Here is a 72,089-nt window from a genome sequence, read left to right on the forward strand (position 1 = left end):
TGTGTAGCAGGAGCTGTTCCGCCCTAGACCCTGCAAGAGTAGGAAGCTCGATTCCATCATAATACTTGCTGATTTGACTTGCTCCAACTTCATATCTAGTTGTATATAACTGGGAGTAATGATCTAAAAAAACTTGAGCTATCTCCTCTTTGCCCGTTACAGACAATCTAGTTTTAGGGTCTGTAATTTGTGTCATGGTGGATGCCTCCTGTTTGGTTTTCACGCTTCCAGCGAGCAGCTTGCCAACCATCTGACTCTCCTCATATACGCGCTGTAGATAGGGTCTAGAGCTAGCAATCTCTTCCAGAGTAAAGAACTCTTTTAACTCATATTTGGCCCTATCTAGCTTTGCTTTAGCGTCCCCTATACCTGCAGATGGTGATTATCTGATTTTTGTTGCTTCTACTACGGCCTGCTGGAGTTTAAACATTTTCTCTTTCCTTGATTTAACTAAAGAGGCGGATAGTGCAATCATTTGCCCACGAAGGGCAACCTTAAACGCCCCCCAAACTGAGAAAATTTCTGCTGTATCCACATTAATCTTCAAAAATTCAACAATCCAATCTTTTGCATCAGTCACCCATTGATGGTCCTGCAAAAGGAGCCGATCCATCTGCCACCTGGATCTTGGCCTCTTATTTACCCCAATTTCTATACTAAGTTTAATGAGAGAATGGTCGGAAAATGGATTAATATCTATATCAGAGGTTGTACAGCCCAGAGATTGTGATATTAAGAAAAAATCAATTTGAGAGGCCGTATGGAATTGATTTGAATAGTATGAGAATTCCAATTTGGATGGATTGGCAACACGCCAAGGATCCATCAAAATATGCTCCTGTTATAAAGCGTCATCCACCTTTTTAGTTTTTGGTTTGAGCTCTTTTTTATTTTTATTCGAGGTATCTTCCTTTAAATCCTGAATAAAATTTAAATCCCCTCCCATGATTATTTCCCGGGTACCCCCCTCAATAATTCACAAATTCTACACAGGGCTGCAGTGTCATCCACAATGGGGCCATAGTAGTTGATAAAATGCAAAATCGTACCATTTAATTTGGCCTCCACCCATATCCATCTCCCCTGAGGATCTCTTTTCACTTGGTCAAACTCCCATGGGAGACCCCTACAGAAATAAATTGCTACTCCTCGCTTAGCCAAACCTGCAAAAGCAAAAAAGGCATGTGAGTACATTCTTGGGAGAAATATTCTAGGAGAGTTTGTTTTTAAATGTGTCTCCTGTAATAATAGTACTTGGGGTACAAAGGAAGCTAACCATCTAATTAGAGCTCCATATTTTTCTTTGTTCAAAATTCCATTTACGTTAAGCGAAACAATACTACATTTACTCATCATTAATAAACCTATTTCTTTAGGCCATACCAATTACTTTAAAATGTTGCATACTCCTGCCCCTTATTCCAATCGAAGCCCTGCTACTGCTCATTTTACAACTGCTTTCACCCCCCTTGAACTCTTCCCTCCTCCCTAATGTAGTCTCTTCTGGTCCCGCAAACCACATGTCGCCCCTTTTAACTTGTGGGGTGCCCTGGTCCTGCACCCTAGGTGAGAGCCCCCAGACCCCAAACCAAGACAAATTCCCGTGGATAAGAGCTATACCATTATACATATTCGTAAATCCAGTCAAAGCAGTTTCATCTCGCAGTAGAAATGTCTCTCAGCAATTCCTGAGCATCTACCCGTGAGAGCATATGAAGTTTGCCTTTAGCCAACACCCTTAACTTGGATTGTTGGGCAATGGATGCCTGAGCCCCTTGTGCTTTAAATAAAAACAAGAGCTTGACAAATTCCTTGCGTCTACGGGCTGCTGTTGCTGACATGTCTAAGAAAATCCAACATTTGGAGCCCTCGTCAATAACAAATTGTTTCTGCTGAATTGCTTTAGTTAACACATCTTCTTTGATTCCATAATCTTCAAAATTATTACAAATTGTACAAGAGTATTTGGATTCGGAATAGGATGTGCCGGGACCCGATGTGCCCTGGCTATTGTAAGATCTCCCGAAAAGTCAGGGAGTACTTTTCGCTTGACAAATGTTTCAACCCAGCAAAGGGTGTTGGTACTATCTTTCCCTTCAGGCACTCCCACGATGCGAAGATTTGAGCGACATGAGTGATTTTCCAACTCCGCTACTTTAGACTCTAAGGCGATCTTTTCCGCTGTCACCTCATTGATCTTTTGTATTGTAGAGCTCAAATGATCTTCCAATTGAGCTATTCTTGATTCCGCCTCCTCAAGCCTTGCAGGAGTGCCAGAGATTGATTCCTCGATTTTTTTCGAGTCTAAGATGGAGAACAGCTATCTCATGTGCCTGGGACTTTTTCATTTCCCGGATCTCCTCCAATATCAGATTAAGCTAATCTTTCACTTCCATCTGCTGTGAGTTGACCATAGGGGATGGCACATCTGGATTTTCTTGCAGTTTTTCTTGCAAGTTTATGTTCCCATTCTTGCTTAACTGGTTTGGAGATACCCGGCCCTTCTCCTGAAATAGACCCGACTGATCCTGTATTCGCTGTCGGCTTTCTAGCTGTTGTTTTGGGCTATTTATTGCCACAGAAGATTGAAGTGACAAATCTGCCCCGGCAAGCTTTTTTGCTGAGAGGGATGGTGTATTCTCTTTTCTTTGATCAGCTGTAGCAGACGGTATCGGGGCTAAAGGCGAAACCTCTGCAGGTGGAGAAATATGCAGCCTTGCAAGGGAATCAATTGTTACAGCCTCATCTGGTGTAGCAGTAGAGTTGTAGGGGTCATGCCTGGTGTGTCCAAGGATCTAATGACAGATGTTTAGGCTTTCGCAGCGTTGCCAGCTTAAGGAGGATGGCATTGTCATCTTTCACAATCGCATTACTGACTGCCAAGCACACACTGCAAAGTTGGGGGAAGACTGCCACCCCCGGTGCTTTAATCAAATATGCAGGGGGTCACCACTTTCCTGGGGCTTTGAAAATAGAGGGAAGGGGGCCGTGCTGCCTCCCTCCTGGAGCCCTTGAGGGCCCTGGGGACCGCCAATCCCCAGGGCCGGCTCATGCAATGTCCGGGGGTACCCACTCTTGCCCTGTCATAGCAAACTCTGCTTTGCTTCATTGAAGTGAGAGCAGGAAAACATGCTCTTGCTTCAATGAAGCAAAGCATGATTGATTTTGGGCAAGGAAAGCTGCATGTTAGCGGATAGAGTGATTGCCTCGCTGCATCAAGCGGTAACATTTTGGAATGTCTTGCCGCTCTCACTCATGGGGCGGCTGGCCATTGCCAAAATGGTGATGGTGCCGAGAATGCTATATATTCTTCAGAACTCGCTGTGCCCCCTCCTGCCGAGGGTGTTTAGAACCCTCAATTCACTGCTCACGTCCCTCCTGGGGGTGGGACGGCGTAGCAGGGTGGCCCTGAACACCGTGGTGCGCTCCTTCGAGGAGGGAGGTTTGGAAGCCCCATGCTTTGACCACTATTGTTATGCGGCACAGCTCCTTGGGCGGGCAGATGGTTTGCGGACACTGATACGTGTGAGACGAGACTACTGACTGGGCGGGCCACAGCACAGGAGCTTTAGCAGGCACTGATGCGGGGTTCGGGGGCTCCGCCCGGGCTACCTATGTAGTGCGGCACACGGCTAGTGTATGGCAACGTTTCGTGGAGAGGGTCCTGCGCTCAGCGCCCTTTCATAGGGAGTTGTCGATTTGGATCTTGGCCCCTATAGTGGAGGTGGAGAGCCAGATATCCTTCCGTGCATGGAGGGAAGGGGGCTGTGAGTTGCTTGCGGATCTGTACCCATCGGACAGCTTCCTGACTTATGAACAGGCCGAGGAAACTTTTGGCCTCAGCTAAGGACAATTTCTTCAATACCAGGGCCTGCGCTCTATCGTGCGAACAACCTGGCCGCTGTGTCCGGAGACCCTCCAGATAACCCATACACTTCATCATATATTGTCCTGTGGCAGGGGACGTAAATTGATCCCTTTGTTGTACGCGGCGATGAAACGCGATTCAGCCCACCAGTCCCGCCGTCGTGGGCGGCCTGGGAAAAGGACCTGGTGCGCCCTTGAACCAGGGTCAGCGGAAACGTATAGGGACCTTGACAAGGCGAGTGTCTTGTAATGCTAGCTTCAAGCTTGTTCACTTCAATTTTCTTTATCGCACCTATCTTACCCCCAAAGTGGTGAGCTGATATTCGACGGACAGACGGGACAATTGCCCCAGGTGTGGCACGGGAGGAGCGGGATTCCTACATATGGCCTGGGAATGTTCCCTGGTGGGGAGTTTCTGGGCGGGGGTAGTGGGTCGGATAGCGGCTGCTACCGGCCTCAGATTTGACTTGTCCCCCTTGCACTGCCTATTGGGATTGGTACCTAAGCCCAGGAAATGGAAACTTCAGTATAAGTTGCTGCAGTTGATGCTAGTTTTAGCTAGGCGTAGGGTCGCTACTACGTGGATGGGACAGAGGGCCCCTACGGCATATGGCTGAAGGATATGAGGGAGTGGGTACTAGCTGAGGAAACACATATGCAGTGCTCCAGAAAAGATTACAAATTGCAGGAAGACCTGTTGGTTTGGCGAACCATGTGTATGGTAGGGTTTGGCACGGAACCGCAATCTGATTCGGAGGGGACCAGTGGCGAGCTGTTCTCTGCACCTGACTCAGGCCCGGAGGGGGAGGGGGAAGCAAGTATATGAGTGCCTGTCTGTAGGGTGCGAGTCATGAGACCTGGCCTACATTCCTCACGTTTTTTGTAACATACTGTTGGTGACGCTTCTCTGCCGCATGGACTTCCTTGTTTGCAGATGTGGTCTCTCTCCGTAGTGTGTCATAATGAGTCCATCGACCTGTGTACTGCTGTTTTCCTTTTAAAGATGCCTATGTTGGGGGGGGGGGGTTGTTTGCCATTTGCATTTTCTAAAATCTGAAAATAAAGGTTTTAAAAAAAAAAAGTTTGGAGTGGCGATCCTAACGTGGTGCTCAGCACAGCCCCCTAGTATGAACGCGCTGGTTGCGCGGCTCTCAGCACGGCCCCCTAGTGTGAACGTGCTAAGTGCGCGGCTGTCAGGGCGGCACCTGAGTACTTCATAGGTGTTTAAAAGACCATTTACCTGTAAATGAGGCTTTGTTGTGTTTTCACCCTTTCTTAGAGCCCTTGCATCAAAAGTGGCGAAAGAATTATCCCCCCATTCTCAAGTTGGTACACACTGCCACATTGCCCACAGGCTGACGCTGCCAACACAGCTGACAATCAACAAACTTCTGCAGATAAAGCTGCTGGCTGTGCTGCACCTGTTGGCCTCTGGTACCTTCCAACTAACAATTGCGAGAGTCGTAGGAGTCTCACAGTCAGCCTTATTAAACTTCGTCACAACGTAGCCCCTGTATCCGCACCACCCGCTCGTCCCACTTCGTAGTATTCCTGCACAACCAACCCCAGCCGTTGCTTGATGCCTCTGTGCTCTAGATCCAAGATTGTAGTCACTGAAATCGGGGTGCGCCAGGTCATGAAGTCTAGTAGTCAACAGTAGTGGAAAAACAGTACTTTATTAGAAAAACATAAATTAACAACACAAAAACTTCAAACGAGTGACATTCCCAACGGGGAACATCAACTTGTGGATCAAAATAACTGTAGATCGTCCTGGAAATCCTAAAACTCCGTATTCAGAAACCTGTTTGATAAATGAAGAGAATGGTCATGTGTAAGTATGGTCACAAAAGTAATATGGTACAATGTATTGCACTTGGACAAACCGGAAAGCTTACAGGTGTGATCAATCCTGCACAAAATGACCGTAACAGAAGTTCGTGTGGTCGTAACGTTCGTAGGAAAGAAAAGGAACGTTACAATCACAAGAACTTCTGTTATGGTCTCATTATGCACGATTTATCATACCTGTAAGCATCACGGTTCGTTTCAGCTAGATACACCTTCATGTTCACTTCACCCACACTTTGCAGTAACAGCTGGTGACCAAGGAAGGGAACCACGCCATAGCAGGCATCCTGCACATGTTGGGGGCAATTGACAGCACACATGTAATACTTGTGCCCCCTGTCGACACTGCACACAATCAACGCAACAGAAACCACACGCATTCCAACAATGTGCAGGAAAAACTGGACCACCGGGGCATGTACACTAATGTTGTCACAAACTTCTCAGGCAGTGTGCATGATTCCTACATCTTTCGCAAGCATCCCAGCCCTGGTCCTCAGACCAGTCCGCCGCCCACGGATGACTGCCCGACCTCGCGCACCCAGACGTCAATGCTCAGCTGCCGCCACCGACGTGTCTCCAAGAGGTCCCACCATGTGCAGGAGCAACCTCCTCAGCCGTCGCTGTATTCTGCGGCACAGGCCCCCAGCGCATCCTGCTGTGCTAAGGAGTCATGTCTGTACAGCCAGCTGCCTTTTGCGTACATGCGGTCCAGCCGAGCTCACAATTCAAATCGGGTCTTGATTGCCAGGATGGTGCATCATCGCAGACAGCTCTGGTGGCACTAACTTAGTGCAGCTCAAGTCATCGCCATGTGACGGGAGGGCAGTGCCAGGCAAAGTGCTTGGGCTGCCACCAACTTTGTGCACCACAATTCATCACCACGTTGCGGGAGGCCTGTGTCGGACAAAGTGCCTCAGCTGCCACCAACTTGTTAACCACAGGGATACACCCAGATAGAGAGTGGAAATGGCGTCAAGTACGTGCGCCCTGCCGTTTTTATTGGCAGGGTCACATGTCCTGTGACGCCTGTGCTGCATGGGTGTGGTGTGGGTGTAAACCAGCCATGAGGGAGTGCCTGTGGCATGCTGACAACTAGACCTGTGATCAGCAGATCACTAGAGGGAAGACCTGGGACATGTAGCGTTGTAGTTCCCTCCCTGTAAGCGTAAGCGGAGTGGGCTGGCTGAAACGAGCATCCTTCACGACTTTACCAATATGGCGGTTTGAATCCACACACCCACCGAGATAGGTACACGATGGGTGAGCGACTCCACTTTTTTCTCCCCCCAAAAAAATATATATTAATATTTAAGAAAACAGAAGACATTATATTATTTTAATAACAAACAAAAAAAATTACAAAAACTATTTTTAGGATATTAAAGTTACGAAATATCACCCCAAAAAATTCAAAATTACTGAAAAAAAGAATAGGTTTAATGAACATTATAATTCGAAATTAGCTTTAAAAAAAACTTTGAAATTCACTGATAAAAACATAGGTTTCAGGCACGTTATAGTTAGAAATTAGCATTTCAAAAACCTTCGAAATTCACTGAAAAAACATAGGTTTCAGGGACGTTATTGTTAGTTGCACATTTCTCTCATATAAAACCATAGAAATTCCCCTGTTATAGTTAGTTTAGCTAACTATAACTCGCGAACCTGCAATGCACTGCTGATGATGTCACATATTACATGATTCATGACATGGTCAGTGACATCACTGATGACATCACTGATGACACCTCAAATGACATCACTGATGACATCATCCACGTGAAAATCTGATCCCCCTCCTCACACTCTAATATAACCTTTGATACACCCACTGTAAAATACAGACTACCATTTACGAAACCATCGACACACCAATACCAGTTACTACAAACGCACTCACTAATACATAGGTCTACACACACATCCACTCATTCACTCCAACAATCACTCATACATGTAGCCACTCATCAATACAACACTATCCTAAGCACTCACATCCCACCACTCATCCAGAGTTACTCACACACCTAGTCAGTCCTGCAAAGACTCAATCACACTTCCATTCACTGACCTATACAGTTATACACACACCACATCACTTATTCAAGCAGAAACAAATTCATACTCACTCAATTATACAATCACTGATACAAGTACACACTCATCCATACAGCCACTCTTACAATCACTGACTCTCAAGTATTGGCATTTAAATACTTCAACTTTCACATACACTGCCTTTTACATATGTAGTTACTTGGACATGTGACATTGAGATATCCATTCACTCACCAACACACCGAAACACACACTCACCCACCCATACAGTTGTTTCCACATGCACTCTTGAACCCATTCACACAGTGAATCGACCACTGAAGCATCTATGCACAGAGTCACACACCTCCCACCCACCCACCCACATACTCAGGCACCCATGCAAATACTCAGGCAACCAATCGATATCCCATATAGACACTCATGTAGCTACTGACCAACCCATGCAGCAGCTTATACAGCAACAGACAGACTAATACAGACACACAGTTTAGTCACTAACCCATGCATTCAGTAAGACACATGTAATCACTCACTTAAACAGTCAGTCACGCATCTAGAAATCCTCCATTCAGACACTTATACACCCACTCATTCTTCAATACACATTGGCATATATATAATATATATTTAAACTTTAAAGAAAAACACAGTCACTGGATGTTGTTATCTGTAATGGCATCAGTGATGTCATTTGAGATGTCATCAATGATGTCACTAACCATGTCATGAATGATGTAATATGTGACGTCATCAGCAGTGCATTGCGGGCGCGAGTTATAGTTAGCTGAACTTGTAGTATAGTTCCTATGTTCCCAATAGGCTCTGCGCATTGGAATAACATAAACAGCAGTGTAGACATAGGACTGAGGTCATCTAGGTCTCTACTGACTATGTTAGACTTAATTAGTTTTGCCAGCTAGCTCAGAGGTCACTAGAAACTTTCTTGAATGTTCAGGAAAGGGTTACCCGTCCTGATTTAGACAAGAAGGGATTAGCTTCTGACAACCGCATAAACATGACAACTTTGCTCCCCCAGAATAAAGAGTGTATCTTCAGAGTCGTGTGAAACAATAGACAACTATTTCACTCAGTCAGTCGTGCATGCTTAGTTCCACCAGATTGCAGAGAAATAGAGAGACGGGCGTTTTCAATAAAAGGTGTTATTTTATTGAGCAGTTTTCTTTCTCATGCAAGAGAAATGAATTGCCACAATTGCAATACTTATTGTAAAGTAAAGTGCGTACAGTAAAAGTAGTATTATGAAATAATACTGTAAAAGCATTGATATGGTTTCTTAGCCATATGATACTTTAAAATGGATAAAATATATACATACATAAAAACATTGACTAACGAACTCAACTGGTGCTTCTAAGATACTCCTACCCCAGTGTACCAGACCTAAGCCTAATATGTGGGAAGGAGTAAGTAAGTTGCAGTTTTAAGTTAAGTTAAGTTTTGCCAAGTATCGGAATCAAGAATTCTCTCTAAGGTTGTAATCAGTTCAGTACCTTGGTCATAGAATGAAGAAGGTCTTGTATCTCGCTTCTCAGGACTCGATCTCCCAGCAACCCGCGAGGGTGACTTGGGAACACCAGAGCTGGATTTTCTCGGCTGGAGAAAAAAACAGCATCTCTCTCAGTGCGTCAAGGGGAGGGGCGGTCTCCGTCGGCACTCATAACAGCTGGGCTCCTGGGCAAGTAGAACGTTGCTCTGCTCCCAACCACCGTGTGTTTTCTTAAGGCAACGATGGTATATTTATACCTGAAAGGTGCCGGGTTTGACGTAAGGTTGGACATAAGACGTCACAAAGAACTAACAGTTATTTCTGGACTCCAGGAGTTCTTGTGCAAATCAAAACAAAAGCAGGGGTTTTCCCGGGCTGCTGCATGCTTGGTTTGTTTAAAGAACGCGTTGTGCTTTCTAGGAGTCTATGGGAGTAGCCGTGCTGTGTTTTGGACTGCATGGGCTATTACCGAATATGGATATGATTCTTATGCCTTTATAAGGATATTATTAATTATAACCACATAAGGGCATGAATCGGGAATATCGAATTAGGGTCCTAGATAGAAATACAACACCCACTCCACGTATTAATGTCCATCCTTACTAAATAATAAGCAATATAAACATATAACGATGCATGTGTGTTTTCCAACCCACCCCTCAATAATCGCATTTGAAATGGTGTATGGTTTATACACAAAAATGAGTATTGGTACTGTGCGCTTTTCAAGCAGGTTTATCATTCAGTTAAATGCATATATACATCAGCTGAATGATTTGCGAAAATTACACATGAAATGGCTCTGTTTACAGAAAAGAGGGTCGAGACCACTTCATCACATATTTATACGATATTGTACATGTGCTAGAGGCTGAGGTAAACATTGTCTCTAACGTCTCTAAAGTAGAAGCTCTGTTCTCTAAGAATAGTTTTACTTTAAGCAGAGCACCATGTACCAGAAAAATGGTAAATATTTTTGAAGTGAAAGAAAAATAATTTCGCTTTCAGGGGAAGTGAGGGAAAAAAAAATAGTCCCAACTGTTTTTAGTAGCATTGTTTAACAAAACTGAAGGCCGAATTCAGAGTTCAGGGAACGCTGTGTGATCATTGTTTTTAAACGTTATTCTCGTTGTTAGGAGAGAACATCATATCAGACAGACTCACAAAAAACTTGGTCTACAACATCAGGTGAAAGTTCGACCAAGTTCGAAAATGCTGTAACTGTGCAGTTTGGAGCGTGATTGCTATCATCGATGTTTGGATCAGCAATGCTCACAGAAGGTTGTACCTGTTTGGTGCTGCTTTCCTCTCGAACTTCACCGCCACCTACTCGTAATGGGGAAGTCTCAACGAATGCCGTCATCAGAATAGGTAGCCGCTGGGGACAACACGTTGCATGAGTCGTTACAGGACAAAGCAAAGAGTTGATATCCATTGGTACTGCTGATGGTAGTGTAAGACAAACGTCCAACACGCATTCTTCTCCACATAGCAGACCTCAAAGCACAGGTAAAATGCAATCTTGCCAGATAGGTCTGAATGAAAGAAAGCAGGTTGTATTCAGATCTCTTAGCCGGGCCAATCCGAGGACCTTAGTGATACGGTCTCGGTATCGTATTGCTAGGATCGTTTCTTCCATCATTGCTGGAGTCTTGTCTGTGGATTGGCTTGCCATATCGGAGCAGAAGGAACAAAAATAAAATTCCTGCCACAAGTCCCATGATTAAGGGTAGGCCGCCAAAGACAGAATGGACAAAATTCAGGAAGATGCCCAGAACTGTTTCAAAGTGTGCTAACAGTCCCGAAACAATTGTCTTAAATACATGTGCGATGCCACTGGTATCTGACACGTTTAAGATTTGACTTAACATTTTTACGAAATGCACGGGGCAATTTGTTGATAAAAGGGTATGTATCTCTGATGCTGTACTTGCAACTAGCAGATCATACGTTTCTTTGGATGACGTCAGAGGCACAGTAGTCAAAGTAAAAGAATAGACTTCATTCTGCTTAAAGTATCAATTCGAATAGAAGAGATATTCACATGAGGCCATATTGCCGCCTCCATGTCTGGATTGCTGTTTGGATACAATACTTGCATACAGCAAACCACCCTGGAAGTAACAGTAACGAGATAACATTCTCCTGGCACCATTCCACAACAGCTGTGGTCATTTATTAAAACTTAACTTTGGTTCGAAAGTTGTCTGAAGAATGGCTCTATCTGTTTTGCAGGAGTTCCTTTCAGGTGACAAGAAAGGTTATTTGAAGACCCTTCGCAAGCTCCATGCAAGTTAATACCTTGACACAGAAGTGTACCACCTAGTGATTTTTTGGAATTATTGCCACTAAGGAATACCTCCTTTTTGCCTTCACTATAACATTTGTGTGTGTAAGGTAAATCCCAGGTTGATTTGATGTATCCTTTACCCAACCTTTCATACTGGCCTATTGGTATATATTCTTGGCAATTTTTAAACTGGAAAGTTGTTATCGGAATTGTAATTGTTCTGTGTATTATCCATTCAATGACAGATCTCTCTGACATTGTCAATGGTAATCTCTCAAGTTTTTCAATGCTCAGAATCGTATAATCTGCTCCTTTTTGTGCCAAACTGATTTGTTTATCATTAAGGTTAAAGATAGAAAATAATGAGGTTACGTTGATTAGACGCCATGGTACGTAGCCTGAACGTAGGTTTTGCAACGTCCAGCCAAGCTGTACAATAGAACGCAATTGGCACTGACCATGTTGTAATATTAGTAAGTCTTGCTCTATTATATCAAAGGCAGATGACACAATACTGTCCAGTGAATATATTCTGGAAGACAGAGTCGTTAACCCATTTTCCACAACCGAAAGTGATTTTTCCAAATTTATACGATCAATTTCTCGTATTTGTTCTGCTGTCTCAATTTGCATTAATTTCCAAGCTTCGTTGTATGCAGCATATATACCGGCCGCTATGAAACGTTTTTGACGCTGTTTGCGAGGTCCCATTATGAAATCTCGCAAGTCAGCACCTTCTTTAAGTAAAGTCAAGTGTTGCTTAATTTCAGCCAGTGTGGATTTCTGTAGCCACTCAAGGCATAATTGCCCTACACTGTATGTTGTAACTATCCCTGGATGTTGTCTCTGGGAGTATCTTGAGTCTGGTCTGGTCATTTTTAACCCCTGTTTTTTGTTCAGGAATCTATCTTGACAGTTGTTTGTGTCTGTGGGCCTGATGAACCATTTTTTCCAATGAGGATTTGTTCTGTTTTGGTGAAAAATATGGGATACATCTATTTCCACATCTGTAGTGCTATTGCTATCAGCTATGAACTTCGGAATAGACGGTTTGTTTAAGTCTTTTATCTTAGCTAGGCCAAGACAAGTAGTTTGTTGAATGGTATCATTCAGGAATATTATTTGTTCTGGGATCATGCAGGCTCTAAATAATGATTCTAGACCTTTTACCTGCCAATCTTTTGTACCCCAGATGGTTTTTGTTTCGATGTTATTTTTCCAGAACTCAAAACCAAATGCAGACATTTTGTCATAATATTTTTCAGAATAAATCAATTTAGTATTTGTCAACATTGTTTTCATTCCTGTTCTGTTTAACACTTTAAAATAAAACGTTTCTGGATCACTATAATTGAACCCTGAGAAGTATGGGAATTTCTCATAGAATGTCTTTGAGCTGCCTTTTGGTGGAGTTGGACAATGTTCCCATTGATTATAATTAAAAACATTTGTAGGTTGTGCAGATTTATGCAAATAGTGATGACCATAGTGATTGTAACAGTATAACTCTTCATAATTTGATGAACCCTGTAAATAATTATGTTGTGTGAATTTAGCTGACATTACTAAATCTGACATCATATTATTGATATTTTCAAAGTCCCAATCATCAGAAAAAGAATTTGGTATCACAAAGTCACTTAAGGAAACCTTGAACTGGTGTGGATACTTCAAGAGCTCAATCGGGCCATAAATATCATAGTCAGTTCTGTCCCATGCTATACCACCAGGTATTGGATTGGCTGCGATGTTCACAGATGATAGTTCTCTTTTCTCGATGTGAGAGGATCTGTGAGACTTTAAGACCAAGTTGATGTTCTGACTTGCTATGTCCATTGTACTATATTTCCCATCAATGAATCTACCTGAGCACAAAACCATGATGAGCCAAAGCAGGAGAAAAAGTACACCTAACACAGTCCAAAATTCAATCCATGGTGAAATCATATATGTTTCTTTTAGTTGATGTAAAAGCTTGTTTATTTTCTCTTTGAAAGTTTTTGTTGCTGGCTTGTCTCCATGTTCACTTGGATCATCAGAAAAGTCATCAAAGTTGATAAAATAGCCAGATGCTGTTCTGTCAATTGGTGGGATTGCTTCCGGATTTCCATTGATCTTTGCAATTTCTTTTGTTACATTTGTACAGACTGATGCTACATCGTTGTAGATTGGTGTATCATCACAAATTGTTGCAATTTGGGTTTCAAGAGGCACAAGTTCCATGGCTTTGTTGCATAGTTCCTTGTTATTTACTGCAGGTTTATCGAATGTGATTAGTCTCTCAGTTTGAACCTCTTGGATAGTTGCAAAGTTTGGTCTTCTGTTATTTCTTGGCAGTCCACTGGGCCTGCTATTTATTATCGGCCACATGTTTGTGGTTTCACCAGATCGATGGAAACAATTCTGTTTTCCTTTTTACCAGCAAGTGGCGGTAGTACTACTGATCTTGTGCCCCTGACAGCTAAGACAGGTACTGCTTTTCTGTAAGAAGGCCCAAATTCCTTCTTTACCACTATCTTTTCTCTGACCAGCTCCCCAATCTTCGGAATCCAGACAGGTCTTGCTGGGACAGGTGGTTCTTCAGTGGTTGTTGGCTTAAACTTTTTGTTACTTAGACTCTTTCTTGTTTCATTCAAGTCCTGTAAAACAGCCAAACGATCTTTGATATCAAAGGTTTTTTCTTCTACCACTGAAGTCTGACGATCCAGATCCTGGATTATCATTCTACTACCGAACAATAGTTCGTATGGACTGATACCTCCTAGAGAATTTCTTGCCATGTTATTAAGACTACGTTGGACACTTATTAAATGTTTGACCCACCCATCACCCGAACCACCCACCCTCGCCGTTATAGATTGCTTTATGTCACAGTTTTTTCTTTCCACTACCGCTTTTCCCTCAGGATGGAAGGGAGAAGAGTACAGCAATGCGATGCCCATGCTGTTCATGGCCTCTTTGTAAGCTCGAGAGCTAAACGCAGGACCCTAATCAGAATGTAGCATGCCAATTGCGTATGTGCCGATAAAGACTCGCAAATCTTTTTATAACATTTCTGGCGTCAGCCGAGTGCTGGTGGTCTACATTTTTAAGTTAATTTTGTCTTAATAATTATGGGGACGCATTTCTCCGGTTGGATTTCTGCGTTATAGATTGCCTGAGGCTTTCTAATAAAGGTGTCCTGGCAATAGTCTGGTCCGGTTCACAACTGCGATCTCTGTTGCAGTTTGGACAATTCATTGCAAATTTGTAGATTTGCAAGCTCATCCCCGGACACCAGTATTGTGATTGTAATTCTATTAGAGATTTCAAGATCTGTTGGTGCCTCGGACCCAGTCCCCTGTGTGCGTCTTCAATCAAGAAAACTCTCTTATAGACCTAAGCCATATCGCATATTCCTATTGCCTGCATCACGGTACAGCATACTTTTATTCGCCGCCGGACCCCGGTTGTCGGCTGAACGGCTGTGTAATCCTGATTATTTTGCTGATGACTTAATTGCTATCGCGGCCGGCCCAGGGGGTTGTAGGCCCTACACCGTACTATTTTTTCAAGTGTACAATAAAGGTCTTTAAAAAAAAAAACATCAAGAAAACTCTCCGGTTCGTGTTTGGAATTACTCTATCCCCCACTCCAGGGATTTGAGCAAAAGGAACGGAGTTTGCATCAATTATGTATGTATTACTGAGTGGATAGTTGAGAGGTAATGCTGCATAATCGCCTTTTACTGAGGCTTTTACTTCAAGCATGGTTTCTCCAGAATAAATACTGGGATGCATTATCCTTCTACCATAAAGCAATTCGCTGCACGAAAAGCCCATACCGAATCACAAATACAAGAGGCAGGGAACTCCCCCAGGGTTCTTTTTCAAATCCTACAAACATTCGCTAAACCCACTGCTTGCGAAGCCCCTGAGATGGCCTCCCAACAGTTGTGTGATGAAATTTCTTGTTTTTTCACCAATAAAATTAATAAAATCTATGATAAAATAGTGTGCACAAACCAGGCTACACCTTCAGACCTAGTACCCCCTCAGAACCACACAGAAGCTATATCGGATGTACACTCCTTAGACATCCTTCCCCCTATCTCACTACAGGAAACATCTACACTAATAAAGCAGATTAAGAGTGGGAGTCCAGAGGACACCATCCCCGTCAGGTTAATGCCTGCATTGGCTGAACAACTATGCCCAACGATCACTGAACTGGTGAACCTCTCACTTACTTCAGGCATTGTCCCTAAGGAGTGGAAGCGAGCCCTTGTTAGACCTATAAGGAAAAACACCGCCACTCCATGGTCTGACCTAACCAACTTAAGACCTATTTCCCTATTACCATTCTTGGGGAAACTTATAGAAAAACATGTGAATCGCCACCTATCCGGACATATTGAACTCGCTAATGCTCTGGATGACTCCCAGTCAGGATTCCGCCCCAAATACAGTACAGAATCCACCCTCCTGTCTGTTACTGGTGACCTCCACATGTACCAGGACAAGGGCCTTTCAGTCATCTTGGTTCTATTAGATCTGTCGGCAGCGTTCGACACCGTGTCTCATACCATCCGGACTGAACGGTTATCGAACGCTGGCATCAAGAATAAAGCCCTTGACTGGTTGAAGAGTTTCCTCTCTGATCGCACCCAGAGAGTCACCATGGGTGCGTATCGCTCAGCGGAAATAGAGATTTCTAAGTGGGTGCCACAGGGCTCTTGTTTGAGCCCCACCCTTTTTAATATCTATGTGGCACCCCTGGCAGGAGTATTGCGTAGGTACGGCTTCATCCCCGTATCATACGCAGATGATACGCAGCTCCTCTTCCCTTTTAAAACTCTTTCCGCTGAGGTTAGGAACTCATTTTCTTCAGGCATGAAGGCAGTGGCAAAATGGATGTGCACCAACTATCTCCAATGTAATGTCAGCAAAACGGAGGTCATGTTGTTTAGGGAGGCTAAAATACTACGGACTCTGGAATGGTGGCCATCAGACTTAGGAGCAGTCCCTGAACCTAAACAGGTCGTGAAGAATCTGGGAATTCGGTTTGATCATGATCTGTCACTAAAACAACATACAAGTTACATCTCAGGGATATGCTTCTATACCATCAGTCTGCTCCGCAAAGTCTTCCCACTACTACCCGATTCTGCTAGGAAAACCCTTGTCCAAGCACTGATCCTTAGTCGGATGGATTACTGTAATGGCTTGCTGCTCTCTGCAAACGAAGGAGGGCTGGCTAAGCTACAAGTCATTCAGAACACGGCAGTTCGCCTTGTTCTGAATGCTCCCCCGAGAACTGCCTCCAAGCCCCTCCTTGAACAGCTGCATTGGCTCCCAATTCGACAAAGAGCCAAATTCAAAATATGCTGCCTGATCCATAAGTGTTTGAATGGACAGGGGCCCGTTTATCTTGAGCGGAAATTTGTTCCCTACGATCCAGCACGATCCCTCAGATCAAGTAACGATCTCCTCCTCGTAGTCCCTCGCGCTAAAAAGTCCAGACACGGAGGTAGAGCCCTGTCCATCACTGGTCCCAAGCTGTGGAACAAACTCCCTCTGTCTCTGAGACAATGTAAAGAACATCTTACATTTCGAAAACTTCTAAAAACCACCTTGTTCAAAAATGAAATCTAATTCCATCTCCATACCACGCACGCTGTTTTACCAGTTCCAAAAGCGCAGAGATACTCCAGAAGGAGTGGATTCAAGCGCTATATAAATCAGCAAAATAGAAAAAAAATAGAAATAGAAAATCTATGTGTTTATCTGAACGCTTTTTTGTGGCTACGGAAGCCGGTTGAACCGCTTCCGCTGTGGCTGTGCTAGCCAATGAATTCCCTGCAACGTGAACGCCATCACGTTGATGACTCAGTGTGTGTATCACGTGAGTCTTTTGTAGTTCTTTCTTTAAAAGAACTACTTGTTCCCAAAGCGTTTTATGCTTTATTGTGGCACTGGTGTCATCTTTGTAACCGTTTTTACTCCATGTCTGCATGTCACTGTTGTATGACTTGACTCAGAAATGCGAATCGCACGCTATCAGTGTGGGGAATTCGCGATCGGCATTTTCAAGCGCCATCTTTAAAGATCTTATTTCAGCTCGCTGAGCTGAACAGTTTCTGAGTGATTCAGTTTTGGTAATCATCAGTTTGAATTTACCAGAGCGCCAGCGACCTTTAACAATCGCGCACGCTGCATTGAAGGAATTTTTTATCTACATCGTAGTGTTGTGCGAATCTGTCCATATAGATTACGCAGGTATATTGTTCCAGAGTCAGAATGTCGAATGGCAGAGGATATTCTTGTTCATATTCTAGATCATCTAGTTTTTTCAGTTTCGGGTCAAAATAGTATTTCACGTCTTCTGTAGCAAGAGAATTTTCCCATTGTATCCATTTCGGATCTAATGCCACTTTATTCAGATTGCGTAGACCTGTTAATGCCTCAAGCGCTGATTCTGCTGTATAAACAGTTATTCCTTTGCCTTGGGCTATGGCTCTTTCTTTTGCTACAGCAGTTTGAACCGCTGTCAGAATTTTTTTCTGTAGAGCTGAATTTCATTTCAGCTTGAGTGTACAAATGCGATTTGTAAGCTATAGGTACCGTTTCTCCCTCATTAGAGGTCAGGTATGTGAATCCGCATCTTCCTGGGATGACTCTGATTACAAGGTTGCGTTCGTTGTCGCGAGTTTGCAATTTTGTTTTAGCTAACATGTCTGTTTGTAGTGATCTTAAAATTTCTGTGTGTTTCTGAGTCCAATTTATTTGTTTGAAATCAGGTCTTATTAATTCATAGAGAGGTTAAACCCTCTCTGCGTAATTTAGAATGTATGTTCTACCGAAATTCAGGAAACCTAGTATTGATTGTAAGTTTTTCAGCGTTTTTGGTGCTTGGAGTACTGCACACTTCTCTAGGAAGTTGTCTGCCAGGCTTTTGCCTTCACTTGATAATTCATATCCTAAAAATAGGACTGTTAGATGGGCAATTCTTGACTTTTTAAAGTTGAATTTGTAACCCTCTGATGCAAACCCAAGTATTATGGTGTTTACTTTCTTTAAGTGAGTCTCCAGGTCATCATCTGTAAGATAGATGTCATCGACATATGATAATGCCTCATCATCATATATTTGTAGTAACTATGTTACCTTTGCTGAGAATAATCCTGGGCTATTCTTGAATCCCTGTTGGAGTCGGCAAAATTGTTTTTGCGACCCCATTATTGAGAAAGCCGTCAAATACCTGCTTTCTGTTGCAATGTTTTGACAGAAGGATCCATTAGCGATATCTAATGTCGTTTTATATTTTTTGCGCACGATGTTATTCATTAGTGCTGCACTGTGTGAGTTTTGTACTGCAAAAGTTTTGCAGCAGGAGTTTAAATGTCTGTAGTCCAAAACTAGGCGATATGAATCGTCTGGCTTGGAGACAGGAAACAAAGGATTGTTCATTTGTGAGGTGCATGTTTCAATCACCCCTTGATATTCAAGTTGATCTAAGATCTCCCTGACTTGCTTTTTAGCTTCTTGTTTAACTGGGTACCTCCTTTGTGCAGTGGGTTGATTTTTTTAACTGGATTTTGTGGGGAGGAGACTCCTCATCCCATCCTACATGATTTTTGTATAGTGCAGGGGCTTGGGCCACTGCCCATTTTCTTGCCAATGTGTATTTTTTATGAATCAGAATGTGATTCGAGAACGCAGGCATATTCATTTCTTCGCCATGAGGGCACTCTCTGACAAACTCTGGTGGCCAGTCTTTTTCAGCTAACAGGATGTCATAGCCTTTTGAAAGTTTCTCCCAAAAGAGACATTTTATTTTTCTGGTTTTATCTCCCTCTATGCGTAATGTTATTTCATATAGTTTATGGGGCACACTGACTCGTGTGTCTGCAGTTTCCACCTGAATGTATTCATTCATGTCCACTGTCTCCAGAAGATTCATCAGGATCTTGCGAGCTATTGTCACTTCTGCTGCGCTGTCTAGCATTTTCTGAGCCCACTCTCCGTTTTTCAGTTGTGTCCTCAGAATCCTCGGCATGTTTAATTTTAATACTCGCTACCTTCTTTCTGGGAAATTGTGATTTATTACATTGATGAGCAGGTTCTTTGTCTTTGGACTTGACGTACTCTTCCTTGTGTTCTGAACGTCGTCTTCTTTCCGATTTCTGTGAGGAAGTCTGAAAAGATCGAGAGGGACGTGTTCAATATCTTGATATCTATCCGGTTTTCTCAATTTATCCCTATCTCTAAGGTTATACCTTTTCTCAGAGGGTTCCCTTTGGGGAGACTTGCCTCCTCGGCCTGGAGATCTTTCTCTCCGTTGAAGTGACCATCCTCTGGACTGGAAACGTTTTTCCTTGGGAGTGGATTGTTTATTACCCTCCCAACCCTTTTTTGGAGTATTTAAATTATTTTAAATAAATGTTTTTTCAGGATTTTCAGTTAGTTGGGTTTTACCAGTTTCCCACCCAAAATATCTCTTCCTAGCTCTTCATAGGATTTTTCTATGATTCTGGCAAGTTCAAATGGTTGGTATATTATATCTGTTTCCTTCAATTTTTGGAGGTACTCTATATTGTCCCTTGCCATTTGAACTAATTCTCTTCATACCTTTGTTAATTCTTTTACTTTAACTAGGAGTTCTTCGTTTGACATTGTTTCAATGTCTGGGTGTGTTTCGTAGCTGTCTAGAACAGGCCCCGTGGCTCCTGGTCTACCTAGTGGACTGTGCCTGGTGATGTGATTTTGATGTTTTAGGGCGCCTTTAAACCAGAGCAGGTGCTTTTGGTAAGTTGGTGGGATTTCAACGTCCTCGAAAGGAGTATATATATCCGGAGGTTCCTCTATTTTGTAATAGTGGAAATCTTTTGTCACAGCGTGTGCTGCTGGAAAATGTATCCATGTGTAGAATACCTCTGTCTGCCGAAACTCATGTGCCTCTATCACGAATATGACCGTACCACCTCTGGATGATAGTCCATTTTCTATAAGTTTAAGAGTTATAGTTCTTCTTATGTTGACCGGAATAATTATAGAATTCGGGTCACTTTGCTAGAGACTTGTGTCTTCCTGTAAGAGTTGAGCTGCTAATGTTTCTTCACTTTCCGTCATTTTATTGACTAAAAATGTTTTGTTGCAGAGCGAGTATCAATGAAACAAAGATTAGGTGCACAATATGTTGGAACACTGTATCCTTCAACGTTGACTAAACCAAGAACTAATACATAGGATTCTCATCCTACTAAGTTCCGGCGGATATTTAACCTTTCACCCACTCCAGACGTCTATTGGAGTTTTTACGGGAGAAAGGGGTCTGTGTGAAAAGCACGACTGAGTTACTCTAGTGTCTTGCGTTAGTTTTATCGCCTTACCAAACGTTGGGCGCCATGTAGTGTAGTTCCTATATTCCCAATAGGCTCTGCGCATTGGAATAACATAAACAGCAGTGTAGACGTAGGACTGAGGTCATCTAGGTCTCTACTGACTATGTTAGAGTTATTTAGTTTTGCCAGATAGCTCAGAGGTCACTAGAAACTTTCTTGAATGTTCAGGAAAGGGTTACCCGTCCTGATTTAGACAAGAAGGGATTAGCTTCTGACAACCGCGTAAACATGACAACTTTGCTCCCCCAGAATAAAGAGTGTATCTTCAGAGTCGTGTGAAACAATAGACAACTATTTCACTCAGTCAGTCGTGCATGCTTAGTTCCACCAGATTGCAGAGAAATAGAGAGACAGGCGTTTTCATTAAAAGGTGTTATTTTATTGAGCAGTCTTCTTTCTCATGCAAGAGAAATGAATTGCCACAATTGCAATACTTATTGTAAAGTAAAGTGCGTACAGTAAAAGTAGTATTATGAAATAATACTGTAAAAGCATTGATATGGTTTCTTAGCCATATGATACTTTAAAATGGATAAAATATATACATACATAAAAACATTGACTCAACTGGTGCTTCTAAGATACGCCTACCCCAGTGTACCTGACCTAAGCCTAATACGTGGGAAGGAGTAAGTAAGTTGCAGTTTTAAGTTAAGTTAAGTTTTGCCAAGTATCGGAATCAAGAATTCTCTCTAAGGTAGTAATCAGTTCCGTACCTTGGTCATAGAATGAAGAAGGTCTTGTATCTCGCTTCTCAGGACTCGATCTCCCAGCAACCCGCGAGGGTGACTTGGGAACACGGGAGCTGGATTTTCTTGGCTGGAGAAAAAGACAGCGTCTCTCTCAGTGCGTCAAGGGGAGGGGCGGTCTCCGTCGGTTCTCATAACAGCTGGGCTCCTGGGCAAGTAGAACGTCGCTCTGCTCCCAACCACCGTGTGTTTGCTTAAGGCAACGTTGGTATATTTATACTGAAAGGTGCCGGGTTTGACGTAAGGTTGGACATAAGACGTCACTAAGAACTAACAGTTCTTTCTGGACTCCAGGAGTTCTTGTGCAAATCAAAACAAAAGCAGGGGTTTTCCCTGGCTGCTGGAGGCTTGGTTTGTTTAAAGAACGCGTTGTGCTTTCTAGGAGTCTATGGGAGTAGCCGTGCTGTGTTTTGGACTGCATGGGCTATTACTGAATATGGATATGATTATTATGCCTTTATAAGGATATTATTAATTATAACCACATAAGGGCATGAATCGGGAATATCGAATTAGGGTCCTAGATAGAAATACAACTATCTAACTATAACGGGGGAATTTCTATGGTTTTGTACGAGAGAAATGTCCAACTAAGTATAACGTCCCTGAAACCTATGTTTTTTTCAGTGAATTTCTAAGGTTTTTTAATTGCTCATTTCCAACTATAACGTGCCTGAAACCCATGTTTATTTAGTGAATATATATGTGTATATACATATATATTTCCTACTGGCGGTCGCCAGTAGGTGTATATAGTTAGGACCTAGTTACCATAGGAAATTCCGAACATTCTATTGGGAATAACGTTGGCGCCGATTGAGGGATCTGCCTGTAATTTTTCTTCAACTTGCCTCGCTGCGCTCCGCTCCATCCCCGAAAGTTTCGGGGGGATTCGTCAAGCGGGGGCCGAGAAAAAAGGGGGGTCCCAAAATGTGTTTTCCCCATGTTCATTTCAATAGGGACATTCTGACAAGGCTACAGCTCGAAAAGCTGAACGGAATTACACCACATTTGGCAAAATGGTAGGGATTGGTATGCAGCAGTGCCTTTTGTATGTTTGGTGCAAATCCCTCCAGTAGGTTTTGAAAAAATTGAATGTGAAATGTAGCCCAATGCAATTTTCCATAGCACCTTTAGACACGGCTACAGCCCGAACGGCTGAATGGAATTACACCAAACTTGGCAAAATGGTAGGGACTGGTATGCAGTAGTGCCTTTTTTATATTTGGTGAAAATCGCTCCAGTAGTTGTTGAGAAAATTCAATTTTCCCAAATTATATATCTATGAGTGGGACACCGTGAGCGCACGTAAGCTTACCGTACTCTGTACCTTCCCGAGTATGAGCTGCATGCTGATTGGCTGCCACTGTTTGTCAACACTCCAAACAGAAATTGTTGGCAGCCATATTGTGCCTCGGTAGACTGAGGCACAGGAAAGCAGAAAAACAAACGTGTAGAACTCAAAAAGGGGGCAGGGTAGAAGCACCCTGACCCCCAAGGCCTGCTCAGGGGGTCCCACAAGGCCCCCCCAGGCCCCACCCCAAAATAAATTCAGAAAATCGTGGGGGCACGCACACCGTACAGAGTACAGTAAGCTTACAGTAAGCTTACTGTAAGCTTACTGTACTCTGTATGGTGCGCGTACCCCCGTGATTTTCCGGAATTTTATTGGGGGGGGCTTTCGGGGGGCCTTGTGGGACCCCCTGAGCAGGCCTAGGGGGTCAGGGTGCTTCTACCCTGCCCCCTTTGCGTGTTGTGCACCTTTGTTTCACTGCTTTCTTGTGCCTTGTTTCTACCGAGGCACAAGTTGGCTGCCAACACTTCCTGGTTTGGAGTGTTGACAGACAGTGGCAGCCAATCAGCATGCCTTTCACAGGAAAGCAGCATGCTCATTGGCTGTCAACACTTCTAACCAGGAAGTGTTGGCATTCATCTTGTACTAGGTAGACCTAGGCACAAAAGAAGCAGAAAAACAAACGTGTAGAATGCAAAAACCGGGCAGGGTAGAAACACCCTGACCCCCTAGGGCTGCTCAGGTGGTCCCACAAGGATATTAACATATTTAAACGTTATCCGCTAATAGAATTAGCATTTAAAAAACCTTGCAAATTCACTGAAAAAACCATAGGTTTCAGGCCTTATATAGTTAGGAATTAGCATATAAAAAACCTTTGAAATTCACTGAAAAAAACATAGGTTTCAGGCCTTATATAGTTAGGAATTAGTATTTAAAAAACCATTGAAATTGCTCCTATATAGTTAGTTGTACTAACTATATTTCACGCACCCGCAATCCACTGTTGATGATGTCACACATATATATATATATATATATATATATATATATATATATATATATATATATATATATATATATATATATATATATATATATCAAACAAACGCTTCCAACAGGATACCAAACAGCACCCTCAAGGGAGAAACGGACACTCCAGTCAGGACTTCGCTAACGCAGAATTCTTTTTATTTCATTTACAAGTGAATCGTATGTGCCTTAATCTGACGCGTTTCGGCGATCCCAGTCGCCTTGCTCACCAGATAAAAGTGAAAAGTTCCAAGCAGTTATTTAAAACAGATCACCACCAATGAAATTCACAGCTGTCATGTGCCCTTTGATAAACATAGATAGCAGACCTACGTCCCTGGGTTGCAATTATGCAGCCATACTGCAATGTACGAGTCCATTAATTTTGGAAAAGGTGATGGACAGAGTTTCTGAATGATGCAGAATACTCCTACCCAGTCAAGAGATCAGGGCTTGATCCATCACCGTTTTTTAGCTCACTGCACCATCCCAGCTCAGAACCTGGCTATGTGCAAATTAGTCTGTTCCTGTCCCAGTGCATGATGGGCTCAAACAATAATGGAGCTTAGAGGGAATACGGAAAGGGTCGCCCTCCACTCACAGTCAATAATATACAATGAGACCCAGTCCAGCTGGCGAGCAAATCTATCAGTGACATATGGGGGGTCACATACATCCCACTCCCCACTATTCTCTTATCCACATTATAATGAGATAATGCACTGTGCTCTGCCTTGTTTAAAATATCTGTTCTCCAAGACAACCCAACAGAGCGAAGATCTCAGAGTGACCTCACTCTTAGTTGTTCACACCAGTCCACACCACACATTGGACTTTACTCTAAATAGAGGAAAAATGTGCGAGAAGCAAGTGACCCCTCACGGAAACACCACCAAGCGGGGTAACTGGTATACAATTTCCAGACAGGCCCCTGTCTCATCATCGGTGGTCACCTGCTCCTCGAGAAAATAAAGGTGATAGAAAAGAAGACGTGTCCAAAACAAACAACATATAAAGTGCTGCAGTGAAGTGCAGAAAACTCTGCTAGTGACAAACACACACAAACATAATGATAGAGTGCCTAAAACCACACACAACACACCAATCCCTTATCCACTTTTATTCGTAGGGTGGTGATTGCGTGCTATTGAGTATTAAAAAGGCTGGTAGCTAGTCATGCATACCATTACCTACAGTGCCGACATGTTTCACTGCTGTATAACGTAGAGCAGTTTCATCAGGGCTGCACTCAAGTGCTGCCACTTCACTCTTTTTGGACACTCAGCTCTGAAACGTGCTGTCAATGGAGAACAGGTACGAGGTTAAAAACATGTAGACTTAGGCTGGCCAGAGGTATGCTATGAAGGTATATGCCAAGTGGTAGTGTGAGGAATATTTACCCAGGAGCAGCAAAGCTATGCATACCAGCCACTCCGTTATCAAACTGGGACCCTAGATACTCCAAACGTGAGTGTGCCCCTTGATTTGTAATAAAAATATTATATCTGCAAAATGGGAGAAACAAATACACAGTTGTAGTATTCCTTATGCTGTTATGCCATATAGCATCTCATGTATACTGCACCTATACTCAAGACTGAGCAACAAGTGTCATACACGCTTAACGCTACTATTACATACTGCTGAAAAGGGTTATTCAACCTAGTGGAGATACACCACTAGGGTGCTGGTTGTAAATACCATGATGTAGCGCCCCTCCCTCCGCGACCCACATGTCAACAATAATGCAGCCCGAGTGACCCACATAACAGCAATAATGCAGCCAGAGCGAGCTTAGAGTTACCAGTCACGATCGTGACCCGCTTCAAACTGAACATGTGAGGCTGCGCGGAGCCGGCGGGTTCAAGCATATAACATTTAGCCCATAGAGCGAAAAACGAAAGAGTACTTCCCTGGCGCTTTGTTCACAATCCGTCTCACCGTGACTAACTGGGAAGACGCCTTTCCTCAGCCGTGTCGGACGCCCACACCAGGAACACTCAAGAACGCAGCGCCGGTGCAGCCACGCCCATCGCGTCACATCACGTGATCGCGACTCCCTGCGTGGCGGCCATCTTAGCCTAGTCAATAGGCTTCAGTCACTACAGCAGTGTACACTGGCCCAGCCCTATCTAGGGGGTAAGGTGCTATACCACTGCGACGCTGCCCTGGCAAATATACCTGGTATTAAGACTAGGAGGGCAGGGACATAATGCCATAGAATGTCAGAACTTCACCCCCATATGTAAAAAGTGAAACAGGACACACTGATAAGTTCAAATAGTTAATAAGCAAATGAATGATATGCTAGGTATAGAACTGTCCCCATAGACCATATCATGTGCAATTCACCCCCCTGAGCATATTGAAAGTAGTGTAATAAGATCCCCCGTAGCTCCAGAGTAACACATAATCAGGGAGTGCTGTGTTGGAAAGGAAATAACCATCAAGGGGCATCCAATATGGAGAGACTGGGTTCTGGGCACAGGAAGGGCAAGTTTACACGGAACCACTCCTTGATCAAACTGGGAGATCGTGAACCCAAATTTGGCCCGGAGGCATGACCCAAAAACATAGAGGGGGACCCAGTGTGGTGCAACATAAGAACCAGGTTCACAGTTTAATCCTGTTCCATTCAATGATTTCGTTGAGCCCAACTCTATCAGTTTTCTCATTATAGATCCAGCGCGATTCTTTAGCCAGCAAGATCTCATCATTGTTCTGGGGGGAGCCTGTGATTTTCTCAAGCACTGTCCACTGAAAGGTGTGTTTTTCAGTAGAACAGTGCTGAACAAGCTTTGTTGTTAATTTACCTGCTCTTATTGTGCTGAGATGTTCCTGTATGCGCACTTTGATCTTGCGCGAAGTCAGACCTATATACTGCAATCCACACTGGCACGTTAACCTGTATACCACTTGTGTGGAGTTACAGTTACTAAACTGATTTTGAAACCACTCCTTCCCTGATGTGAGACTCACACTTTTGCTTTTCTTGGTGAGTGGACATACAGAGCACGTCCCGCACGGAAAGTGACCTTTGGGTACAGTGGAATTGTGATCAGTTGGTGCCTGGGGGGCCTTTGAGTGTACCAGTTTATCCTTCAAATTGGTCGCCCTTTTAAATGCAAATCTCGGGGGTGGCATGCGGAACTCACTATTAGATAGGATGGACCAATGTTTACGGATGGACTGGCGGATTCTGGTGGCCATAGGGTCAAACGTCATGACCACAGGTATACAGTCGTCCCTCTTCTTGGTAGCCTTTTCTAAAAGAGCACTCCTAGGGGTGTTGAGAGCTCTCTTTTTGGCTTGTTTTACTACCTTCATAGGATAGTTCCTATTGGTCAACTTAGAAGTCAATACTTCAGATTGTTCCAAGAAGGTGCTGGTGTTAGAACAGTTACGTCTATACCTCAGGAACTGCCCTACGGGCAAGTTGTCCCTCAAAGCTCTTGGGTGAAAGGAATCATACGAGAGCAAGGAATTCCTGTCTGTGGGTTTTTGATGTACACAGGTGTTAATGGTGCCCATACTGTATTCAATATCGAGGTCAAGGTACACTGCTTTGTGTCTGTCATATGTCCAAGTGAACTTAAGGTTCTCATCTTGTGCATTCAGCCAGTTAAGGAATTCCAACAAGAGTTCCTCCGTTCCTGACCAAATGCAGAACACGTCATCTATATATCTCTTCCAGAGCCGGATCTGGCTCTGGAAGGGGTTGTTGTTATGATAGATGACGTGCTTCTCGAATTGTCCAACATAGATACAAGCTATGCTGGGTGCCATAGTAGCCCCCATAGAGGTGCCAGACACCTGTAGATAAAGCTGATCTTTGTAGCAGAAGTAGTTCTTGGTAAGGGCTAGCTCTATACACTGCAGCACGAATGTCTGTGTAGTGTCAAAGAACCATTCCTGGTCACCCAGGGCGCGGGCTGCTGCCACCAGCGCCGCGTCCTGGGGAATGCAAGTGTACAAGGATTCGATGTCAATAGTGACAAAGAATTCATTTGTAGGGTCGTAATGGATGTCTTCAAGTACCTTTAAGATGTCAGTCGTGTCTTTGACAAAGGACTTTTGGGTGACTACAGATTCTCTGAGAAAGTAATCCGCGTACTGGGATAGCGGTTCCAAAATCGATTGTATACCCGCCACAATCGGGCGACCCGGAGGTGGACGAGTGGGCTTACGGATCTTTGGGAGGATGTAAAAAGACGGAGTCCTGGGGCTGGTATTTACAAGGAACTCCTTGTAAGTCTACATGTTTTTAACCTCGTACCTGTTCTCCATTGACAGCACGTTTCAGAGCTGAGTGTCCAAAAAGAGTGAAGTGGCAGCACTTGAGTGCAGCCCTGATGAAACTGCTCTACGTTATACAGCAGTGAAACATGTCGGCACTGTAGGTAATGGTATGCATGACTAGCTACCAGCCTTTTTAATACTCAATAGCACGCAATCACCACCCTACGAATAAAAGTGGATAAGGGATTGGTGTGTTGTGTGTGGTTTTAGGCACTCTATCATTATGTTTGTGTGTGTTTGTCACTAGCAGAGTTTTCTGCACTTCACTGCAGCACTTTATATGTTGTTTGTTTTGGACACGTCTTCTTTTCTATCACCTTTATTTTCTCGAGGAGCAGGTGACCACCGATGATGAGACAGGGGCCTGTCTGGAAATTGCATACCAGTTACCCCGCTTGGTGGTGTTTCCGTGAGGGGTCACTTGCTTCTCGCACATTTTTCCTCTATTTAGAGTAAAGTCCAATGTGTGGTGTAGACTGGTGTGAACAACTAAGAGTGAGGTCACTCTGAGATCTTCGCTCTGTTGGGTTGTCTTGGAGAACAGATATTTTAAACAAGGCAGAGCACAGTGCATTATCTCATTATAATGTGGATAAGAGAATAGTGGGGAGTGGGATGTATGTGACCCCCCATATGTCACTGATAGATTTGCTCGCCAGCTGGACTGGGTCTCATTGTATATTATTGCCAGTGCATGATGGGAACAGGGCAAACCAAACTACCAAGCCAATTCTTATACTGGGAAGGAGACAAGCTACCGGGGACCGGTTTCTGGCATTTCAGCCGTCGTCGGCCCGGCTTGCTTGAATCCTGATGGTGCAATGAGCTAGGGACTCACGTCTGAGTATACCCTCCCACACTTAGTGTGGATAAAATCAATTTTGGAAAAGGTGATGGACAGAGTTTCTGAATGATGCAGAATACTCCTACCCAGTCAAGAGATCAGGGCTTGATCCATCACCGTTTTTTAGCTCACTGCACCATCCCAGCTCAGAACCTGGCTATGTGCAAATTAGTCTGTTCCTGTCCCAGTGCATGATGGGAACAGGGCAAACCAAACTACCAAGCCAATTCTTATACTGGGAAGGAGACAAGCTACCGGGGACCGGTTTCTGGCATTTCAGCCGCCGTCGGCCCAGCTTGCTTGAATCCTGATGGTGCAATGAGCTAGGGACTCACGTCTGAGTATACCCTCCCACACTTAGTGTGGATAAAATCAATTTTGAAAAAGGTGATGGACAGAGTTTCTGAATGATGCAGAATACTCCTACCCAGTCAAGAGATCAGGGCTTGATCCATCACCGTTTTTTAGCTCACTGCACCATCCCAGCTCAGAACCTGGCTATGTGCAAATTAGTCTGTTCCTGTCCCAGTGCATGATGGGAACAGGGCAAACCAAACTACGAAGCCAATTCTTATACTGGGAAGGAGACAAGCTACCGGGGACCGGTTTCTGGCATTTCAGCCGTCGTCGGCCCGGCTTGCTTGAATCCTGATGGTGCAATGAGCTAGGTACTCACGTCTGAGTATACCCTCCCACACTTAGTGTGGATAAAATCAATTTTGGAAAAGGTGATGGACAGAGTTTCTGAATGATGCAGAATACTCCTACCCAGTCAAGAGATCAGGGCTTGATCCATCACCGTTTTTTAGCTCACTGCACCATCCCAGCTCAGAACCTGGCTATGTGCAAATTAGTCTGTTCCTGTCCCAGTGCATGATGGGAACAGGGCAAACCAAACTACCAAGCCAATTCTTATACTGGGAAGGAGACAAGCTACCGGGGACCGGTTTCTGGCATTTCAGCCGTCGTCGGCCCGGCTTGCTTGAATCCTGATGGTGCAATGAGCTAGGGACTCACGTCTGAGTATACCCTCCCACACTTAGTGTGGATAAAATCAATTTTGGAAAAGGTGATGGACAGAGTTTCTGAATGATGCAGAATACTCCTACCCAGTCAAGAGATCAGGGCTTGATCCATCACCGTTTTTTAGCTCACTGCACCATCCCAGCTCAGAACCTGGCTATGTGCAAATTAGTCTGTTCCTGTCCCAGTGCATGATGGGAACAGGGCAAACCAAACTACCAAGCCAATTCTTATACTGGGAAGGAGACAAGCTACCGGGGACCGGTTTCTGGCATTTCAGCCGTCGTCGGCCCGGCTTGCTTGAATCCTGATGGTGCAATGAGCTAGGGACTCACGTCTGAGTATACCCTCCCACACTTAGTGTGGATAAAATCAATTTTGGAAAAGGTGATGGACAGAGTTTCTGAATGATGCAGAATACTCCTACCCAGTCAAGAGATCAGGGCTTGATCCATCACCGTTTTTTAGCTCACTGCACCATCCCAGCTCAGAACCTGGCTATGTGCAAATTAGTCTGTTCCTGTCCCAGTGCATGATGGGAACAGGGCAAACCAAACTACCAAGCCAATTCTTATACTGGGAAGGAGACAAGCTACCGGGGACCGGTTTCTGGCATTTCAGCCGTCGTCGGCCCGGCTTGCTTGAATCCTGATGGTGCAATGAGCTAGGGACTCACGTCTGAGTATACCCTCCCACACTTAGTGTGGATAAAATCAATTTTGGAAAAGGTGATGGACAGAGTTTCTGAATGATGCAGAATACTCCTACCCAGTCAAGAGATCAGGGCTTGATCCATCACCGTTTTTTAGCTCACTGCACCATCCCAGCTCAGAACCTGGCTATGTGCAAATTAGTCTGTTCCTGTCCCAGTGCATGATGGGAACAGGGCAAACCAAACTACCAAGCCAAGTCTTATACTGGGAAGGAGACAAGCTACCGGGGACCGGTTTCTGGCATTTCAGCCGTCATCGGCCCGGCTTGCTTGAATCCTGATGGTGCAATGAGCTAGGGACTCACGTCTGAGTATACCCTCCCACACTTAGTGTGGATAAAATCAATTTTGCAAAAGGTGATGGACAGAGTTTCTGAATGATGCAGAATACTCCTACCCAGTCAAGAGATCAGGGCTTGATCCATCACCGTTTTTTAGCTCACTGCACCATCCCAGCTCAGAACCTGGCTATGTGCAAATTAGTCTGTTCCTGTCCCAGTGCATGATGGGAACAGGGCAAACCAAACTACCAAGCCAATTCTTATACTGGGAAGGAGACAAGCTACCGGGGACCGGTTTCTGGCATTTCAGCCGTCGTCGGCCCGGCTTGCTTGAATCCTGATGGTGCAATGAGCTAGGGACTCACGTCTGAGTATACCCTCCCACACTTAGTGTGGATAAAATCAATTTTGGAAAAGGTGATGGACAGAGTTTCTGAATGATGCAGAATACTCCTACCCAGTCAAGAGATCAGGGCTTGATCCATCACCGTTTTTTAGCTCACTGCACCATCCCAGCTCAGAACCTGGCTATGTGCACATTAGTCTGTTCCTGTCCCAGTGCATGATGGGAACAGGGCAAACCAAACTACCAAGCCAATTCTTATACTGGGAAAGAGACAAGCTACCGGGGACCGGTTTCTGGCATTTCAGCCGTCGTCGGCCCGGCTTGCTTGAATCCTGATGGTGCAATGAGCTAGGGACTCACGTCTGAGTATACCCTCCCACACTTAGTGTGAATAAAATCAATTTTGGAAAAGGTGATGGACAGAGTTTCTGAATGATGCAGAATACTCCTACCCAGTCAAGAGATCAGGGCTTGATCCATCACCGTTTTTTAGCTCACTGCACCATCCCAGCTCAGAACCTGGCTATGTGCAAATTAGTCTGTTCCTGTCCCAGTGCATGATGGGAACAGGGCAAACCAAACTACCAAGCCAATTCTTATACTGGGAAGGAGAAAAGCTACCGGGGACCGGTTTCTGGCATTTCAGCCGTCGATCAAGCTCATTGCACCATCAGGATTCAAGCAAGCCGGGCCGACGACGGCTGAAATGCCAGAAACCGGTCCCCGGAAGCTTGTCTCCTTCCCAGTATAAGAATTGGCTTGGTAGTTTGGTTTGCCCTGTTCCCATCATGCACTGGGACAGGAACAGACTAATTTGCATATAGCCAGGTTCTGAGCTGGGATGGTGCAGTGAGCTAAAAAACGGTGATGGATCAAGCCCTGATCTCTTGACTGGGTAGGAGTATTCTGCATCATTCAGAAACTCTGTCCATCACCTTTTCCAAAATTGATTTTATCCACACTAAGTGTGGGAGGGTATACTCAGACGTGAGTCCCTAGCTCATTGCACCATCAGGATTCAAGCAAGCCGGGCCGACGACGGCTGAAATGCCAGAAACCGGTCCCCGGAAGCTTGTCTCCTTCCCAGTATAAGAATTGGCTTGGTAGTTTGGTTTGCCCTGTTCCCATCATGCACTGGGACAGGAACAGACTAATTTGCATATAGCCAGGTTCTGAGCTGGGATGGTGCAGTGAGCTAAAAAACGGTGATGGATCAAGCCCTGATCTCTTGACTGGGTAGGAGTATTCTGCATCATTCAGAAACTCTGTCCATCACCTTTTCCAAAATTGATTTTATCCACACTAAGTGTGGGAGGGTATACTCAGACGTGAGTCCCTAGCTCATTGCACCATCAGGATTCAAGCAAGCCGGGCCGACGACGGCTGAAATGCCAGAAACCGGTCCCCGGAAGCTTGTCTCCTTCCCAGTATTAGAATTGGCTTGGTAGTTTGGTTTGCCCTGTTCCCATCATGCACTGGGACAGGAACAGACTAATTTGCATATAGCCAGGTTCTGAGCTGGGATGGTGCAGTGAGCTAAAAAACGGTGATGGATCAAGCCCTGATCTCTTGACTGGGTAGGAGTATTCTGCATCATTCAGAAACTCTGTCCATCACCTTTTCCAAAATTGATTTTATCCACACTAAGTGTGGGAGGGTATACTCAGACGTGAGTCCCTAGCTCATTGCACCATCAGGATTCAAGCAAGCCGGGCCGACGACGGCTGAAATGCCAGAAACCGGTCCCCGGAAGCTTGTCTCCTTCCCAGTATAAGAATTGGCTTGGTAGTTTGGTTTGCCCTGTTCCCATCATGCAGTGGGACAGGAACAGACTAATTTGCATATAGCCAGGTTCTGAGCTGGGATGGTGCAGTGAGCTAAAAAACGGTGATGGATCAAGCCCTGATCTCTTGACTGGGTAGGAGTATTCTGCATCATTCAGAAACTCTGTCTATCACCTTTTCCAAAATTGATTTTATCCACACTAAGTGTGGGAGGGTATACTCAGACGTGAGTCCCTAGCTCATTGCACCATCAGGATTCAAGCAAGCCGGGCCGACGACGGCTGAAATGCCAGAAACCGGTCCCCGGAAGCTTGTCTCCTTCCCAGTATAAGAATTGGCTTGGTAGTTTGGTTTGCCCTGTTCCCATCATGCACTGGGACAGGAACAGACTAATTTGCATATAGCCAGGTTCTGAGCTGGGATGGTGCAGTGAGCTAAAAAACGGTGATGGATCAAGCCCTGATCTCTTGACTGGGTAGGAGTATTCTGCATCATTCAGAAACTCTGTCCATCACCTTTTCCAAAATTGATTTTATCCACACTAAGTGTGGGAGGGTATACTCAGACGTGAGTCCCTAGCTCATTGCACCATCAGGATTCAAGCAAGCCGGGCCGACGACGGCTGAAATGCCAGAAACCGGTCCCCGGAAGCTTGTCTCCTTCCCAGTATAAGAATTGGCTTGGTAGTTTGGTTTGCCCTGTTCCCATCATGCACTGGGACAGGAACAGACTAATTTGCATATAGCCAGGTTCTGAGCTGGGATGGTGCAGTGAGCTAAAAAACGGTGATGGATCAAGCCCTGATCTCTTGACTGGGTAGGAGTATTCTGCATCATTCAGAAACTCTGTCCATCACCTTTTCCAAAATTGATTTTATCCACACTAAGTGTGGGAGGGTATACTCAGACGTGAGTCCCTAGCTCATTGCACCATCAGGATTCAAGCAAGCCGGGCCGACGACGGCTGAAATGCCAGAAACCGGTCCCCGGAAGCTTGTCTCCTTCCCAGTATAAGAATTGGCTTGGTAGTTTGGTTTGCCCTGTTCCCATCATGCACTGGGACAGGAACAGACTAATTTGCATATAGCCAGGTTCTGAGCTGGGATGGTGCAGTGAGCTAAAAAACGGTGATGGATCAAGCCCTGATCTCTTGACTGGGTAGGAGTATTCTGCATCATTCAGAAACTCTGTCCATCACCTTTTCCAAAATTGATTTTATCCACACTAAGTGTGGGAGGGTATACTCAGACGTGAGTCCCTAGCTCATTGCACCATCAGGATTCAAGCAAGCCGGGCCGACGACGGCTGAAATGCCAGAAACCGGTCCCCGGAAGCTTGTCTCCTTCCCAGTATAAGAATTGGCTTGGTAGTTTGGTTTGCCCTGTTCCCATCATGCACTGGGACAGGAACAGACTAATTTGCATATAGCCAGGTTCTGAGCTGGGATGGTGCAGTGAGCTAAAAAACGGTGATGGATCAAGCCCTGATCTCTTGACTGGGTAGGAGTATTCTGCATCATTCAGAAACTCTGTCCATCACCTTTTCCAAAATTGATTTTATCCACACTAAGTGTGGGAGGGTATACTCAGACGTGAGTCCCTAGCTCATTGCACCATCAGGATTCAAGCAAGCCGGGCCGACGACGGCTGAAATGCCAGAAACCGGTCCCCGGAAGCTTGTCTCCTTCCCAGTATAAGAATTGGCTTGGTAGTTTGGTTTGCCCTGTTCCCATCATGCACTGGGACAGGAACAGACTAATTTGCATATAGCCAGGTTCTGAGCTGGGATGGTGCAGTGAGCTAAAAAACGGTGATGGATCAAGCCCTGATCTCTTGACTGGGTAGGAGTATTCTGCATCATTCAGAAACTCTGTCCATCACCTTTTCCAAAATTGATTTTATCCACACTAAGTGTGGGAGGTTATACTCAGACGTGAGTCCCTAGCTCATTGCACCATCAGGATTCAAGCAAGCCGGGCCGACGACGGCTGAAATGCCAGAAACCGGTCCCCGGAAGCTTGTCTCCTTCCCAGTATAAGAATTGGCTTGGTAGTTTGGTTTGCCCTGTTCCCATCATGCACTGGGACAGGAACAGACTAATTTGCATATAGCCAGGTTCTGAGCTGGGATGGTGCAGTGAGCTAAAAAACGGTGATGGATCAAGCCCTGATCTCTTGACTGGGTAGGAGTATTCTGCATCATTCAGAAACTCTGTCCATCACCTTTTCCAAAATTGATTTTATCCACACTAAGTGTGGGAGGGTATACTCAGACGTGAGTCCCTAGCTCATTGCACCATCAGGATTCAAGCAAGCCGGGCCGACGACGGCTGAAATGCCAGAAACCGGTCCCCGGAAGCTTGTCTCCTTCCCAGTATAAGAATTGGCTTGGTAGTTTGGTTTGCCCTGTTCCCATCATGCACTGGGACAGGAACAGATTAATTTGCATATAGCCAGGTTCTGAGCTGGGATGGTGCAGTGAGCTAAAAAACGGTGATGGATCAAGCCCTGATCTCTTGACTGGGTAGGAGTATTCTGCATCATTCAGAAACTCTGTCCATCACCTTTTCCAAAATTTAAATGTACGAGTCCATTTACACACATTTTAACTCGTTTTAAAAAACTCACGAGGAAGGTTATCATTGCGTATAACACTTCTGCGCTACAAATAATCATTGTAAATAAAAACACATAGCTGTGTCAATACTCAAAGTTAACATTAACATCTCCTTGCCGAAAGTAATTGTGTAGTTTAAAGTTACCACATATTAACATCACATTTTAACCTTCATCACATTCTACTTATAGTTTGTACTAATCACTGCATAATACAGAATGATTAAAATGTTATTTCATGCTACACCATCAGCCATGACCATAAATATTTGACAACTATATGTTTATCAATTCAGTTTGTGATTTAACTTGTGAGTCTACCTTGTACCCAGGTCGTATTCATGACAGGCTAAAGTGCCAAACGTGAAAGTGCTCAAAAATAAAGTGTTCATATATTCCCAGCCGGGAATAATAGTTCTCTACCAGAACTGTTTGATCAAATAGGGAGTAGGCAGCAGGGGATATTCATATGTATGTTCCTGAATAAGTGCCTTAGAATAATTCTTATAATAACTCTTATTGGATCAGACAGCCGTCTGTACCCTATAATGCTCATAAGTGAACCTATAGTCTAGGGTAAAGGAAATAATACTATTCATAAATTCCAATGTCACACTGGACTGATGGATCAAAAAGACCCAGATGAATCTAGAACATACCTGTGCAAATGGCGCCAATAAATAATGTAAAACCATAAATTCATAAGAACAAATTCATGATAAAACAAATACATACAGGACACCAGGTGGAGACATAAAACCAAACCCAACCTGAGTATTTTTAAAATTCCAGTACAAAAGTATTATAGTTATCTAAAAAGGTAATTAAATTTCAACATGATGGTTGCTACTATCGTACCCTAACTTAACTAGGTGGAAAGGCCAACTCTACTAATACCAGGGATCATCTATTACTTAGAGGTAATGATGTAAATCCTCACACATGTTGAGTCCTCTGGGCGCCTTAGTGTCGAGCTCTAAGATATATTTAGACTCCAGTTGCCTAAGCAGCTTCTCCCTATCACCACCTCTCTTATTGGGGGGAATATTATCGATTACAAAGTATTGTAAGACATTAAGATTATTCCCATGTTCTGTCTTACTATGCCTTGCAACCGGATAGGAGTGGTCTGAGTTCACCGTTGCTCTTGAGTGCTGTAATATGCGTGCATATATATATATATATACTAATGCATATGACATTGTTAAGCCATCTCATTGAATGCTTGCCAGTGGTTTTAAATCTCGTATTTCAAAGAAAAGAGGTGTAACTGTTAATTATTTTCTGTAACTCACGGTGATGAGTTCATGCGCAGGATAGTTTGCTTCCCTAAACAAATTAAGCATTTAAAAATTGCAATTATTTCTGTGCTGGTAAAAAATGCTGAAAAGAAAAGAGGACCACAGGTAAGTTGGTAGCTCGTTTATTCGTGACCAGTCCTGAAAGCTCCCAGGCAGCAACTGCCCAACACAGAACTTAGCCAGAACGCTCCAAGTTGGAACGAAGCTGTCCCCAGCACAAGAGCAAGTGTAGCGCGAGCCAGAGAAATCCCAACACACCCCCTTCCATCATAACAACAATAAAAATAAAGAAACAAAAAGAAAATAAAACACAAAGAAAAGATTGCAGCAAGTAATAATTATACTATAGAGGAAAACAAGTTATAGCATGCAGTAACAAGAATGAATTCAGCAATACAACAATTTACCACATTTTGTAGTCCAGAAATTTGGCAGGAACAGATCTTAGAAATGCAGCATGTAATAATCGTACTATAGAGGAAAACAAGATATAGCATGCAGTAACAAAATTAATTCAGCAATTTACCACATTTTGTAGTCCTGAAATTTGGCAGGAACAGATCTTACTCTGGAAGAGGTTTCCCTCGGAGGAATATAGTCAGACAGTATGACTTTTCTCTCATGGATATTAGTAAGGCAAGAATTAAGAGAAATATGAATCCCAAACCTCTTGTTGACACATTCAATCATGGGACTAGGCACAATAGAAATAGTACTCTTGTTCCAGATTCTACCATTGTCCAGCACGACAACATTATCTCTTACATCAGACACTTTCTTGGGAGATGAAAATCGAGATTCCCCCTTGCGGAGAAAACCAGGTTTTTTTATCCTCACCCAATCACCCACCTTCACTTTGATTGAAGAAAAAGCGGGGGTCTGGTGTCATACTTGAACAGCAGCTCTGACATCAGCAACAACAGATAAACTTTCAGCATTCACAACTCTCCTAGACATCCATTCTTTGTTTAGTTTGGAACCTGCAACCCTTCCCCGCAACAAAGTAAAAGGAGCAACACCTGTAGAGGGGTAGTTCTCACTGCCCGCAACATATCACTAACAGCCCGGCGCCAATGCAACCCATTCACCAAGGCAAGCTGAAGGTGTTCCTTAACAACACGGTTGAAGTGTTCAACCAAACCGTTACTGCGGGGATGATAGAGCGACGTAAGGATGTCTTTAATCCCAGCCTCCTTGAGAAACATGGTTATTTCAGACGAAACCAACTGCGTCCCGTTGTCGGACACAACCTCCTCTGGAAGACCCTCCCTAAGGAAAACATCCTGCAAAAAATTAATGACGACAGAAGAATTAATACTGTCAACAAACCTAACTTCTGGTAACTTGGACATATAATCAATTAAAACAAGAGCATACTTGGGAGAAGTTCAGATGAGACCAAACGGACCAGCAATGTCCAACGCTAATTTAGACCAGGGAGGGTTTTTCACAACGACCAGTTCAACAGGAGAGGGATGAGTCACTTGAGATTTGTCGCTGACATCACACGCACAACAGTCGGGACAAAATGCTCAACATCTTTGTCGAGAGCAGGCCACCAAAAATCTTGCCTCACTCTGCGTTTCATGGCTCGAATTCCTGGATGCCCTTCGTGAGCTAAACACAACATTATTTTGCGAATTGAAGAAGGAACTACCAATAGGCCCCCTCTTCTCAATATTCCATCCACTACAGATATCTCATCCTTGACTCTCTTGTAAGGCATTAGCTCCAGGGAACAATCTTTGTCACAAGGCCACACGCTACTCATAAGGTCGATGACTTTCACCACATCAGCATCCAAGGTAATGCTTTCCAACCACTCATGTTCAGAAAGAGCACAACCCACAGTGTCATTTAAGGAACCCAAAGCACAAACCACCTCTAAGTCATCACACTCAGAACTGTCATTATTGCTTGGGAGAGGAAGTCTGGACAAGCAATCAGCTACTAGGTTTTTCGCTCCAGCCACGTACTCGGGCTGATAGTGAAATTCCTGTAACCTGAATTGCCATTTAGAGATACGTGGAGTGGCTCTTTGGTAGTGAACAAATCGACCAAAGGCTTGTGGTCGGTTCTTAAGATACATTTTTTCCCCAGAGAACATTTTTAAAATGCAGGACACCCCACCACATTCCCAGAGCTTCCTTCTCTGTAGTGGAATAGGTCCTTTCTGCACCCCTCAAGGTTCTAGAGGCAAAAGCTATGGTTTCCTCCCGACCATCACCCCTTCTTTGGATGAGAACAGCTCCCAAACCTACATTGCAGGCATCTGTGGATAAAATACATAAGTCAGTGATATTAAACAATTTCAAAGGGCGAGCACATACAATTTCTTGTTTGATTGTTTCAAAATTACTATTACAATCATCATCCCAAACAAATTTGATGTTTTTCTTAAGTAGATTGCGCATGGCAGCAGTTTTGGTGGAAAAGTTCTTGACAAGTTTAGAGTAATACTCCACCAAACCTAGGTATGAGTGAAGCTGATCTTTATTCAAGGGGATGGGTGCGTTCTGAATGGCATCAATGATCTTAATTTTAGGCACAATTCCATTGTAAGATATATGGTGGCCAAGGTAGTCCACCCAATTTTGGAGAAATTTGCACTTGTCTTCCCTTTGAGTTAGTCCATTGGATCTTATGATACTCAAAACCATTTTAACACGTTCATCATGCTCCGATTCAGTCTTTCCATGAATCAGGATGTCATCTTGGAAGAAGACAACACCGGGAATGTCATTAAACAAATTGTTCATTAGTCTCTGGAAAACAGCCGAGGCTGAGGCCAAACCGAATGGCTTACAAATATAGCGATACGCACCTTCCGGGGTAACAAAAGACCTGAGATGTCTGGATTCTTTGCACAACTCAATCTGGTGTTAAGCAGATGAAATGGCAAGGGAAGTGAAAAACCTTTGAGAGTGGCCAACACGATCGATCCAGATGTTTGCGTTGAGATTGCGCACGTCAACACACATTCTAAGGCATTTATCAGATTTACGTGCCAAAAGTATTGAGGCGAGCAATTCAGAACATTCAATTGGTTCGATTACCCCTGCAGTATACAGACATTCCAATTCTTTCTTAACTTCTGGCCGTATACTCAAAGGCACCTTGCGTTCCTTGTGAGCAACTGGTTTGGCATTCTCTTTTAGTACAATACAATGCTGGAAGCCTTTGAGCTTACCAAGCTCTCCATTGAATACTTCAGGAAACATTTGTGCCCACTTGATATTAGACATCTGAGAAACAGTCTGAGCACTAGATGTTCTGGAAGTGGAATTTTAAAATTTACATAAGGTACTGCGGGATACCACCATATCAGGATGATTTGGATCCAGGATAATGTTCATATCTCCCTGCTCGTCCCACCCTAATAAATTAGCGCCTTTTTTAACCACAAATACCACTCCTGTAGTGTGATAAGAATTGAAATTCAATTCGGCAGTACATTTATCTAGTACTTCTACTCTTTTGCCACCATATGCAAAAATCTTAATTTTAGAGGGTTCCAAAAGTGCACCAGAAATGTTACTAAAGTCAGAGAAATTCAACAAGGTAAAGGGAGACCCAGAATCTGCCAGGAATTTACAACTCAAGCCATTTACAGTTATGTGGCAAGAAGGAGATTTTCTTTTACGGAGGCCGGACAAAGAAGACAGTTCTACAACACCTGTGTCGAAGAAAGAAGAAGACAACATCAATAAATCATAACATTCTTCATCAGATTCTTCAGTAATTGTTTTCACTGTTTGAGTAGTTTTTTTTTACAGCAGCAGCTCTGTACATCCTAGAATAATGACCTTTGTTACCACATTTGTAACAGGATTGATTAGGAGCAAAACAGAACTTGGCATTGCCTAAATGTGACTTGCTACCGCAACGAAAACACATGAGTTAATTTTGTACAGGCTTAGTTTTGAATGGAGCAATAGATGTGGTAGTGCGGGAAAGACTGGTCATGGGTACATTGGGTTTGGGTTTAGGAGGAGGTCTGGAGTTTAAAAGTTTCACTTCTGTGGTTGAAGAAGTTTAACTCATTTCCTTGACACAGAATTGCGAATGCTTAATGCTTTTAGCTAGTGTAAGGAACAAAACAATTGCCAGTACTGTGCACTAGTTTTAATCCAAGTGAAAGAAGAAGCTCCTAGTCGCTACTTCCAAAAAAGACCACTCTTTCAGTCGAAGTTTCTAGTAGAAAAATTAGAACTCTTTTATTTATTCTTTCTTTATTCTTTCTCCGACATCAGAAAGAATAAATAAAAGAGTTCTAATTTTTCTACTAGAAACTTCGACTGAAAGAGTGGTCTTTTTTGGAAGTAGCGACTAGGAGCTTCTTCTTTCACTTGGATTAAAACTAGTGCACAGTACTGGCAATTGTTTTGTTCATTACATAGTGGTGCAGCCTTACTGTGCTCATCGCCAGACCCGTTAAGTTTCGTGGTTTAGCTAGTGTAAGAGCGGTCTCTAAATCAGGATCACCAGAAGCAAGTAGTTTTTCTTGGATCTTTTTGTTACAAGTTATTTCAATTAATTGATCACGTATAATTTTGTCTCTAAACTCCCTATAATTACAGTTAATGGCAAGAATTCGAAGAGTTGCCACAAAATCATCAATGGATTCGCCAGGAGTTTGAGCACCTTGGAGAAACTTATAACGTTCAAGTACAACATTCCTTTTGGGACAGAATCTCTTATCAAGAGTTATTACCAAAGAAGCATAGTCATCAAATTAAAAGAGAATCGCCGTTATCACCACGGCTAACCACAGTACTGACTATTTCGAGTGTCAAAGTCTTCAAAATGTTTCTGCCTTCGGTGCCAAGATTATAAATTAAAAGTGTTTTTTTCATGGGAGTGAAAGTGTCACCATCAATAGCTTCTAAGTATGCCTCAAAAGTATCTTTCCACTGCTCCTATGGTACAGATGGTGTGCCAGCTGATTGCAAAAAGGGAGGAGGAACCAATACACGATCCATGTGTGAGGGTGAGTTGCTGCCCCACAGTAATGAATGTACAACTGTTGGAAGATGAGAATATTACTTATATCCTTAAGGTGTGCACATCACCGAATGCACAAATCAGAAATAAAGAGAGTGTATCGCTATTAAACCACCATAAACCATAAATAACCAAAGGTGTGCATAACACTACTGCATAAGTCAGAACGAAGTGTGCGTTTCACTGTTGGGCAAGCACTATCAAATGAATGAGATGCCTTGAGGTTACATTGAATCAGACTGAAATGCTGTGTGCATCAGCGAAGGAGTCAACAATAGAAGCTGAACGCATTGTACAACACTATTGCATAAATCTGAACAAAAGTGTGCTTGTCACTGTTGGGCAAGCACTATCAAATGGAAGAAATGCCTTGAATTACACAGACCTGCTGTGGGCATCAGCGAAGGAGTCAACGCTAAAAGCTGAGCGCATTGAGAACCCGAGCTGTGTGCATCAGCGACAAGATCAGATGTGTTGCGTTGCCACGACAACACAAGCTTGTCAGAGTTTACAAAATGGCCACACGCAACATCCTTGCGTTACGTGCGGCAGATCAGGCAGGAACAGGCAAGGCAACGTGACACTGCAGCGTCACAGAAGAAGGCTCCACTTGAACGGCTGCAGCGCGTGCACAAGGTGCCTCCAACAGCGCGTGGACACAGCACATGAAACAAAAGTACCTCACTGAGCCCGAACCGGCTCCAGCACCACACCGGAAGGCAACCAGGAAAACATCAGGGAAAGCACACCAGCTCCAGAGGATTTCCGAGAGGAATCGCCAATCTTCCAACAGCATATAGTGATCCAGAAGAAAACAAAGTCGGGAACACCAGGATCACAGGAATCGACGCAGAAGGAAAAGCGCCAGGATCAAAGGAGTCGACGCGGGAACGGGAAAGCAGGACTGGCCAACCTCGTTGTCAATGAAAAGAAGAGCGGACGTAAGTTGGTAGCTCGTTTATTCATGACCAGTCCTGACAGCTCCCAGGCAGCAACTGCCCAACACAGAACTTAGCCAGAAGCTCCAAGTTGGAACGCAGCTGTCCCCAGCACGAGAACAAGTGTAGCGCGAGCCAGGGAGATCCCAACAAATGCTCTCACAGTGACAGTCTCACCCTTGTAAGACCAGCCTTGATCAAAGCATCTTTCTGCAAATCCTCCAAAATGTGTGAGAATAAACATTGTAAAGGCAGAAATCATTGTACTTCATTTTCTTTGTTTAGCACTAAGGTTTGGGAAAACAGCAACATTACTAACTTAGCTAGAGCAGAAAATAATTGTGTGTGATCTTTATTTAATGTGCGACAAACTGCTCCATTGATTTCCCTCTGTAGGAAGGTGGATGTTAATATTGTGGGGCAAAACGAGGTGCTCAGTGAGAGTCCAGGCAACCCTTATTGGTTTACAGAGGCAACAACGCTAACACTATACGCTCTTCCGATTTGAATGCCCTCTGGTGGGGGTGGGCTCAGACTTAGGGGGGGAAATAGAGGAAAGTGGGGCTCACACCCCAGTTGTGGCCTTTGGTGCGGAGGTGGCGTCTGGTGCCGAGAAGTGGCATGGAGCTGAGTGAGGAGCGGCTCCAGCAAAGCGTGTGTCGGGCTCGAGGAGCAAGTGACTGTTGGCCCTGAGTTGGAACAGTAGGCCATTTGGGGGTACCCGACAGGATACACGCATGTTCTCCTTGGAGGGCTGGCGGTCGAAGTGAGGAGCCCGGAGTGGAGACCGTCTGGAATCTTCAGCTGCCACGACTGGATCTGACACCGGAATAGGCGGTGAGCGGAGCTTAGGGTAGAAACTAAGCAAGATGGAGAGAGGCATTCCTCCGGAGGCCCGAAGGGACTGAAACCGGTACAATCAAATTAGTTGGACCGATACACAATTCCGAGGGGTTCCCGTCTCACTCGAGGACTTCCGCAGCGACCAGCAGGGACCCCTCTGGCCCGGCGGCGGAGTTCATGCTACATGATGTCATGGCAGCCATAGACGGGGTCAAATCCTCCCTGGGACAGCATATAGAGACGCTGGATACGAAGCTGGATGCGGTATCAATTGAAGTCAATCTCATACGAGCTGACCTTACCAAAGGTAATGAGAAGGTCATGTCGCTGGATATCAAGACGGCCAGTCTGGTGGATGACGTGGGGCACCTGCAGCATGAAATGCACAAGCTCAAATAGTCTCATGAACTAGCTGAACATAAGCTGGATGAATATGAAGGAAGGGCCCGGCAGAACAACATCCGTAGTTTGGGGGTGCCGGAGAAGTCTGAAGGTCCGGCCACTGATTTATTTGTTGGGGACCTCATCTCAAGCCCAAAGGACTAGGTAACTTTTTCACCATAGAGCGCGCCCACAGGGTCCTGGGGGGGTAGACCGAGACCCGGACACCCTCACGCTCCATGATCGCCAGTGTCCTGAACTTCTGGAACAGAGACCCCATCTTGCAAGCTGCTAGGTCGGGCCCCCTACAGTATGAAAACGCCGCCCTCTCCTTCTTCCCATATTTCACACAGGCGGTGCAGAAGCAACAACGTAACTTTCTGGCAGTCAAGAAGTAGCTAAGAGACAGGGGGTTGAAATATGCCATGATGTTCCCGGCGCAGATGAGGGTGGAGGCCAATGGCAGGGCTTGGTTCTTTGACAACCCAGACATTGTGTCTGACTGGATTGATAGCCGTCCCCCCGACGGCTCGGGCCCCGAGACCGGTCTGGTGAACAGGCAATGGCAGAAAACAAATAGGTCCGGCATTTATTCTCCTGGACTATATGTTCTTTGTCAGGTATTGGGGGCCAGCGGCGCCACCGGGCTGACACCTTGTTCTCCAGGGGATTGGAGTTGTCTCTGAATATGAGGGCTCGGAGGGACAATAGTATTTAATTGCAAAGGGGTTGGGGGGGCGGGGATGTCGGTCTCTCTCCACCTTACTACTTTTAGTAGCATAGTATAGTAGTTGTGTGTAGGGCGACAGGCACTCTGCTAGTCGAGAATGGGCAAATGCCGTGTGCAGGGATGCAGGGTAGGGGGGAGGGGCAGAGGTGGGTTTGTTGTTTATGAAAATGTTTGTGTTATTTGGGTGTGTGAAATTTTTTTTGAAACATTTTCTTTTTTTTTTAAACACTATATGCTCTCCTTTGTGATAGAATGGGTGAGCAGTTTAGGATTATCAGAAGGTAGTGCCAAGCACTTGTTGTACTCCCAGAGGCAATAAATGAGACACACTCAAGCATAAAACCAAGACCAATTTAGAAAAATAACTCAGGTTTTTATATATTTATGATACCAAGAACTTCATTTTTAGATAAGTACTTTTTAAATATGAATTTTCACAGGTAAGTAAACAGTTCACTTAAATGCGGCTTTACGCAGCAATGCTTCCCTATGGGAATAAAGGCATATGTTGCATACAGTTATTTACGGACGGTTTATGGGGGCGTCTCTTTCAGGCCTTGGGTCATAGGGAGACAAGCACTTACTCTTTACATGCCCTGGGGCATCCTGGTGCAGAGGTGCTGGTCGGGTTGGTAGCTGTACACGTTATCTGGTGGAAGGAAGGGGGGCCACCTAGAAACAGACTGCAGAGGGGGACTTAAGAACAAGTACAGGAGCTCCCAATGGGGGACTCGGATCACAAGGGTCCTGAGGACAAGGGGGCATAGCCAGTTTGTCAGTATGAAGGCGGAGCGCAAGAGTACAGAGTGGAAAATTCAGCTGGGTTCTGTCCATCCTAGGGCCTTGTGGTTGTCGGTCTCGCTGGTTGAGAGTGCATAATCAGGACAGCTGGCCCACTCTGGAGGTGGCCCTGCTGTCACTCGTTGGCTGATTGGTCTCGATGTGGTGGGAATCTAGATTGGGAATAATGAAGATCCTAAGACCCTTCAGGATCCTGTCACAATCTGTCATGATCAGCCAAGGCGCCTACTGAACTACCAGTACCACAATGCCTAGCAACTGGGTGGAGCTGGGAAACCTATAAAGAATGTGGTAGTGCATTGTGGGTCATACGTGATTTGTAGCTCGAATCTGGACCCGAGCTTTGGACCTTCGAACCTGATCTAGGCTGTGTTGCTTTGCTCAGCATTTTCTGACTTTTGTGGATCTTGCGTTATCGCCGGCTGTCGAACGCAGGGGCTGAGTGTTGTTTGTGAGTAATTGAATATCGCCACTCCAACGTTGCTCGCGTCTCTACTGAGACGTTAGAGAGGCTGCTTGCGAATTCTGCAGTTTCTTCGTGCTCGGCGGCTGCCGAGCACTCTCTGGGACACGCTTCGTTTGCTAGAGAGTTGAATGAACTAAACGCTCTCGACGGAGCCTTTGTTAAGTTATTGCACGTCAAATGGCATACTTTGGTTTCACGGAGGATAACTGCTGAAACATTTTTGGACTTAAAAGCCTTTTGGAAATAGTTGCCGGCTGGAATGTTTTCCGAACATTTGTAAGTACAGGCGCTTCTCGGATGAGATGCGCTTCGTTTCTGTTTTCTTCACCACGTATAATAAAAGGATTCATAACACCGTTTCTTGGAACTGTAAGGTCGCAACTTGTTTTCAGGTTTCGAACAATAGAGAGTTGCTAATCCTTTCTTTTCTTGGAACTGTTTCACGCAAGACTGAGGTAGTCTTTGGATCTAGCAACATTATTTTTTAATCGATTTTTGATTCTATTTTTCATCTTGGAAAGGGTTTATTTTAGTATTCACTTGGGAAGGCTGGAAGGTATGCATGGTACACAGAGTGAATTGATTTACAGTGTTTGGTACATGGTATTGCTGGTATGATAGTTCTTTCTTGTTTGTGTTTTACAGAAGAGTAAACAGGGTATAGAGACGTTATCTGATACCTACCAGAAAGGGAGAAGAACAGCCTACAGTTAGTCTTCTTGGTAGGTGGTGTTTTAGCGAGACTTTACTGAGAGTAGTTAGGATTTATATGTACTCATCAACGTGTTCTCTTTTTCTTCTCGTTTCAGCCTCCTTTTCCCGTTCCAGTCGTTTCCTTACCTTTCCCTCGCCTAATTTCCTATATGCTCTGTGTTGTTATACAGTCAGAGTGTAGGGCAATTGGGAGGTGGACCCCTTTTAAGCATCTACCGGATCCTGAGGAAGCCCGGTCGTGACAGAATCACGTACCCAAGATTGTTCTTCCTCCCGGTCAGGGGTGTTTAAGAGATGTCCACAATGGATAATGTATTACATGCCCTGAGTTTAGTGCAACATGAGTTGGAAGCATCGAGAGCTAAAACAGCAGCATTAAAAGAACGCTTGGATAGACAGGCTAGGAATCCGTTTGATGCAACGGCTAGTGGGTCACCGATACAGGTTACGGTATCACCACCTATACCTTTGGCTAGCCCAGAACGCTATGCTGGTGACCCTAACAAGATACAAACCTTTCTTACTCAAATAACTTTACATTTCTCATGTAGACCTGCCTCTTTTCCCACTAACTTATCCAGAGTAGCGTTTTCTATTTCGTACTTAACTGGGGATGCTGCCAACTGGGCTGTGCCGTTGGTTCGGAATGATGATCCTTTGTTAGCCGACTGGGATGACTTTCGGAAAGAGTTATAAGAGTTTTTGATAGAACGGCCACAACGCTTAGTGCGGATAGAGAGCTTTAGGGGTTGCAACAGGGCAAAAAGGAGCTTGTTACTTACATGACCGCCTTCAATAGATTGGTGGCGGAGACCACCTGGCCAGAAGAGAAGAGGATGGCCTTGTATTATCAGGGCCTGAATGAGGACATTAAGGATGTGCTGGCTCAGATAGATCCCCAACCTACCAACTGTACTGCTTTAATCAATCTTACTCTACAGTTGGATCATCGTATGTCTGAATGGGGAGGAGAACGTAAGAAAGGTGATAGACCTGTAGGTGGGTTGGAAGCCTCTGTAAGCCCTGGTCTTAAAGACACGGGTTCTGAACCTATGGAAATAGGTGCTGTTAGGCCTCCTTTAACTAAGGCAGAGAGAGAGAGCAGGCGTGCTCAGGGACTATGTATGTATTGTGGACGGAAAGGGCCTTATGTTAGGGAATGCACAATGAGACCAAAGAAGAATAATCCCTTTTCTCCTGGCAAGCAGGTGGCTGTTATGAAGGCAGGTACGATTCTTGTATGTCCACAGGATAACGTGAAGGCCCCGATAGACCTTAAGACTACTCAAGAGTGGAAGATTCCTTCTTTAATAGGTTTCTACATGTAAGAACACCAAAACACACATTGTGTTATCCATGCTCTTGAATACTGAAGGCAATAGACATCTGGTCCACACCATGATTGACTCCGGAGCAACCGGAAATTTCATAGATCAAGGTTTGGTGGATAAATTGGGGTTGGTGAGAGTGCCAACTCTTAAACCTGAGATAGTTCTGGCAGTGGATGGTACAACATTGAAATCAGGCCCCATCGTTGCCCATACGGAAGCACTGGAACTTGTTATGCCAGGGGAGGTACATAACCACAGTGAGAGGATTGTGTTGAATATCATAGAGGCTCCTCAGTATGAGGTGATATTGGGGATGCCATGGTTGTGGCAACACAACCCTTCTATTGATTGGAAGAGTAAATCTGTTAGTTTTGAGTCAGAAGGGTGTGTGTATCGTTGTTTACAGTCTTCGGTGTCCCATGTGTCTTCATTGGCCCACGCTTTTACCATAGCCACTGCTGCTGAAAAGGTAGTGGAGTTGTCACAGGCTTATGAAGGATATCATGAGGTGTTTAGTGAGGTGAAAGCAGAGACCCTTCCCCACATAGGGATTATGATTGCCGCATTGACTTGGAAGATGGTGTGGTAGTGCCTTCATGTAGGATATATGCTTTATCCGTTTCAGAAACAGCCCATTTGAAGACTTACTTGGAACATTTTTGTTCTATAGGTTTCATTCGTCCCTCGCGTTCCCCTGCAGCCTCTCCGCTGTTTTTCATTTCGAAAGCAAATGGGGAATTGCGCGCGTGTATCGATTACAGACAGCTTAATAAGATTACCATCCAAAATAGATACCTGCTTCCACTCCTGTTGGATCAGGTTCGAGAGGCTGTGATTTATACGCGCCTGGATTTGAGGAGTGCTTATCACTTGGTTCGTATCAGGGCGGGTGATGAGTGGAAAACGGCTTTTAAGACTTGTTTTGGCCTGTATGAGTATCTGGTAATGCCGTTCGGGCTATGTAACGCCCCAGCGGCTTTCCAATACTTTTTGAATGATATAATGAAGGATTACCTGGACCACTTTGCTGTCATATACATCGACGACATTTTGTTCTATTCTGAGTCCCCAGCCCAGCACGTCAGTCATGTCCTCTTGATCTTGCAGAGATTGCAGGAAAACAGCTTATATTGTAAGATAGGCAAGTGTGAGTTTGATGTGACTGAGGTTGAATTTCTGGGAGTGGTTCTTAACCCACAGGGGTTCAGAATGGCAGAGAGAAAGGTGAAGGCGGTCCAGGAGTGGCCTGTACCTGTGAATGTGAGGGATGTTCAGTGCTTTCTGGGGTTTTCGAACTACTACAGGAGGTTTATTTCCCAATTCTCCCAATTGGCTTCCCCTATCACGCGTTTGTTGAGGAAGGGTATACCGTTTTGTTGGACACCTGAAGCCACAAATGCTTTTGAACAGTTGAAAACAGCTTTCAGTACTGCTCCTATATTGTCACACCCGCAGATGGATGTGCCTTTTGTTGTGGAAGCAGAGGCCTCGGATGTGGCGATAGGGGCGGTATTGTCGCAAAGGGATAAACAGACTGGTCAGTTGCATCCGGTGGCCTTCTTGTCCAAGAAGCTTAATGGTGCTGAGGTGAACTATACCATTGCCGAGAAGGAGCTTTTGGCAGTGAAATAAGCATTCCAGGAATGGAGACATTATTTGTGGGGTGGACATCATCCTGTTACGGTGTATTCTGACCATCGCAATCTTCTTTATTTGAAAACAGCGAGACATCTTTCACAGCGGCAAATGCGATGGATGCTTTTTTTTGCGGAGTACAATTTCACCATCACCTTCCAGCCAGGAGTTGAGAACCGGAAGGCAGACTGCTTGTCCCGACAGTCGGATACGGAGAGACAATTGAAATCATATCCTAAATCTATTCTTTCACTGGAAATCGTATTGTGTTCCATCCAGGTTGAACAGTTCTTGGAGGTGGTCGCTAAACAGCATTCTTTGAGTCAATGGCGGAAGTCGGCTGATGCGGATGTGCATCGTTCTCTGAAACATGGTCTACCGATGATGCACTATCGACTATTCATCCCTGTTCACGCCCTTCGTTTACTAGCTTTCAGCTGGTGTCACAACGCTATGGTGGCAGGTCATCAAGGACATCAGAAAACAGTGCATGCCTTGCAAAGACATTTCTGGTGGGAAGGCATGGTTCAGGACGTTAAGTTATGGGTGAATCAGTGTGAAACCTGTGCTAGAGCAAAGACTGTTCAAGCTAAAGCTAAGGGATAGCTTATGCCCCTTCCAACTCCTTTTAGACCGTGGCAAGTCATCAGTTTGGATTTTGTACTGGGTCTACCTTTGGATAAAGGAAGTGATGCTATCTTGGTGGTAGTGGATCGTTTTTCAAAAATGGGGCACTTTATTCCCTGTAAAAACCTTCCTACAGCTTCTCAAACCGCTCAACTGCTGTTAACCCAAGTGGTGCGCCTTCATGGAATCCCTCAAGTCATTGTGTTGGATAGGGGTCCGCAGTTCATTGCCCGCTTTTGGCAAACATGGTGTAAGGCATTGAATATCTCAGCTGCTTTATCAACGAGTTTCCATCCTCAGTCTGACGGACAGACGGAGGGGCAAAATCAAACCCTGAAGAAGTATTTGCGCTGCTATGCCGATGAGGCGGCGGACTCGTGGGTTTCCTTGTTGTGGCTGGCAGAGCTTTCCTACAATAATGCCTGGCACTGTTCCACTGGCGAGACACCTTTCCGAGCTAATGCAGGTTTTCATGCAAATACCCTGCCAGTGACGATTCCCAGTGATGTGTTGAATCACCCAACGGTGGCAGGCCAGGTTCGGGCTCTTTTGAAAATACATAAGAGGGTGCAGGCGCACTTGGAGAAGGCTAAGGTGAGCTACAAGAAATGGGAAGATCGCCATCGTCTAGCGTGGCCGGTGTATAACGTGGGTGATAAGGTGTGGCTTTCCACAAAGAACATACGCTTCCGTTTTTGAAGCATTTTTCACCCTCGTTTCATTGGGCCTTACACCGTGGTGAAATGTGTGAATCCAGTGGCGTACAAGCTTAAACTCCTGGCTTCGTTGAAGATCCATCTGGTATTTCATTGCAGTTTATTGAAGCCAGCTCGATCGGCTCGCCGGAAGGCGGTGCCCCCAGTTCTTCGTGATGGACACTTGGAATATGAGGTGCGTCGGATCCTGGATTCCCGTTTTCAGCAGGGGAGGCTTTGGTTCCTGGTGTCATGGAAGGGCTACGCCGCTGAAGACAACTTGTGGGAACCGTGTACTGGTGTCCATGCCCCCCTTGCGGTGTGCAGGTTTTATGCTCGTCACCCGGAGAAGCCTGGCTCTAGGAGGCGCTTGTGAGGAGGGCATGCTGTCATGAACAGCCAAGGCGCCTACTGAACTACCAGTACCACAATGCCTAGCAACTGAGTGGAGCTGGGAAACCTATAAAGAATGTGGTAGTGCATTGTGGGTCGTACGTGATTTGTAGCTCGAACCTGGACCCGAGCTTTGGGCCTTCGAACCTGATCTAGGCTGTGTTGCTTTGCTCAGCATTTTCTGACTTTTGTGGGTCTTGCGTTATCGGCGGCTGTCGAACGCAGGGGCTGAGTGTTGTTTGGGAGTAATTGAATATCGCTACTCCAACGTTGCTCGCGTCTCGGCTGAGACGTTAGAGAGGCTGCTTGCGAATTCTGCAGTTTCTTCGTGCTCGGCAGCTGCCGAGCACTCTCTGGGACACGCTTCGTTTGCTAGAGAGTTAAATGAACTAAACGCTCTCGACGGAGCCTTTGTTAAGTTATTGCACGTCAAATGGCATACTTTGGTTTCACGGAGGATAACTGCTGAAACATTTTTGGACTTAAAAGCCTTTTGGAAATAGTTGCCGGCTGGAGTGTTTTCCGAACATTTGTAAGTACAGGCGCTTCTCGGATGAGATGCGCTTCGTTTCTGTTTTCTTCACCACGTATAATAAAAGGATTCATAACACCGTTTCTTGGAACTGTAAGGTCGCAACTTGTTTTCAGGTTTCGAACAATAGAGACTTGCTAATCCTTTCTTTTCTTGGAACTGTTTCACGCAAGACTGAGGTAGTCTTTGGATCTAGCAACATTATTTTTGATTCGATTTTTTTATTCTATTTTTCATCTTGGAAAGGGTTTATTTTAGTATTCACTTGGGAAGGCTGAAAGGTATGCATGGTACACAGAGTGAATTGATTTACAGTGTTTGGTACATGGTATTGCTGGTATGATAGTTCTTTCTTGTTTGTGTTTTACAGAAGAGTAAACAGGGTATAGAGACGTTATCTGATACCTACCAGAAAGGGAGAAGAACAGCCTACAGTTAGTTGTCTTGGTAGGTGGTGTTTTAGCGAGACTTTACTGAGAGTAGTTAGGATTTATATGTACTCATCAACGTGTTCTCTTTTTCTTCTCGTTTCAGCCTCCTTTTCCCGTTCCAGTCCCTTCCTTACCTTTCCCTCGCCTAATTTCCTATATGCTCTGTGTTGTTATACAGTCAGAGTGTAGGGCAATTGGGAGGTGGACACCTTTTAAGCATCTACCTTATCCTGAGGAAGCCCGGTCGTGACACAATCAATTTATTTCTGCAGTGAGACTTTTTCCCACCACTTGGTAAGCTCCTGTTTCTCTAGATTGTCTGACTTCATATATTTCTGTTTCAGTGATACGTTAATGCTCGTACCCCCAAATGGGCATTCATTAGATAATGAAGCTTCCATAAAAAGCATCTGCTGCTTGCTTGCATTTCGCATCTCGCTCAATTGAAATATCATTTCGGCAACCACCCAATACCTTGCACTCACCAGTGGTGGTTAATCAACTCTGCGCACTAATTTGTGCTGTGATTTTCTGTCCCGGTCTTCCCAGGAGACCAATTTCCACAGCACCAGAAACAATATGCCCAGCCTGCTCCTTACAGTACAGCTGGACCTACTTTCTGCATCCCCCGACTCAGTTTGTGACATCGCCTTCTCCCACAATAATGATGACATGTAGGATTCTCGTTCCGAGTGCAAATACACTTGTGGAGCCGTCAGGCAGAAATTTTTACTTTCCGTACACAGTTCCACACGGTAAACAACCATTACAACAAATCTTTTACCCCGCATACCATCACCCTGCACGCAATGACAACGCAAATACCATAACTCCTCAATGCCATTACAACGCATGACATTACATTTTATATGCTTTTACCACGCATGCTTTTACAACGAAACTCGTTGTAAATGTATGAATGGTAAAAGCATATGTTTTTAATATGTAAGTATAAGGTAAGTATAGGGTTTGGGGTCTAGGGGTATATGTTATGCAGGTTCAGGGGTAATTTTAGGGTTAAGTGTATGATTGGGTTTTGGGGTGCTGGAGTATTTTAAGGGTTTAGGGTGGGAATAGGTTTTCGGGGTGCCAGGGGTATTTTTAGGGTTCAGGGTGGGATTAGGATTTGGGGTGTAGAGGTATTTTTAGGGTTCAAGGTGCATTTAGGATTGGGGTGCTGGGGTATTTTTTAGGTTAGGGTGGGTTAGGTTTTTGTGGTGCGGGGTATTTTTAGGGTTCAGGGTGGGTTTAGGTTTTGGGGTGCTGAGGTATTTTTGGTGTTCAGGGAGCGTTTAGGTTTTGGGGTGCCGGGGTAATTTTAGGGGTCAGGGTGGGATAGGGTTTTGGGGTGTAGGGTGTATTTTTAGGGTTCAGGGTGCGTTTTGGGTTTTTGGGTGCAGGGGTATTTTTAGGGGTCAGGGTGGGTTAGGGTTTTGGGGTGCAGGGGGTATTAGGGTTCCGGGTACGTTAAGGTTTTGGGGTGCTGGGGTATTTTTAGGGGTCAGGGTGGGTTAAGGTTTTGGGGTGTAGGGGTGTAGGGGGTAATTTCAGGGTTCAGGGTGGGTTTAGGTTTTGGGGTGCTGGGGTATTTTTGGGGTTCATGGTGCGTTTAGGTTTTTGGGTGCAGGGGTAATTTTAGGGGTGTAGGAGGTAATTTTAGGGTTCAGGGTGTGTTTAGGTTTTGGGGTACAGGGGTATTTTAGGGGTCAGGGTGGGTTAGGGGTTTGGCGTGCAGGAGGTATTTTTGGGGTTCAGGGTGCGTTTAGGTTTTGGGGTGCTGGGGTATTTTTATGGGTCAGGGTGGGTTAGGGTTTTGGAGTGTAGGGGGTAGTTTTAGGGTTCAGAGTGGGTTTAGGTTTAGAGGTGCAGGGGTATTTTTGGGGTTTAGGGTGCCTTTAGGTTTTGGGGTTTAGGGGTAATTTTAGGGGTCAGGGTGGCATAGGGTTTTGGGGTGTAGGGGGTATTTTTAGGGTTCAGGTGGGATTAGATTTTGGGGTGCAGGGGTATTTTTAGAGTTTAGGGTGGGTTTAGTGTTATATATATATAGGTCACATGGCTACTTTAAGCAGCAGGACAGTATCGCTGCATGGATGGAAATTCACCGGACACTTGTGGCGCTGATGAAGGCAAATAAATGCCGAAATGCATTCGCTAAGCTGGTGTGAATAAAGAGCTTCCATTTCGTTCCCCTGGTGTGGTCTCCACTCTCTACAGGTGTAGGAGGTTTTCTTGGATATATATATATATATATATATATATATATATTGCGTAGATCGTCACCTATCAAACAGAAGACATCTACTGGGTCCAGAAATGACGAGTCACAAAAAGGTTGCCCCCTAGGTAGAGCCCACACAGGTAGGTATCTTAGTCATTTTTTAATGGAAGTTGCAGCGCAGTTAATCATGGCATCCGACATCCTGTTTCTGTTTGTGTCAAAGGCACTGTCTCTAGCAAGGCAATTCGAGCACCTCTTTTTCACCTGATACCCGCCCCCAGTGGGCGTTGCTACTGCTAAGCCTTCTAGTATCTGTGGTGCTCGTTCGTATTACTCAAGTGATACGCCTTCTTGGTTGTGAGTTCATAATAGTTCAGGACAAGAACTGTTATGAACTCACAACCAAGAAGGCGTATTAAGAGAGTATTGATAAATTACATAATCTGCTGAAAAAATGGCATGATAAACAAATGCTGGACTTAGAGGAATACTTGTTTTTGAAAACTACCAATCCAATACTGCCAACGTTCTATCACTTACCCAAAGTGCACAAGGACATGGAACATCCACCGGGGAGACCAATTATCTCTTCGATTGGGGGACCACTTTCTGTTCGAGTTTGTTCTCTCATTGAAATCGTATATTAGGGACTCCACGGACTTCATTGAAAAAATTGAGAACATACACTGGCTACCAACATACAGCCTTATAACACTTGATATCACCAGCCTCTATACATGCATTGAGCATGCACAAGGTTTACATGCTGTTGAATATTTTTTGAATAAGAGGCCATTAAAGATGGCAATGCATAACAGAATGTTGCTGGAGTTTATTGACTTCTGTTTAGGGAATAACATCTTTCTCTTCCAGGATAACATCTTCAGACAGGTGTCTGGTACAGTGATGGGCTCCTGCTTCGCCCCCAGCTACGCAAATCTTTTCGTTGGCTGGTGGGAGGAGCAGGTATCCTGGGCCCCAGGGAACGCACTATGGACGAATAAGGTTGTAGCCTGGTTCAGGTACATAGACTGCCTGTTTCTGGTTTGGGATGGTGCCATAGAAGAGGCTGAAAGCTATATCAAATTGCTTGATATTAATAACTGTAATATTCGGTTCACTGGCCAGGCGAGAAAAGAAACAGTCAACTATCTAGATCTGAAAGTTGAGGTTGGTGGAGGGAAACTAAAAACTTCACTATACCGGAAAGCCACCGCAGGCAACAGTGTCTTGCATGCGTCCAGTGGTCACCCACGTAGGTTGATCAATAGCATTCCCTACAGGGAGTTCTTAAGACTGAGATGTAACAGTTCGCTTGACAGTGATTTTGAAAAGGCAGCCAATGAGAGTGTGGGGAGATTCCTAGAAAGAGGATATAAAGATAATCTTCTGCAAGAAGCATTGAATTGAGTGCAAAAACAATCTAGACTGTCGCTTTTTACCAAGAAAAACTGATCCAGTGGGTGGGAGGGGGGCAAATTCAGATTGATCACCCCTTACTCCACGAACTCGAACAGACTGAGGGCCGTTTTGAAGAAACACTGGCATGTCTTGAAGACAGATAACATCATTGGTCCAGACATGCCAGTTGCTCCATTGATAACCTTTAAAAAGGCAAGATCATTATGAGACCAATTAGTCAACAGCCATCTTGACCCACTGGTCAAGAAGACTAGGACTTTAAAAGATGCGAAAGGTTTCTTCCCGTGCGGGCGGTGCAAAGCTTGCGCCTCCAGCAAACGCACCCTGACATATGAGGTTAAAGGTTGCAAAGGAGGTAGGAGGATTAACAAGTTTATGTCCTGCCACACTAGTCATGCCGTATACTGCCTACGCTGTCCGTGCAATTTAAAATATATTGGAAGCACTATCAACTCAGTCAAGTTCAGAATCCTTGAACACATGAGAGCTATTGTGAACAAGGACTTCTCCTACCCTGTCGCCCGAAACTTCACTATTAAGCATAATAGCGATAGGAACCTCCTTCCATATTTTTGCTTGGATTATGTGCCAGACAATATAAGGGGAGGCAACAAACTACAAAAACTAAGGAGACTAGAGTCACGCTATATAGTGGACCTAGAAACGAAGGCACCAGGGGGTCTGAATTTCGGAGAAGAAATGTCAGCTCATTTGGGCTGAAGATATATTGAAACTGAATAGAAACTTATTATGTACAGACCGTAGACCTATATGAATTATTGATACCTGAGATGTGGCTGGCCACTTGTAAGTACTGTTGACTATTTCCTGAATGAGGTGCCTTACCGCCATGTATGTGATTTTCTAGGTATTGATGAAAAGTTAGTAATCTTGAATATCATAATGCCAAGTAGAGAGAATGGGAGTGAGGTGGTGTTTTAATTTAAGATGTCATCAGTGATGTCATGAGTGATGTCACTGACCATGTCATGAGTGATGTAATATGTGACGTCATCAGCAGTGCATTGCGGGCGCGCGAGTTATAGTTAGCTGAACTAACTATAATGGGGGAATTTCAATGGTTTTGTATGAGTGAAATGTCCAGCTAACTATAACATGTATGAAACCTATGGTTTTTTCAGTGAATTTCTAAGGTTTTTTAAATGCTAATTCCTAACTATAACGTGGCTGAAACCTATGGTTTTTTCAGTGAATTTCAAAGGTTTTGTAAATGATCATTTTTAAATGTATTAATTGTTATATTTTTTATACTGATTTGCTACATTATTTTAAATTATTTATCTTTAGATATTTTATTTTTAAATTACATTACATATTTTTATATTATATAAATTGAAAAATAAATGTTTTTAAAAATATTGAAATTGTAATATTTTTTTATTTTTATATATTTTTTTAATTTATATATATTTTATATTGCAGGCAATAATATCCAATAGAAGGAAATTCAAGTTACTGTAACTACGATTAGAATTACTTTTCAGGATCAGTAGTCGGCTGAAAGATGCAGCACTGAGGTCTTTCCTGATAACAGGTGAGTACATCGGAATTCGTTGTTCGACTGATTTTTGAGGAATTTTTTAAAGTTCCAAAACTCCACACTTAGAAAAATTTCCAAGTGAAACCAGTCAATGATAGCCTAGGGAAGGAAATTCAAGTTACTGTAACTATGATTAGAATTACTTTTCAGGATCAGTAGTGGGCTGAAAGATGCAGCACTGAGGTCTCTACTGATAACAGGTTAGTAAATCGGAATTCGTAGTTCGGCTGATTTTTAAGGAATTTTTTTAACTTCCAAAACTCTGCACTTAGAAAAATTTCCAAGTGAAATCAGTCAATGTTAGCCTATGGAAGAAAATTCAAGTTACTGTAACTACTATTAGAATTACTTATCAGGATCAATAGTGGGCTAAAGATGCAGCACTGAGGTCTCTCCTGATAACAGGTGAGTAAACCAGAATTCGTAGTTCGGCTGATTTTTTGGGAATTTTTAAAGTTCCAAAACTCTACACTTAAAAGAATTTCCAAGTGAAACCAGTCAATGTTAGCCTATGGAAGGAAGTTCAAGTTACTGTAAGTATGGTTAGAATTACCTTTCAGGATCAGTAGTGCGCTCAAAGATGCAGCACTGAGTCTCTTGTGATAACAGGTGAGTAAATCGGAATTCGTAGTTCAGCTGGTATTACAGGAATATTTTGATCAATAGTGAAGGAAGGAGGCAGGCCTGAGGTAACATGTGTACAAACACGCCCTGTGGCGCGTTTTAGGTTGGGGAATTAATTCCTCTTCAATCCTGAGGTCCCCTGTGAGCCAACCAGCCCACCAGGTACCTCCAGTAAGGGCCAGGGAGCTGCGTTGCAGACAGGTGTTCAGAGGGCACGCCCCCTTTTTACAACACTCTGCAACGCAGCTCCGTGGTGCTTACTGGAGGTACCTGTTGGACTAGTTGGCCCCTAGGGGACCTCTGTATTGAAGAATGAATTCCCCAACTTAAAACGAGCCACAGGGCATGTTTGCACACAAACCACCTCTACCCCAGCCCCCTACCTTCACCACTGTTCAAACACGCCCCGTACCGCGTTCTAAGTTGGGGGATTAAGTCCCCTTGCATACTGGGGCTCCATGGGGGCCAACTAGCCCACAAGGAACGTCCAGTATGCGCCAGGGGGCTGCGTTGCAGAGGGGTAAAAAGGGGCATGGCCTCATTACACCTCTCTGCAACGCAGCCCCCTGGCGCGTTTGCAGAGGGGGAACTAATTCCCCTTGTATACTGGGGTCCCTGGGGGCCAACTAGTCCACCAGACACCTCCAGTATGCTCCAGGGGGCTGCGTTGCAGAGAGGTGTAATGAGGCCACGCCCCTTTTTACACCTCTCTGCAACACAGCCCCCTGGCATGTTTGCAGAGGGGGAACTAATTCTCCTAACATACTGAGGGTCCCTGGGGGCCAACTAGCCCACCAGGAACCTCCAGTATGAGCCAGGGGGCTGCGTTGCAGAGAGGTGTAATGAGGCCACGCCCCTTTTTACACCTCTCTGTAACACAGCCCCCGGCGCTTTTTCAGAGGGGAGCTAATTCCCCTTGCATACTGGGGGTCCCTGGGGACCAACTAGCCCACCAGGAACCTCCAGTTTGCGCCAGGGGGCTGCGTTGCAGAGAGGTGTAATGAGGCCACACCCCTTTTTACACCTCCCTGCAACGCAGCCCCCTGGCACTTTTTCAGAGGGGGAACTAATTCCCCTTGCATACTGGGGGTCCCTGGGGCCCCACTAGCCCACCAGGAACCTCCAGAATGTGCAAGGGAGCTCCGTTGCAGAGAGGTGTAATGAGGCCATGCCCCTTTTTACACCTCTCTGCAACACAGCCTCCTGGCACTTTTTCTGAGGGGGAAATCATTCCCCTTGCATACCGGGGGTCCCTGGAGGCCAACTAGCCCACCGGGAACCTCCAGTATGAGCCAGGGGGCTGCGTTGCAGAGAGGTGTAATGAGACCACGCACCTTTTTACACCTCTCTGCAACGCAGTCCCCTGGCGCTTTTTCAGAAGGGGAACTAATTCTCCAGTATGTGCCAGGGGGCTGCGTTGCAGAGAGGTGTAAAAAGGGGTGTGGCCTCATTACACCTCTCTTTAAGGGTGCCCCCTGGCCCATACTGGAGGCTCCTGGTGGGCTAGTTGGCCCCAGGGACCCCCAGTATGCAAGTGGAATTAGTTCCACCTCTGCAAACACGCCAGGGGGCGTGTTTGCAGAGAGGTGCAGGGAGGGGGCGTAACCTCCTCCCGATCCTGTTTTAAAAAAATATATACTTTTAAGAAGGGGGGCTGTGTAGCCCCCCTTCTTTTTCTTATTTTCTTGTCCCAGGGGACCCCATCCCCCAGGGCCTGTCCCCAATTCTTTTTTTTTTTACGGAAAGGGGGCCGCGTGGCACCCCTCGCTGCAGCCCCCCTCCTATGCCCCGGGGACCCCATCCCCTGGCGCCTGCCTTTTTTATTTAATTTTTTTTTAATATCCATGATGGGGGGGTCACGTGGCCCCCCTCCTGGGAAACTTATGGCCCCGGGGACCCCATCCCCCGGGCCTGCCTTCTCCGTTGGGGACCGTGGGGGAGTCCCCTAGCCCCCCACGGTCCCTGCCGGCTCCCCGCATCCTGCGGGAGCCGGCATTGTTTTTCTGTTTGGGGAGCAGCTAAGATGCTGCTCCCCATGCAGAAAAGCAATACACTTTGATTTTTGAAAGAGAGAGCAGTATTCCTGCTCTCTCTTTCAAAAATCAAAGCAGTTTGCTATGGTAGGGCGGGAGCAGCGAAGCTCCCGCCCTACCATAGCAAACAGCAGTGTCCCTGGAGTGGGCACCCCCAGGACACTGCAGGAGCCAGCCCTGGGGGTTGGTGCACTCCAGGGCCATCGAGGGCTCCAGGAGGGGGGTGGTGATCCCCGGGGCTGTGGGGTCCGTCATGGACCCCCCTATTTTACATATTCAACTAACAGTTGAGTGTGAAGGTCTTGAGGCGGAAGCCGGGACCCTGTGATAGCATGTGTTGTGTTGAGACAGAGATTTATTTTCCTTGTATTTTAATTTACACCTTCACTGGCACCTGCACTCGTTTTTAGCTTGACTCTGCCAGAATTTTTAAACCGTTCTTTCGTGCACTCTGCGCTTGCATTTACTTACTTGGAACCTCTACTGCACTCCTGGAAGCGCTATCTCCCCCATTCCAGTCGATTAGGCACTGCTTGGGGTTGACCACTTCGGGCGCCATCTTGAGTGAGGCGAGAAGCTGGCAAGGGGTCTAGTGCTCGGCCCCTCCCGGCCCACCGGCATAGATGGTTCCTTGGCATCGGAAGCGCAGCGGACGAGCGCAGCGGGCCCGCCGGCGGCAAGCCCGTCTGACCAGGTCCGCGCCAGCTCCGTGCCTAGGGCCAGTTATGCTGCCGGTTTCCATTCCGCACAGAGGCAGGTCTGGTCTAGATCCCAGCTTCTGGACATGAGCAAGGAAATCTGCATTCCATCGGCTCGGTGCAATCTCGCACTGTCTAGCCCACACCATTTTAAATGTAACAGCTGCCCCTTTTCCTTTATTCCTCACACAAAATGCTCCCATATGTCACCAAAAGCCCATTCCACACCTATACGAACCTATTCAGCGGGCTTATTGAATTGTCACTCTTTGTCATGCCACTCTAGTGACATTTGGCTGCTGCTCTCATCAATGTCTTGGGACCTACTCTTTCTTACAGAGACGTGGATTAAGGACTCCTCCAACCCAGACATTTCTCTTGCCTTGCCCCCGGGATACCGCCTCACAGGAATAAGCCGTGAAGGCACCAAGTCCGGAGGCGGAATTGCGGTTATCTCCCAGACTCACTTAACGATCACGTCCAGGAAAATCCCGAATTTAGGGCCCATAGAGGCACTATACTTTTCCATCTCTGATGCCCATACGGCCATCTTTTCGGGCGTCCTGGTATATAGCCCCCTAATACCCCCCAGCCCGCCATTACTGCACTGCTAGCAGCTATTGCAGATTTGTCTCTCAAACAACCTCACTTCACGGTACTAGGAGACTTCAACCACCATGTGGATGTAAGTGACTGTACTCGTGCTAATCATCTTCTAGACTCCATGCAAAGTTTGAATCTGACTCAAGGGGTTAGTGGTCTGACACATTCTGCTGGACACACCCTTGATCTGATCTTCTCCAATTGGACAGACCTTAAAATTCTCCCCTCCATACCTCTTACTTGGTCCGATCATTTCTTGATCCCGTTCGAAGTGTCTTTAGCCCGGCCCCCTAAGAGGGAATTTGCCATTAGAGAACAAGGCAGAAAATGGCATAAGGTCTCATGCATCGCCCTGGAGCAAACATATATGAGTAGTTCAGATTCATTCTCTGACGAACTCAATGCAGCTGTCTCCACATTTAATAAAAATCTTTCGACTGCTATTGAGCAAGTCGCGCCCTTGCAGAACCTCACCTCCAGTAGATCAAAACCGTCAGCTCCCTGGTTCAATCAGGAACTAAGGGAAAACAGAAGCAGATGCAAAAAATTGGAGCGCTCATGGAGCTGGACTTATGATCCGGCAGCCAAATCCCTCTATAAACTGGCCCTCAAAGAGTTTCATAAACTCAAACGTAATACCATGAGTCAGCACTTTGCAGAAAAAATCATTAGTGCAAAAAACTAAGACCCTCTTTAACATTGTTAAAGAGTTCACTAATCCTACTGCTTTGTCCTGCCCCGTCACCCCTAGCCAAGTGCTAAGCGAAGGCCTATCTGATTTCTTTTTTGAAAAAATCGCTAATATTACGGCATCAATTCTTCAGAACCGCACAGAAGTAACCTCAGATCTTGACACCACCTGTGCCGAAGTATTTACTTCTTTTAAACCGCTGACCAAAGAGTATGCCCTGACTCTATTTCTAAAATGCAAATCAGGTTCGCCGCTTGATCCAGCCCCGGCACAGATTCTGAACGATATTGCCCCGTTAGTAATTAATCCCCTGCTAGAAATCTGGAACTCCTCCCTACAATCGGGCATTGTCCCTTCCTTATGGAAACACGCGTTGCTGCTCCCAATTAAAAAAAAAACTGGTATCGATCCAATGTGCTTTAGCAACTACTGGCCGATTTCACTCCTTCCCAAGCCAGCTAAAGTATTGGAGAAGGCGGTACAAGAACAACTGTCCGAATATCTAGAATCGAACATGCTGCTACATGACACCCAGTCAGTATTCAGGCCGGACTTCAGTACTGAATCAGTTCTACTAGAAGTGTCCGAGTCAATCCGTGAGTGCGCGGATAGGGGAGAGGAGGCCATGCTGGTCCTCCTCAACCTATCCGCAGCATTCGACACCATCTCCCATGAAATTCTGCTTACACGTCTCCAGGAGGTGGGAGTTGGTGGGACCCCGCTGGCCTGGGTCAAATCATTTCTGACGGATCGATTCCAGCAAGTGATGCTGGGATCTTTCTTTTCCACCAAGAAACCGTTGACATGGGGGGTTCCGCAGGGATCTTCTCTCAGCCCACTCTTGTTCAACATGTACCTGAAGCCTTTGGCGAAAGTGGTGGAATCATGGGGCGTCAGAGTGATCTTTTCCTTTCTCCTCCTTTCCCAAAAAACTCTCTACTGGTGTACCACAGGGCTCCACCCTAAGCCCCCTGCTTTTTAATGTATATATGACCCCCCTCATCTATCTTGCGGAACAGCTAGGGGCCAAAATTATGGCCTATGCCGATGATACTCAGCTCTTGTTTACATGGCCCAAAAACAACTCGGACACGTCGAGAGTCCAATTCTGCTCATCATCGGTTTTCCGCTGGCTGGCTTTGGCTCAACTTAAATGTAATGAGAGCAAATCTGAGATTCTGCTGTACGGCTCCTTTCCAGATAACTTTTATGACTCTCTCTGGCCCACCGACTTTCCTAGCCCCAAATCTACAGGCGGACCTGCAAAAAACCTAGGAATTTGGTTTAGCAACAATCTCAGATTTGAAGACCACCTGAAAAAACTTACTGGAATCTGCTTCTCCACTCTCAAAACCTTGCGCAGATTTCTTCCTTTGCTTCCGCGATCAGCTAAGGGGATGGTCATTCGCGCCCTGATATTATCCAGATTGGATTATGCGAATGCTCTCTACTGCGGACTCCCAGCCTATCTGATCCACCGCCTCCAAGTCATTCAAAATGCTGCGGTCCGGCTGCTGTTTAACATACCCAGAAGATCTAGCGTCCGCCAACCGCTCAGAGATCTTCACTGGCTCCCAGTGGCTCAAAGGATCTTATTCAAGATCCTTGTGTTAGCATACCGAGCACTACACTTACAGGCCCAACCTATCTGAGAAAAAGATTCTCCCTTTATGCTCCCAACCGCCCTCTCAGATCAAGCAATCTTCACCAAATGACGGTACCAAAGTTCAAATATAGCAGGCTTGGCGGACAATCCATCTCTGTTAGAGCAGCGAGAGCTTGGAATACCCTGCCTCTGCAGCTGAGAACAGCCCCTTCCATCATGGCATTCAGGAAAGGCTTAAAAACCCACCTTTTTAACACCACTGCCTAATGGCTGTCTCTCTTTTGCATATACTGTGATCTGTCTCCTTCTCTTCCGCGCCAGGATACTATACTATTTAGTAACAGAGCGCGTTACAAAAGCCTCTATAATAATAATAATAATTTTATGCTGACGATACTCAGCTTGTGTTTTCTTTTATAGACCACTCTGAAAGCTCTCTGTCAAATTTTCGCCACTGTCTGGTGAATATCGCCTCTTGGATGTCCTCAAATAATTTAAAATTGAACACGGATAAGACGGAAGTCTTTTTTTAAAATCAGAAATCCCCTATCTCCGCTAACCTCTGGTGGCCAGCTGAACTCAATCCTCCCCCGGCACCCGTCCAAGCCGTCCGAAATTTTCGGCTTCCAATTTGATACAGTCCTCTCCTGCAAAACTCAAATCAATAAAGTTTTGGCGTCCTGTTTCGGAAAGCTTCGTATGATCAAAAAAATTATCCCTTTCCTACCATTTGATTCTCGCAAGGACAGTAGTCCATGCCCTAATAACGTCCCATTTGGACTACGCAAACAGTCTGTACGTTGGAGCCCCGGCGTACCTCATTAATCGTTTGCAGACAGTACAGAATTCAGCGGCCAGGAGATTTGCAACATCCCATACTGCCACTCCATTTCACCTCACTTGGCCAAACTGCACTGGCTCCCAGTGAGACTACGCATTCAGTTCAAAGCCCTGACCCTTGCTTTTAGAGCTCTTAATGGACGAGGCCCTGCATACTTGAGGCACAGACTGAAGATCTCACAAGCAACGCGGAATCTCAGATCTAACCATCTTCGCTTAGTGCTTTGCCCACGATTCCGTCTGGCGCGTACGGGAGGGAGGGCCTTTGCAGTGGCCACCTCCAGACTCTGGAATCTTCTCCCATCGGAACTCAGATTTTTGACATCAGAGCCTCTGTTTCGAAGGAAACTTAAGACCTGGCTCTTCTCTCTGATCTAACCCACCCTCTATCTCCCTGGACGTCACTGAACTTCTCTGACTGTTGTATATCTTCAGCGCCGGGACACCCCCGTTGGGGGTAGCTGCGCGCTTAACAAGCTTCTAAAATAAATAAATAAATAAATATTAGAGCCCCAGGGAGGTGGCGGTCCCCGGGCGTGTGGGGGGGCTTGAGCCCCCCCCACACAGGTTTTAAAAATTTTGTATTAACAATGAAGCCCCGGGGGTGGCGGTCCATGGGCCTGCAGGGGGCCCTGAGCCCCCCGCATACTTAAAAATAAAGCCCCAGGGGAAGGCGGTCCCCGGTGGGCCTAAGAGGCCCCCAACATATCTATAAAAGCCCCAGGGGGTGGCGGTCCCCGGGGCTGTGAGGGGCCCGTGTGCCTCCCGCTATTATAATTACTTTGCCCCGGGGGGTGGCGGTCCCCAGGACAGTGTGGGGAGGATTGGCCCATCCCACCAATTTGAAAAAAAGCAGATCTATGCATACCCCGCGATTTAAAAAAAACATTTTGGGGGCCTTGGGGGTCCTTGTGGGACCCCCTGAGCAGGCCTAAGGGGTCAGGGTGTTTCTACCCTGCCCCCTTTTTGCGTACTACACGTTTGTTTTTCCGCTTTCATGTGCCTCGGTTCTTCCGAGGCACAAGATGGCTGCCAAAACTTCCTGGTTTCGAGTGTTGACAGCCAATTAGCATTCAGCTCGTGCTCGGGAAGGTACGCGTACTATACAGAGTACGGTACTTCACAAATAGATATATCTATGATTTTAGTTTTGAATTTCTCAGGAACTACCGAACATATTTACACCATTTAACAAAAAGCGTGATCTGCAAACCGAACTCTTCCTGTTTGCCAAATTTGGTGAAATTCCGTTCAGCCGTTCGGGCTGTGGCCCTGGCTAAAGGTCCTATGGAAAATTGCATGGGGAAAACACATTTTGGGACCCCTCTTTTTTCTCTGCCCCAGCTTGACGAATCAACACCAAACTATCAGGGAAGGAGCGGAGCGGAGCAGGCCATTATCTTGGAAATTTCACGAAGATTCGTCCACCGGTGCCAAAGTTATTCCAAATAGAATGATGCGGATTTCCTATGGAAACTAGGTCCTAACTATAATGACCTACTGGCGATATATATATACACAAATGTATGTCTGTCTGTCTGTTTGTCCTTTATGCATTACTACACCATTCATCCGATCGGCATGAAACTTTGGAAAGTTGTTGAGTACACTCCCGCGAGGGTTTCTAGCAAAAAAAACAACATAATTGTTAAAAGTTGTTGAGTACAGTCCCGCAAAGTTTTCTGGCAAAAAAAAAAATGTGTTAAATATCGGCCCCCGGCCCCTCAGGGCCCTCATAATCTTTCCAACTGAACTGAACGTTTACAGTTTCCGGTGCAACTCGCTTTTGCAATGACCATCAACAAAGCACAAGGACAATCGCTGCAAGTGTGTGGTCTAGATTTGGAGAATCCGTGCTTCTCACATGGACAACTGTATGTGGCCAGCTCACGCGTCGGAAAACTTTCTGATTTATTCGTGTACGCAATGTTTACAGTTTCCAGTGCGACTCGCTTTTGCAATGACCATCAACAAAGCACAAGGACAATCGCTGCAAGTGTGTGGACTAGATTTGGAGAATCCGTGCTTCTCACATGGACAACTGTATGTGGCCAGCTCACGTGTCGGAAAACCTTCTGATTTATCCGTGTACGCACCAGACGGAAAAACAAAAAATACCGTGTATCCACAAGCACTCGAATAAATAAACAGAATTAAAACAACACTTTAAAATGTTTTCATTGAAATTAATAAGTTTCAATAAAAAATGACACAATGTAAATTGAATGTTATCATAACAAGTTTCCTTAAATTTCCTTTCTTCTGAGATTGCAGCAACGCGCGACAGGTAAGCTAGTATAAAATAAATATATTAAAAAAATATGTATAAATAATTATAAATATATATATATATAAATATATATATATCAACGCTCCAAAGTCCTGCCGTTCAGCGCCAGCGCACTCAGTAGCGGGTGCCGGTTACGCGCCGGCAGGGTCGCGTCAACACGAAAGCTCCAAAGAAGAAAGCCAGCACTCAGGGGGGTTAAATCCTTGTTGGATTTATTTGGCACAGAGTTAATAAGCACAAACGCGTTTCCACGGTACGCCTTCGTCAGTATATATATGTTGAAATATATATATTAAGGTCAAGCACTTTTACACTTTTTATGCCTTCACCACGCATGCCTTTGCGTTGTTAAGGCATGCATGGTAAAGTCATGTGGAGTGAAAGTTTGCGGGGTAATGGCATTGCGTAGTAATTGCATTTGCCTTGTGAAAAATGTGGGGTGATGGTATGCTGGATGATTGTATGCGGGATAACAACATATATTCGTTCCTATCACTACTTCCCAGGATCACGGTGGAGGTGTGTACAAGGAACTGGGTACCTGTGTATTTATATGGTTCCTCCATCTAGCATACAACAACAAATGGAATGACGCACTCACGAAAAGGTGCCAGCAGTGTGAAAATTTATAATTACGTCACATATCTAGAATCTGGGCTTATGAGTTTCGCAAAAAAGCTTGATCGTCGGTAGGGAGGAGTTGGTATGCGCCATATTTAAAGTGATCCATGCAGTAAAGCATACATAAAAGACAGACACCACAGTGCAAAGCTGAGGCAGAAAACATAAGCACCATCTTATGACACAGTCCATGTCAGAAACTTTATATTGAAGTAAAAAAAAAACACATATATTTATAAATGTAATCATTGTGTGAATTTATATTGATGTTATAGTTAGGAATTAGCAATGAAAAAAGCTTAGAAATTCACTGAAGAAGTCAAAGGTTACAGGGACGTTATAGTTAAGAAATGGAATTACACAAACCTTAGAAGTTCACTGAAAAAAATAAAGGTTACAGAGACATTATAGTTAGGCTCAGGGTTCACTCATACAAAACCCGTGAAATTCAGCAGTTATTGTTAGCTGTTTTGGGCCTCTTCCAAGGTTGTGAAAGTATTGACATCTTTAGATCCTTTACCAGTAAGCCAGTGACTTCTAGTAAGCGATCATTGCAAGACCCCATGCTCTATCAATGCCTTTTTCTGTGTCTTTGGAGAATTTTTATAATACTTATTTATGTTGTTATCAACTTCAGGTGTGTCGGAGACCGTGTCCTTCAGAGTCATGCAGGGGCATTCTGTCTTGAGCCTAGCTCGTACCCCCTTGTTGAATCCCTTGCATAGGTGGGTATGCATGTATGCAGCGACTTTGTATCACAGGGTCTATTTGTTATATTCTAAGATGAACCATGTCCTATGTATCAAAGAGAAGGAGATCTGACTGGAACAAATCCTGCGAAGGAGGTGGTTGGGACGCAACTGTTGTTCAGGGCAGAGGAAAGGGCAGGCCGAAAGTAGCCATCCTGGGAAAGAGGACTAAAAGAAGTTTGGAGCTGCAAATGTGGTCCATCAAAAACAATTAGGAGGGACGGAAAATGCGTCTAGTCCCTCGGATCTGAGAGGGCTCCGGGGAGGGCCCTGGAGATGGCTTGAGATGGGTGCTGCAAGATTGGGAGAGACAAGCAAAAATGTCTAACCCCTTGAGTCTGAGCGGGCACCTGGGTGGGGCCTGGAGAAGGCTCGAGGAAATGGGGCGGGATGGGGGGAATAGGGACATGCTCATGCGAAGCAGGGGAGTGAAGGTTTGAAGGCCAAGAGCAAGGGCCATGTTCACAGAGTGTTGGACCAATGAGTCTAAGGCTTCAGCTAGTGCCTCCCCCAGTCTGAACTCCTCCGCATTATAAGGCTCACCTGGATCCTGATTGATCGATACCTAGTAGAAGCAAAAAGTAAGTACGAACCCCATAAATATAAAGGGTAGAGGAGAGGGGTGTACCAGGTACAATTAGGGTGGTGGCAAGGGCCCCAATACTGTGGATTGGCTAGAGGTCAGCACTGTCTCCCCACAAGGTTCTGGTTCCAAATGTATTACTGAAATAGTATTAGCTTATGGCTGAAATAACCAGTGATGTGCACAAGGACGAGGTCAGGGGTTAAATGGGGAGGGGGAGACCCCTTCAAGGCTTGAGCATACACCCTCTTGCTCACCAAGTCAATTATCCCCCACGGGCAGCAATGCTAATGCCAGAGTTAATATTTAGGCCCAGAGATTTGCTACTGCCACAAGCCCAGTTCATGGGGCCAAAGAAGTTGACAGTGCGCTAGTGAGGTTCCGACAACTCCACGCGGCTCCCTCAACTGAGAGGAAGCAGTGAGGTGGCAGAGACGAGGATACCAATCAGCGTAGATAGAGCATTGCAGCACAGGCCACTGGGGGAAAGTGGAAGGCACTCAGAAAAGTGCCATGCACATTGTACAGAATCACCAATAAAACACACCAAATCTAAAACCTGAAAGATTAGGAATACATCAGGAAATGAGTACTATATGGCACAATAATGGATAAGAGCTACTTAGCTTTGGCTGCAGCAGCAGTGAAAGAGGAGTCCTGTGGGTTTTCTAATTCTATGTCAGGACTAGAGGTTCTGATTATTCTTCTCTCTATTTACTGTTTAAATTCACAGCAGCCAATTAGAATACAGAAGAAAAACTTCATACACCATGAACCATCAGTCCATACGGAGTCACATGCACCAACCACAGGTAACCCAGTCCTCTAAAATCAGGAACCTCCATTTTAGAATTTTCTTTCTTTGCTGCTTCACAGCCAGTTAAGTGCCAATAATTTTATATTGTACTATAATTGATTTGTGATGATTTAAAATCTAGTCCATGCCTCCCTCTTGCACCTCGACGCCCGCACTACCCTGTTGACTATTCAGGATTACACTGTAATTTACATTGAGTATAGATCTGGTTTCTAAGCTGGCACGCCGCTACCTCAGGACGCTCCACCTGTGGCTTTACCGAATGTGTATTATACAAGTGGATTAACCTTTTTTATTTCCTTTAGGTGGAGCGCGTCTGCCTCTCAGCAGTCTCCTCGGTGGGCTCCTGTCATGTAGAGTGGAAGAGGGAGCCCGACAACTTTGACGTCTGCAGTCCCATTTCTATCCCTTTAGGGCAGGGCACACACGTGAGAAGCCGCCACTATTCATTTGAAGGCAGCTACAAAATGAAATTGAAGCACCTAGTGGCACGTACATCCGCTAGTGGCCTGTAATTCTAAGATATGGCCCACTTTGTGACCGCATTTACAGATATTTGCTCCCATTAGGTTGTGGTGCATCTGAGTGTGCCCAGTGTCAACATACTGTATAGGCTCTGCCCATCATCAGGGGTGACTCCCTCCTCTCACACCTGGAGATTTACAGGTCCCTCTTGACAAGCCTAGTACGGGAAATGATAAGGCAAAAAGGTGGGTGCATAAAGAGGTCTTCAAGAATCTGTCTATGACAGTCAGGGAGGACCATGGGTTTAGTGCCACTCAGCCCTGTGATGTCAATGACTCCCTTAATCCTTCTGGCCGAACAGACTCGGACCCTTTGACCACGGACCTCAGTGACAGTGATGAGGAAGATGCTCCAGGGCCTAGCAAGAGGAAGCACTCTGGGTGCCCCTCTACATCACATGGCAAGACCCCTAAGGTACTAACCTTTAATCCGGTATATATCATCCATCCTTGGTCTCCTTGCTGGACCCCTACCCAGGAAGTTGCCGACTACGTTCAGGAACACATCCGGCCAGGTTTTGATAAGGATGTGTGCGCCCAGTTGTGCTCTGAATGTCCCAGGCCCAACCTAGTGGGGATAGTCGCTAAGATGCCAGAGGTGGATCCCACCGTGGTAACTTTTATGAAAAAGGTGGTCAAAGATCCTGGATAATAGGGCTTGGAATAACTGCCTAGAACAAGCTCCTGGACAACACGGCCCCTCACAAAGATCCTTGAACTGGCCTTTCAGGCTAAGGAACCCAACACGCCCATTGAACCAGATCTCCTTGTTGGGTGAGCGTAATGTGCGTTATGACAGCCGGCAAATGCCTATGTGGTCATCTCCGCTAAGCCCAGGCTTCCATTTTGATGCAAATTGACCCGCAGTTCAATGAGTTGGCCTCTTCAGAGGCGAAGCCAGTGGCACATAGCCTCCTCTTTGGTGCTCCTTTCTTTAAGGATTTGGCAAAATTCACAGCAGCCTTCAACTCCATGGACAAAGCCCAACTGTAACTTAAGAAGGTTATCATAACACTCTTTTTCGCAGGGTGTTAGAAAGTCATCCTTTTGCCCTGTTCACCCCTTTCTTTTACTGAATGATACTGGTGGCAACTGACTCTGACTGTGCCCTGGGCTCTGCTGACAGCCCCGGGCCAGTGCTATGTTTAAATCATGTATAGGGTACACTTACAATTGGCCTCAATGACCCTATACGTCCCTAGTAGGTAATAGGGCAAGGGAGATTAATATACCTAGAAGCCCCTGTAGATAATAGGGCATGGAGATTTTAAAGGAGGACAGGAATGGAATGCCAGGCTTCCCTACCTGATACCCCGTCCCCTGTGCCCCAGCCAGATAGCAGGCTTGAGGATGGAATTTGCAGATGTTTAGGGCAGGAGAGCAATGGAAATGAGCAACACTGGGAGTTGGTTTAGTTAGCTCTTTCTGCTCTGCTGAAATTTCAGC

This window comes from Lissotriton vulgaris, chromosome 3_2 (genome assembly GCF_964263255.1).
Source record: "Lissotriton vulgaris chromosome 3_2, aLisVul1.2, whole genome shotgun sequence".
Taxonomy (NCBI): domain Eukaryota; kingdom Metazoa; phylum Chordata; class Amphibia; order Caudata; family Salamandridae; genus Lissotriton; species Lissotriton vulgaris.